At 43.2% G+C, this 72,089-nt stretch overlaps 1 protein-coding gene across 1 annotated transcript; it reads right to left on the bottom strand.

Moving 5' to 3' along the window:
• Positions 1-35,725: 35,725 nt before the first annotated feature.
• Positions 35,726-50,857, bottom strand: Il20ra (interleukin 20 receptor subunit alpha). The gene is made up of 6 exons (XM_038340742.1): positions 50,730-50,857; positions 44,438-44,616; positions 42,991-43,163; positions 42,258-42,402; positions 39,066-39,205; positions 35,726-36,490 (listed from the first exon to the last, which is right to left on the bottom strand). The coding sequence occupies exons 1-6, from the start codon at positions 50,804-50,806 to the stop codon at positions 35,726-35,728; spliced, it is 1,479 nt and encodes a 492-aa protein (XP_038196670.1). The 5' UTR covers positions 50,807-50,857.
• Between the last annotated feature and the right edge of the window lie 21,232 nt (positions 50,858-72,089).

Raw genomic sequence — 72,089 nt, 5'->3', positions numbered from 1 at the left:
TAGAGGACAAGGGACGATGTTTTTAAGGATCTATGAATGAACCGGAGGGACAGCCCTCAGTCTGTGTGTGACAAGTTCTCATGTGCTCTGGAGTGGTGTCCCCGCTAGCTTTTCTTACCACTCACCCCCCTCCCGGAGTACCTGCCCAAAGAGGAGACCATTAGAGAAAGCTGGTGCCCACATTTGGGGGAGCAAAGAGTGAATGTGATGGGATGTGGGGCGTGGGAGAAGATCAGAGAGACGTTAGTTCTGAAGCTGTTATTTTAGTTCAAAGTTCTTAGCACATCGATGTGTCCAACTTTGAAGTGTTGGTTCCTGACCCGCAATGTTACCTGTCTTTCACATTGTTTAAGTAAGGGCCCAGAACATACATGTGTGTATGACATGGCAAGACCCAGCACGGTTAATGTGTCTAAATTAAAGGCTAGCAAAAAATAAAAGTGATTAAAAACAATAAATTTAAAAGCTGTGTGCTTTATCAAGCTGCAGTAAAACATGATAGTGCCACGGAGAAGCTGCTGCTCCTAACACAACGGTTCTCTGAACTGGTAATTAAATAGCCTGTATGGTATGGCTGGCCTGACCTCTGCCCATCAGGCCCTCTTCCCCACCCTGGGAAGTGTCTGGGCATCAGGGCACACCCTACTTTCTTGCCTCTGATCCAGTTGAACACACAGGAGTCAGACATATTTACCCTTTGGAAAAGGTGTGTGCTCAGGCCATGCACAAGAGTGAAGAGGAGCCTGTGGCAGTCTAGGGGAGCTCCAACAAGGTGCCTGCTATCTTGGGGTGACTTTCTGGAGGAGATCAGGTCAGAACTTTGTTATCTGAGGCACCCCCAACTAAGCAGGCCATTGCTGTTCATTGTTTAAGCATATTCCGTGTCTGCCCTTATTTGTAGCTCTACACGCACGCATGGATTCAAATATTCCTTTCCCTCCCTTCTTCTGTCCCTCCAGGATATTGTTGTCAATCCCCACTACACAGAGCCTCTCTGCTTTGGCATGCAGGGTAGTGAGTGAGCGTGTTCAGGGTCCCTGACTCCAAGGGTCCCTGCTTGTTATTATGGTAGGGCCTCTCAAGCTTGGTGGTCCGCCCCACCCCATTATCATGCTCCTAAAGAACATATTTGGATTTTCTTTTGATGCCCTCTCTGAAAAGGTAATGGCATAGATACACTGTACACACACACACACACACACACACACACACACACACACACACACAGTAGATCCATGCCTCACGCATTAGAAGAGTAAGATATTCTTGAAGAATGTCTTAAAGGGAGAGAGAGAAGCAGGCTATCATACTGAGGTACACTATTTTAAGGATGGGGTCCTTAGAGAAAGTAGGAGCATTACAGTTAGCTTTACGTAACACTCCTGTGCGTGTGCATCTTTAAAAAATATCACTGTAGACTATTCTGCCTCTAGGCCATTCTGTTCCGTTCTTTCTCCACTTCACGTTACATGTGCAGCAACAACATTCTGGAGGCTTAGAGATGAAAAGAAGCAGGAAGGGCAGGATGAGGATTGTGGGGGGCGGGCTGCGGTGTGTGTGTGTGTGTGTCACAAGCTCCGGTTCCACGTGCAGTCCCTTATTTTTGTATCTCGGCCCTGAAATACCTTTCCAATATTTCTCCTCTTTTTCATTTTTGCTGCCATCTCCGTAAAGTTGTTTTCTCTCCAGTCTGGGTAATGATCACTCTTAAATATTGGGTTTGTCTTTCAGGTAGGGAGGAAAAGGAATGAGGAAGTTTTACATTTGATCTCTCCCAGTGACACACTCAGACTGGCTGAAGGTAGGAGTTGGGGGGGGTGGCGATTTAGAGGGGTAGGGAGAGAGAGAGAGAGAGAGAGAGAGAGAGAGAGAGAGACAGAGACAGAGACAGAGACAGAGACAGACAGAGAGAGACACAGAGAGCGCATTGTGGTTCTTAAACTGTCCAGCACTCACTCTGGTATGACTGAGCACTGGTTTGTCCTTGCTCCCATGTGGCTGGATGTCATTTGTCAGGGGCTTCTCTAAAGAATCTGTCCTTCTGATATTATAGAGGCTCGAAGCAGAGGAGTCATGTGAGCACTGGACTCCTAAATGAAAATCTTATTCTCAGGTATTAGATGGCAGCCTTTCTATCCATACATAGACAGAATATAGTAACTGCCACACGGTGGCAGCAACATCGCTGGCTGTTTAGCCTGGTGGGTGACGGCTCTTCCTTCTCCTTTTTGCCCTCCATCCCTTCAGAAGGAGTCTTTCTTTGGGAACTGAGGGGGGGGGGAGTGGAGTATGTATTTCAATGAATTTTTTTTATTGTTTCTCTTCACCTAAGCTAAAACGTCTTGGAAATATCAGCAGGTATATCTCAATAGCTCGTATTTTAAATCTAGCTCATTAGCTCTGTGAAGCTGGTGGTTGTGCCACGGGGTTGTGGGGACAAGGGAGGTGACCAGATGTTCTAATTGAGTCTGCCAGTCTTGGTTCTGGCAGTGGTCAGGTGCCCTGGAAAAAGTCCCAGGCAGGCTCCGCTGTGCCCCTTATCTGAACCGAGCTTATGAGCTGGCCTACTTCCAGAGGAGAATGGTCAGAGAAGAGAGGGATCTGGAAACCAGAAGTTACAGGGACACTGGGAAGGGAGGGGAACATTTGCAGAGGAGAGATGATGTGACAGCTTCATTTAAATATTGAAAAGACTGTCACTGAGACAGTTTAGAATCTGTTTGCTTGAATATTGGCTTTGGAAGGGACCTTAGAAATCCTACAAAACACTCTTCATTTTATATAAAAAGGAAGAAAAAAATGCCAAGAAGATGGAACTTGCTCATGGTCACAGGAATTGCTGGTAACGGATAGGGCTGAGTCCACAGCACAGGCCCTTGGCTAATTCCCAGATATGGTCACCATTCATGTTGTGGGCTGTAAGGATGGGTTAGATGATTCATGAGGGCAGCAGCCTTTGATGAGGGTTGAAGCAGCAACTACGTGTACAGAGAATTTCTGAATTGCTCCAAGAGCTAGCCACAGCCCAACCACTGGAAAACCTGTTCTCCACAGATTCCATATACATCTGTGTGATTGGCATTTGATTCTGAATGGTAGGCAGCAACCACAGTGGGAAAAAAAATATGTGTGTGCACTCATGGATAGAAGAGTGATTGGGAAATCCTGCTTTTATTCAAGTTCACCAAGTGGGGCCGGGGAATCTCTGTCCCAGGATCTGCAGTATGTAAGAGTTCATAGGCTGTGTCTTGGGAGTGTGAACGTAGAGCTTCCATGGGCAGCTCCACTGGGATTTGCTCTTGTCTTCAGTGTGCAAAGTCCTTAAACAACACAGATAGAGCATCCCAGATTTGAAATGTTTTCTACTCCCACATGACGTCACAAGTGGAAAATTCCACACATGATCTTACAGGATTGGTTACAGTCAAAACGCAAGTGCACTGAAACCATAATAGTTTATGGCCTTCAGGCTATGTGTACAATGTGCACATGAAGCGTGAACAAATTCATGTCTTGACTTGGATACTATCCCCAAGATTTTTCATCTTGCATATGCAAATATCCCGCCTCCGCCCCAATCTAACAGCTGAAACCCTCTCAAATGTTCTGGGTAGGGGATATCCAACTTTCATGTGATTAACCGTGCTGTCACCTTCCTAACCACTGATTTATTTCTCTATTGATGTCCCAGATGGGCTGACTGTGGTCTGATGAGTCTTGTGTAGCTTTGACCTGGGTAGTAAGAAAAGGGTACAGGCTGTTTCCTAGGTACAAAACGCTGCAGCAATCAAGCATTTAATGGCTGTTATTGTAAGATAGGTAGGAGAGATACCATACAAGGGCAATGTATGCTATCATGAAGCCTGGCACTCTATTCTACAGGAGCACAGACTGTTAGCACTTACAAGGAAGTGTGGTGATTTTGCTTCTCAAATGTATCACGTGCATCGTAGATGCCAAAATGACTTTAGACAGACCATTTCCAAGTGAAATTACTGTGCATGTATTCCCAAAGTGTACTAGAAACATTGCAACTAGCATATTCTTCTTGGCTGAGAATGAGCTAAAGAAATTACTTTATTAAAAAAGTAGATTGGGGATAACAGCTATTACTTAATGCTTTGGATGCAGTTCCTCATTTAATATTTAATACATTGAACTCTATTTTTAAGAAAACCTGAGTTGAAATAAAGGAAAGTTGAATATTTCGTCCAAATTCTTGTCTATAGAGAAGGCAAATCTGCTTAAATCCAGACAGATTCAGAAGAACTGAAATTGAGTAGCCAGTCTTGGAACCATCAGAGAACATGCCTCTCTAGGTTCTGATCAGATCTCGAACAAGAGCTTTGTGTCTCTGGGTCCCAGAACACAGCAAGTCTTCCTTAAGTCTTTTGTCGAATGGATGAATGAATAAAAAGTGCATGGTAGATCCTGATTCTGGCAGAAGGTATGTGATTGTGTGATGCTTGGGTAACCCTGACCTAGGTCACTGGCCCTGAGAGTGTTCTCAGGCACTAACGTGGTCCTCAACACTTGACAGACCATTCTGAGAGAGGACCCGCCAAGAGGCACATCTTCACCCCATTCCTCAGCTCCTACCAGATCAGCTTGCTCTTGGCTAGTCCCTCCTCTCCTACTTGGATTTTCTCACAGACTCTCCTGAAGCTGCTGCATATGAAGCAAAGCCAAAACGAAGCCCTGAAGCCCCGAAGCACCCGAAGTCTGGAACAACATCCTTAAATGGGTGAAGCAATAGGGGCCTACAGGATGCAGAGCAAAAAAAAAACAAAAAAAAAAAAACCTGGAATTTGTATGCATTCTTTCTGATTTTGGCACACTGGAGCACTTGGAAAAATGTGGAGGCATAGTTACAGAGACTAACATAGTGTCCTATGTAAGGACACATTTAAATGCTGGGTTCTTGTTTGTAAGAACACCAGTTTTCATCATTTATATTCCCCAAAATTGGTGATTTGGAAGGACAAATTTAGGAGGAACAAGTAGAATTAGCCAATCTAATTTTTTATTGGCTAATAGATGTTCAGGTATAAGGTTACAAAATAAAATGTTGGTCAAACTAATATAAGTTAATAAGCCATAGATAAGAGGTAGTTAATGTTGTTATCTAATACATAAATACAAGATTAATTATAGGCAGGAAGTGATAACTTTAGCAAGGAATATTTGCTAAAGAAATACTTCTAACATGGGTGGCTTGAAGCATGGTGCAAGCAGTTCCTGGGGGGCCTGGAAGAATTGAGCCAGGCGAGAATCCAGAGAAGGGAAAGATGTAGGCAGACAGGGTGGGGTTTGGGGTAAACATCCACGATTGGTGTTGGGTGTTGGCTGGGTGTGTGGGGAATGTGGAGACTTTCATCAAATGCATTCCTGCTTCGCTGTCTACTTGAGATAAGAGGTAGAAAGGAGTTTTTGAGAATTTTAAGTCATGAAGAAATTAAAGAGATATACATAATGATCAATAACAATTATTTAAAAAATTTTATTTAACTATAAATATACATTTTTGCTGTGTTTTATGATCTAGAAATGTCTTAAAAGCATATTGTGCCAAATATCTGGAAAAGATGTAAATTGTAAAACTGATTTTAAAAATGGCAAGGATAATTTTGGGAAGTGCAGATTTGTTGTTTAGTGTAGCCTTGTACCAAGGCTCTTTCTTCAGTGCTATGGATTGAGCCCTGGGCCTCATGCATTCTCCTCAAGTGCTCCCCCACTGGGCTTAATTGCCACTCTGTAATGTGATTTTTTAAAATTATTGTTAAGTTATCAAGCAATGTATATATGAAAATGATTGAATTTGTGTCAGGGGAATAAGGCTGGGCCTATCTATTGCAGCAACGGTGCTGGTGTAAAGATCAGCTTTGCGGTGGTCTAAATGAGAGTGGCCCCAATAGTCTCACATGGTCGGAGTGGCTGCTTCCCAGTTGGTGGATGGTTTAGGAAGGATTAGCAAGTGTGGCCTTGTAGGAACAAGTGAACAAGTGAGTAACTGGTGGTGGGCGCTGAGGTTTCCAAAGCTCATGCCAGGCCCAGTCTCCTCTCCCTCTCTCTCTCTCTCTCTCTCTCTCTCTCTCTCTCTCCCTCTCTCCTCCTCCTCCTCCTCCTCCTCCTCCTCCTCCTCCTCCTCCTCCTTCTCCTCCTCTCTCCCCCTCTCCTCTCATCTCCTCTCTGTCTGCAACTTGTGGATCAGATATGAGCTTTCAGCTACTGCTTTTAACGTTATACCTTTCTACCAACCTCCATGCTTCCCACCACACTGGCTGTGGACTAACCCTCTAAAACTGTACGCAAGTTCCCAGTTAAATTCTTTCTTTTATAAGCCGCTTTGGTCATGGTGTCTCTTCACAGCAATAGAACAATAACTGAGAGAAACTTCAAAGGTTACCTACAAAAATTCAGAAGACATAGTCAATGGAAAAATGCTATTAAAATAAACTGTAATACTCTTAGTGAAAGCATGGGTACCTTAAATTGTATAAATTACAGAAGTCACAAGGACAGATTGCAGTTAAAAGAAAATTCCCTGTATGGTGCAGATGAGGTATGAGTTTCCTATGGCTGCTGTAAGGAGACATCACAGCTCAGCTTCAAACAATGTAACGTATTCTTCTATTTTTCTAGAAGCTGAAAGTCTGAAATCAAGACGTTGGTAGAGAATGAACTTGGTGAAGGTCCTGGGGGGGGACCAATTTCTTTCAGCTTCTATGGCTTGTGGTCATTCAGTTTCTGCCTCTGTTTTCCTCTGGCTGGCTGTCTTTGTCCTGTGTCTCTGTGCTCATCTGCCTTTCTCCTCTCTGCATCTGTGTCTATAATAGCACACTAGTCATCTGGATTTAGGACACACCCTACTCTTATATGACCTCATCTTCAGCAATCACATCTGCAATGACCCTATTCCCAAATGAGGAAAATGGTAACATCTCTCTGGAGGACATATTTGAACCCACAATAGATAGTAACATAAAAATGGAAGGAAAGAAATGATTGCTCAATAAATGGAATATGGATTTTTTTAAAAAAATATTGGGAGCTAGATCCAGGACAGGCTCCAAAGCCGCAGAGAAACCCTGTCTCGAAAAACAAAAAAAAAAATATATATATATATATGTATATATATATATATATATATATATATATTGGAGTTAAGATACGAGAGTTAGATGGATTTCTTGGTATAAAATAGGTTTCAAGTGGGTAAAGTTAAATGTGAAATATGAAAAGGTAAAAAAGAAAATGAGGAGAATGCACATGCCTTATTTATTACTTCTTAGGAAGTCAATGACTCTAACTGCAAAAGCAATAGCGGATGTTTACAAACATCTAAATTAACAAAAGGTCTAGAAAAATCAAAACGAAAAAAAAGATAAAACCAGGGGAACCATATACAACTAATACAATGAACACACGCAGCTTTCCTTTGAACTCAATATGAGAAGGCCTAAAATACTAATGGAGAATTAAAGTGATAAAATTTACGACGAGCTAAAACGCTGATCGTATGCTAGTACACATCACTAATCTCGCTCTGTACGGACACGGCTCTTAACAAGGCCATCAGTGATCTTCCTAAATCAATTTTCCACGTTCACATCGCTTTTCCTGTTAATAATTATTGTTGGTCCCATGTTCCGTTAAAAATCTTCTATGTCACGTTGACACCTCTGGGTCTGTGTTCAGCTCGCCTGCCATCCTCCTTTGGCTGATCCTATCCCTGTTAACTGGCTCCGTCTTCCATATCATCAGCCATTGCTCAAGCATCTAGAGGTCACTGCCGATAGCTCTTCATCTTCAAGGCTGCACTCAGTCCAGCGGCGCTTCTTCATCGTCCAACTGTGCCCGTCTGACCACTTACGGATCTGCAGCCCCACCTCCCTGAGCTCAAGCTCCACCGCCTCTCACAGGCTGCAACATCCTTCCAGTCTTGTTTCCTGCACTGAAACCGTCACACCAGCCCCGGAAATTGATCTCTCCATAACATAGCCCTCCCTTCCTCATGCCCCAGATCACCCAATTCTTTTCCCAGAAGCAATGGAGTTTCTCATATCTCCTTCTAGACTTACTCTATGAATTCGCCAGCAAGCTTACTTCTATCCAGTGCCTACTTGTGTTAGAATGATTGATCTTCCAAAAGTCTATCACATATTACCATTATTCACAGAATATCATCCAAATGAATGACAAGTCTGTCTGTCACCTAGAATGATCCACCCCCCTCCCCAAAAGACTACTTAAAACCAGTGCCTTCTTGCAGTTCCTGGGCACAACAAGTTCATTCTTTTCTCTGCATATTTGCACACAAATATTATTTTCTTATTCTATTTTTTGTTTCTTTGAGAATTCTTATCAGCTATGCCCTCAGCAGAGAGGTTTTCCCTGTCTCCCATCTAAAATACTACTTTATGTCTAATGACACCGGTATCTCTCTGTACCTCATAGGTCATCTGCCTTGAAATTGCATTATTACTTATCTGCCTCCTGCAGTACCTACAGTCTATATAGGAAATATTTTAATCACTACTGTATGTACAGGACCTACAACAATGCATGGCATATGATGGCATCCAGTAAATATTAGCTGAAGAAAAAATATGTGCAAAAATGTAAAAAAAATTCGTTGCTCATCTCATGTGAAATTGGCAAACTTCAAGGTTTATAAATATTGATAATCAAACTAATAGGAGCTACTATTAGAATTTATAAACTGCTACCATTTTACCCATTGGCTAACAATGACAAAATGTGCATCAAAAAAGTTTATATAGCCAGGCATGGGAGTTTCTATCTGTCATCTCAGCACTCAAGAGTCTATGGCATGAGGATCCCTGGGGGTTTGAAGCTATCGGGGCTCCATTGTGAGATACTGTCTCTAAGAAACAAAACCAAACAAAAAAGTTCTTAATACATATGTCCTTTCCTTGTGTGTTCAGGAATCTGTCCTAGGGAAAAATTTCAAGTAGCTCAGACACCAAAGTTATACTTTAAAACCACCATTGCCTGCATGGGCAGTTAAATAAATTAATACAGATGAATAAAGATATTATAAGGTGTAAAAGGAGACTACACCTTGGTTTTCTGGCCATCCAGACCCAAATAACTATACAAACACTGTATTAATTACAACACTGTTTGGCCAATGGCTCAGGTATATCCCTAGCTAGTTCTTAAATCTAAATTAACCCATTTCTATTAATCTGTGTATCGTCATCACAAAGCTATGACTTAGTTCTGGCATCCTTCTCCTTTGGCAGCTACATGGTGTTTGCCTGACTCTGCCTTCTTTCTCCCAGGATTCAGCTAAGTTTCCAGACTAGCTCTATTCTGCCCTGCCATAGGCCAAAGTAGTTTCTTTATTAACCAATGGTAATAAAACATATTCACAGCATACAGAGGGGAATCCCACATCAATAAGGCTATTAAATAATATATAGTTACACAGGAAAATGGAATGCCATGGCAGACAAAAGGGAAATATAAATCAGAAACACTGAAATATAAGTTAGGCACATTTTTTTTTTCCAGCTGGGTCTGCTGACAAGAGCAACGATATTGCCAGAAAAAGCCTTTGCTGAAATCAAGCGAGTATTCTGGGGATGAGAAGCTGACACTCTAGAATTTTAATTTAATGAGTAGACAAAAATGCATCAGATTTCCTGAAGTGATAGGTCTGGGAGATTGTAAACAGACCAAAACAAAGGGAAATGTTGATTTCAAATGTGGAAGCAGTATTTCAAACCCAAACTTACCCATTCCCACACCGCCACAGCTCCCGGTGCTTTATCTGCATTCTAGGGATGAAATTTTGCTGCCTGGCCAGGGTCTAGTCTAGTGGAAACTGATTGTCCAGCCCAGCCGTTTGTTTCCCTGGAGAAGCAGAGAACTGTACAGCAATGTAGACGAGGTCCTTCTAAACTCCCACGAGGGGATGGTTTTTCCTAGGCAAGATGTCCACATCTAAGAGCCTGTGCCTGGCTGATTAGGGAACCTGGCATGAAACATGAAATCACCACCCCTTCACCTCTGCCTCTGCCTCTCCTTTTCTCCCTCCATCCTACTTTCTTCTCATTCTCTCTTCTCCCCATGGTGTATACAAAAATATCTGTGCAGTGTATGCACACGAGTATGCAAATGTGTGGGTATATGGAGGCCAGAGCAGAATTCTGGTTGTCTTCCTGCATCACTTTCAGTCTCTCTCTCTCTCTCTCTCTCTCTCTCTCTCTCTCTCTCTCTCTCTCTCTCTCTCTCTCTCTCTCTCTCTCTCTCTCTCTCTCTCGATAGGGTCTCTCACAGAACTGGAAGCTTGCCATTTTGGCTAGGTTGGCTGGCTAGCAAGTTCTAGAAATCTTCCTGTTTCCAACCCTCAATACTGGGGTTACAGGCACATGCAGTACTACTTATCTTTTTATGCAGGCATTGAGGGTACATGTTCATGTCCTCATGATGCATGGCACGTGCTCTTATCCACGGAGGCATCACTGTAGCCCCAGACACACCTTTATAATTAGCTACTCTAATTTCTTCTTAAACTCTCTTCCTTCTCTCTATTATTTCTTCTAGCCCTAATCCTCATGATTTCTAGGGAAATTTCTCTTTTGTCTTAGCTTCTTTTTCTTGTTGCTGTGATAAAATATCCTGGCAGAAGCACCTTCCATGAGACAGGGTTTATTTGGTTCACAATTTCAGGTTACAGTCCATTGCTCTAGGAGGAGCCAAGGCAGCAAAGATTTGAAATCGGATATTAACAATGAATGTATCATCATGGAAAAAATGTGGGTTTTGCTTTCTGTGGACTGGCTAGAGAGTCAGTCCAACAAATCTGCTAGCCCCAGGTTCACAGGGATAGCCTGTCTCAAAAAAATAAGGCGAAGAAGAGAAAGACAGAGGAAGACAGTCAGTATTGATGCCTGGTCACCGCACATGCACACGAGTGCACACCTACATGCACAGGAGTGCACACCCACACGTGCAGGAGTGCATGCCTGCATGCACAGGGACACCTGCATACATGTAACTACTCATTCACCTGTCCATATACATAGTACAGACAGACATACACATACATATACATACAGGCACACGGACACAGACATAAACACAAGATGAATAAAAATATCATTACTCACAGAAGACATGACCATGTGTGTTAGGATCCCAAAATATGGATGCACAAACTATTAGAATGCTTAAAGTTATTTGGCTAGTTTGCTGGATACATATATTTGTATAATTTCTTAGTATTCTGCCATTAAGCTGTATCCCCAACTATCTCTTAACTTTTTAAGATAGTGTCTCACTAAGTTCAGGTTGGCCTTGAAATTACTGTGTAGCTGAGGATGAGCTTGAACTTACAGTCCTGCCACAGCCTCCCTAGTAATTTTGTGATTCAGCAACAATGAATTGCAAATGAAACCAAAAGTTCTTCCTGTGTGATTTGTAGAGAAGGAGCTCAACCATGAAAACATGGCAGTGGTGCTCAGCAACATCTGAGAGAGAGAGAGAGAGAGGGAGAAAGAGAGAGAGAGAGAGAGAGAGAGAGAGAGAGAGAGAGAGAGAGAGAGAGAGAGAGAGAGAGAGAGAGAGAGAGAAAAGAGACAGAGACAGAGACAGAGAGGACTCTAGAGATTCCAGTCTTGTTAAAAAAACTGACCCCTTCTTTTACCCAGAAATCATGCTCATACCACTAAAAGTGTTGGTTGAGTTCAGGGACAGTCCTTGCTGGGAAACAAGAGCTTCATGCCATCAGAGGACAGAGGCGAGCCAGGTCTTATCTGCTAAACCGCCCACAATGAGCTAGAGATGGATTTAGCTGACCCCCCCCCCCTTTATCCGATGGAGGGTTTGATGTCCAGCTCTAGGGGCTAGCTTCGAGCAGTAAGACTGGCACTCAACAGTGGTGCCTGCAGCTATAATTGTACCCTGAAGACTCTATATGGCAGAATCCCCTTTCCTGAGCAGATAAAGGACTCAGGTTGTCAGCAAAACTCCTTCAGCTCCTTTCTTATTGTATGCACCTTGAAAGGGGAGAGTTTGTAGCCCCAGTTCTTGCCTACCTTTTTCCTTGTCTCTTCTACCTCACATGGCTCAGAAAGCAGAAATAAAGAGTATGTTTTGTTTGTCAATAAAACAAAACAAAACAAGGTTTCTGACAAGAGAGAATATTGCTTGCAAAGGATTATACAATTTTATAACTTCTAAAATTGTAAACAACACACCCATCTAATCACTACCATGTCACCACTTTTGAAAATATGGAAGAGCTTTCTAGTTTATTATTTTCTCTAATCTCTAGCTTTAAAATAGTCAGTTACACATGATCACCACTTGAGAAGCATGCGTTTGTGTGTTTCTCTTATTGCCAGTTTGCTTTCCTGGCCTGTGATCGCTATCTTACTGCATGCAGCTGACTAGTTTTCTAAACCGTTTTCTATGAATTAACTTCTGTCCTGTTACGTTTGATTCCTTGGGTTGGCAAAATATGAAATGTTTGAATGCTTGTATTATTTACTTTTCTTTGCTACTGATATCCAGGAGAAATGAATGTGATGTCGTGACAATTTTCCTCTTCTGTAATTTGAAATTATTTTCATATTTTTATAAATATTTTCCCCCTCCATGAGTAATTCCTGTATATTATGAAATTTTATTTCGGGGTAGGGAAAACATAAAGAAATAAAATAAAAGCCATAGATAACATACAAATATTCTACCTGAAAATAAGACTGTGAACTATTTTGTGTGAATTCCTTCTTAGCTTTTGATGTTACCTCTATTTTATAATAAACATTGTAAATTATTATAATTCATTTTTGCTATACAGTATCATTGTTTATAGTTTACTGCATTGTAAGGGATGTTCGGTAATAATCTACTTACACAAATATTGGAACATGTCTGATAAATTTCCAGTAACAGTACAAAACACATTTGTGGTAGTTTGAATAAAAATGTCCACACAGACTCATATATTTAAATACTGGGTCCCCAGCTGCTGAAGCTGTCTTGTGAGACTCAGAAGTCTGGCTTTGTTAGACCAAGTATGTCACTGGAGATGGGCTTTGGGAGTGTAAATGCCCAAGTCATTTCCAGTATGACTCTCTCCGCTTCATGCTTGCAGTTCAAGATGTGAGCTCTGGGCTTGTGGTTCCAGCTGCCATGCCTGCCTCCATGCCCACCAATTTCCTTGCCTTGATGGAATCTTACCCTTCTAGAGCCATAAGTCCCAATAATCTTTGTCTTCTACAAATTTCCTTCATCATGGTGTTTTACCACAGCATTAGAAAAGCAACTGATAAGACATTTTAAAGCCTTGGGTAAATCATATATATATATATATATATATATATATATATATATATGGTACCTGTAAGTTTCACCAAGGTGTGTTCCTAAAATCATGGCAGGGTGTGTGGTCAGACCATCTCAAGCAGCTCTGATCTCATCTAACATCACTACAAGAGACTGTGTATATGATCTAGCTAGACACCTTGGGAGTTCATATACTTCAATCTTCACTTACTTGCATATTAATCTCTCCCGAGACTCTTTTTGTATGTACGTATTATGTTTTAACATTCTCCATCTTTTTCTTTTCCACTGTGAGCTAATAAAAGGAACTCACTATCTTATAAGAATTCTTCCTATTTTAAAGCTTCTAACTTCTTGTCTGTCACAGATTTTAATAGGTTTGCAATTTGCCTTCCTAATGGCATTTTTAGATAACCATGAATAGTTATTGAATTTTGTCAAATGCTCCACTGGTACCTATTGATAATCTTTCCTGCTTTTAAATTCATAGATGCATTATACTGCTGCAACAAAGATAAATGATATGTTAGACTACTCTTATATTACATAAACTCTAATATACACCACATGCTATAATTTTGCTTGTCAGTATTTTCCAGAAAACAAACCCTGTAAAGCTGCTAAGTTGCTCATTGCTTTCTGTCACAAAGATCCTTTTTGATATAAAGTGGCCCAGCTCTTTCCAGCAGCAGGCATCAGGTGGCTGCTAGGACTGAGCACCTGACCTGAGGGTAGGGAGCCAGTGGCTATGCTGGCACAACAGTGAGTGAGACCAATTAAGTTTCTCTCTTGAGGGTTTAGCTTATTCAGTCAGTGCATGATGAGGTCTGGAGCCGAGAGCTCCTGCCAGAAGGACCAGGTGGCAAGCGTGTTGGGCCATGTGCAAGATGAACGTGCAGATATGCAGCAAGCCCCAAGGTTTCTGAGTGGAACAGGGTGCTCTTGACTTCCTGTGGGCTTTTAAGTTTCTCACGTTTCCAGTGGGTTCACACGTGCACAGATGCTGTGAGAAACTGCAGGGTCGCTTCGTTTGCACACTTTCCCTCTTCTTTATCTAGGGGACTTGGGGTAGGTCTCTGATTATGCAATAGAAAAACCTTCCCTGGGTACACTGCCACCTTCTTGTCCTCCATAGATCAGGGCAAAGTATGTGGCTCTGTGGTCTCAGAATGGCAGAGGACCACTTGCCTCTTTTTAAAGTCAAAAGCATTGAGCTCAACATTAAATGAACCCAAAGTGGAAATTTCCTCCCAGCCCTGGATTTCGGTGAATCTTTAAAATTAATGAATCTTTATATTGGGGGGGGGGGCATTTTCTAAACCCAGCTTAGTAGCACGCTAAATTAACACAAGATTCAATAAAAAGTAGGAGCCACAGGGCAATGTATTATTGACAAAAATACCTTAAGGCGGGGAGAACTTTTCAATTTTAAGAAATTGATTTCTTCTTCATACCAGAAGGAGTATTTTGCCTTCCCAACATTGATTCAGAGGGTCCCTTTGCTTCCTAAGAGATGTAGCTACAGCTGTTGTGTATCTCCTCACTAACCCAACAGACCCCAAGCAGTGAAAAGTAATCCAATCACCTCAAGGGAGGATGAGCCATTAATTTCCATCTCGGGCTTCAGTTGGATACTGATGGACAGGGCCTCAGTGGCTCAGTTCAGTTTGTTCTGAGTTTCCCTGGCCGAACTGGGCAGTCTTCTCAGTGAAGGTATTGATTTAGGTCTTTAGAGGCAGTTACCAGTTTTATTAGCATCGAGATCAAGATAAGAAAAATCTGCTCTGTGAATAAAACAGTTTTTTTTAATATGCAAAACAGAACTCTGAAATGGATTTCTTATCACCAACAGAAGGTTTGCTGGAACTCTAAGAATAAGTGATCATAGCTTGGTGGTGGTGGCACATACCTTCAATCTCAGCACTCAGGAGGCAGAGACGGTCAGGGAAATCTCTGAGTTCAAGGTCAATCTGTCAAGGTCACAGAGTGAGTTCCAGGACAGCCAGGGTGACACAGAGAACCCCTGTTTTGAACCCCAAAAAGAATAGAGAACCACATTGTTTTTGAAGTGTCAGAAGGCTGAGGGCATCAAGCTAAACTCTTACAGGAGCTAGCGCCATGCTGGAAAGTGTCTCCACTAACGCCCCTCTCAGGTGTGAGAAAGACCCATTTAACACCGTAACAACTATATGTTTTCAAATTCTCTGTGTTTCTTTCTTCTTGTTGGTATCAAGCTGGGGCAGTCTTAGCTGATAGCAATATCAGCTACAGTATATTTAAACCAATGAAATGTATGTATAACTATTACATTTGAACTTTCTAGAAGTTCCTGGAATGGTCTCTGCTGGGATATGTGACGAGCGATGAGGGTTTCTCCAGACATGGGACAGTCATTTAAACTAATTGGCTTGCCATCTGGGCACCCATATCCCATAATCCCATCACTTGGAAGGTAGAGACAGGAAGATCATGATTGTGAGGCTAGCCTGAGCTAGACAGAAAGATCTCATCTCAAAAACAAAATAGGAAAGCAAGGAAACACAAAGCTGATTCTTTTATAAATTACTTTTGATCAATCCCTGGTAACACCTGTTCTGCACAGCTGTCTCTGAATGCATCTTAGGTTGGGTTTTCAAGAAGTGGTCCAGAAAATGAGGACTCCTTTGAGAATGATCTATAGGAAATATGCCCATGAAGAGCTGGTAGGAGCCAGGAAATAGGAAGTCTAAGAAGTGTGCAAAGTAGTACAAAATATGATATTCCAAGTAGTACACAATGTAATCCTTCTGATAGTACACAATGTATCACTTCAGTGTAATACTCCTGGTATTACACAATATAACATTCCTAGTAGTACACAATGCAATATTTCTGGTAGCACACAATGTAACACTCCTGATAGCACACAATATAATACTCCTGGTAGTACACAATGCAACCCTCCATGGCAGTACACAATGCAACACTCCACAGCAGTATACAATACATTAGTATTCAGGCATCTATACTGGCCTGCCCTTGGGGGCCTGACAGGATACATCCTCAGCTGCAGCCAGGAAGAGGACCTGCTGTGCACGTTCACTAAGTTCCCTTTGAAAAGGTGGGCCTTGTCCACCTCCTGTCTCTTTCCCTCCTCTCTGCTTCTCTGCCTGTCTCTCTTGCTCTCTCTTGCTCACTCTGTCTCTCTGCTGCTCTCTTCTCTTTTGCTGTTCCTGTCCTTAGGTCAGTCTTCCCCTCCCCTTCCCTCTTTTTTTTCTGTTACCTTTTCTCTAATAAAAAAAAACCCTCCCTGTGAGCTGTCTGTCTCATGGAGTCCTTCTCGCCTGTGTAACGTTTTTAAACTGCAACCCCTGGCAGTATACAATGTAACACTTTGGTATTACACATTGTAACACTGACAGTAGTACACAATGTAACGCTCCTGCTGATACAGACCCAACACTCCCGGTAGTACAGAATGGAACAGTCTTGGTAGATACACAATGTAGTACAGAATGGAACTTTCTAATGGAAGAAAAGAGTAAGACTAGAAGCCAGAAGATGGGGATTCCAGTGGCTCATAGTCTGAGGCCAGTCCTGGACTAGAGAGGGGTGGGTACTGCTGGGCAGGAGTGGAAGCCCAATGAAGGAAGGCACTGACAGCAGAAGAGATATCAGAGACTGTGGATGGAGACAAGAAGCAAGCTGTAAGTGGGATCTGAATTAACCCTGCCTTTATGTGCAGGGGATAGAAACCTGACTTAGTGAGTGACCCAGAGTATGTCTCCACTGCAACCCCATGTGTAGAGATTGATCAGTGGCATAGGCTTTGTGTAGCAGCTTCATGACGATATCTGTGAACAGTATTCCAGCTCTGTCCTCTCAGGGTGGCAAGGTGACCCTTCAACCTTCAGCCTGCTGTCTTCATTCCTCCTCAGAAAGGGAAGGGGAACAGGAAGAAGGCAAACATTTTCCAGAAACCTCTAGCAGACTTCTGTTTTAACTTGCCATAACTGACAACCATATACTGTTGAGGTCAGTTATTCTAGGAAGGTGGCACACGGCTCCCTTCAGAAGAATCACATTTTTTTTTTAAAAAGCAAAATTAATGGGGATATAGTAGTAGCTACCCAATAGGGGATCTCTGTTTCTCTTTCTTTCTGTGTTTCTCCTTCCTTTTCTTTCTTCTTTTTAAAAAGTCAGAAGGTCATCTTACGAGTTTCCACAGAGAAGACAGAAATAGAGTTCGGGAAGATGGGAAAGCTAGCCAATAAGAAGTTGAGCAAGGGCAGTTGTAAGAACTCTGAAGGAACCTCATGTCTTGGTGAATATCTGCCCTTCCCTTCTTAAAATAAAGAATATCTTCACCTTTGAGCTTCGGCTTTGTAAGTGAATCTGATGGATGATTGTGCTGTGTGAAGCAGAGCACAGTCCATGACTTAGGCCTATGGCACCATATGGGAAAAGAGAACTTATTTTATGTTTTGTTTGAGACAGGGTTTCATGCAGCTGGGGCTGGGCTCACTGTGCTTAGAAAGGACAAGATAACCTTGAATTCCTGATCTTCTGCCTCTATCTTTCAAATGCTGGGACTTCAAGAGTGTAACACCAAATTTATTGGTGCAGTATGTTGACACTGATTTGTACACTTCTAGGTTTAATCAGTCTCTTTCTAGAACTGTCTCTCCCCAGTAGTGGAATCCACGGCTTCATGGAGGAGACAAGGACCCTAGCATTGAACTTCTGTATCTCCAGAACTCTCTCTCTCTCTCTGAATATTTTGAGACAGAGTCTCACTAAATTACTTTAGGTTGGTCTCAAATTTACTCTGTATCTCAGTAAGTCTTGAACCTTTAATCTCCTGCCTCCACCCTTCTACATTGCTGAGATTATAAGCTTGTACAACCAGATTGAGCTCCAAAATTTATTTTCAAGAAACATAGATTTGTTTTTCATTTTATAAGGAAGTTGCCCATACAATTGCATGTCTTTCAAAGTATCTCGTTGATCATTTTCAGAGTGCAGAGAATAGGAAGAAAAAGGTTTAAAAAGAAGAAGAGAAAATAAGATCTAATGGAAAGATGAGTAATTCATCTGTGGAAACTAAGTAACATCATGCTTAAGATTGAGTTGGGAATGTACCAGAAATACTCTCTAATAAAATCAAAGAAAGTGTGAATCAAACGGTAAGTAATCATTGTGGTGGCTAACTTTAATTCTCAGTGTGAGAAACTCTAGAGTCATCTGGGATGACAGCTTGGGTGAAGGATGGCCTTTATTATGTTAATTGATGTGGCAAACCTCAGCCATCTGTGGGCGACTCCATTCCCTAGGCAGGATATGGTTACTATTTAAGTGTAGAGACAAACTGAGCACGAGTGCATGCATTCTCTCTGATCTCTTGACTGTAGATGTGACTAGCTACTTTAAGTTCTTGGCGTGACTTCCCCACAGTTATGGGCTTAACCTGGATTGTGAGCCAAATAAACACTTTCTCCCTTAAAGTTGATTCAGTCAGTGTATTTCAGACAGCAACAGAAATAAAACTAAACTTTTCATCTCCTCAAATCTTTGGATTTCTTCCTTTTTTTGTATTTTGATATCAACTCTGTTAAGCTTAATATGTCCTCATTTTTCAATAACTGATATATGAATGTATTTTCTTTAGATTCAAACAAAAGGTAAAAGAAGTCTGCAATGCATCTGGCTACATAGCCAGGACTTTTGCTCGGGCCCAGGTTGGTAGTTATGGTAGTGTCCATCATCATCATCATCACCATCATCATCATCATCATCACCACCACCACCACCACCACCACCATCATCATCACCATCAGCAGCAGCAGCAGCAGCAGCAGCAGCAGCAGCAGCAGCAGCAGCAGTAGTGAGAAGCTTTCTATGTCAGCTTCACCAAGACTCTGCCCAGGGACAAGTTTACCAGTCTGTCCCCGAAACACATACACACATCTTTAGTCAATAATTGGTCCTTCTTGGCAAGTAAAAGTTTACTAGTAAATTATTATAAAATAAAATGTACACAATTGATATTGTGATAAAGTCTTTTAGGGAGTTATGAGATCATTTTTTGAGTTTGAACTTCTGGTTTTGAAAACTATCACAACATTTTGAAAGACAAATATTCACAAACTGGGAAACAGAGATCAATTTTAAAGTTGGGTTCTACTGGTAAAACCAGGCTTTTTACATGTGAAGACTCAGATGGCTCAGGCATTAACGAAGCAGGCAGGTCTAAATTCAATTTTCTTTTGCAGTTAATGACTTAGTGGTAGCAGATAGACAGGAGTTGGAGTTATGTACAAACTGTGGGGTCACTTTGTTTGTCCCCCCCCACAATCTCCACAAAGCAGAGAAAATGTAAAAGGAAATAATAAAATACCATTGAACAAATTTGCATTTAAAATCAAATTTAGGCTGACATGAAGCTGCTTTGTACCAGAAATCAAATCTTTGCAGAATATTTTTCTGTAATAATTATCAGCCCTGGATTTACCAATGTTCATATTTCAAAGTAATTTATCAGAAATTTGCTCAGTATTATCACAGCTTATAAAATACTCTTAATGGTTGCATCAACAGAAACACTTTCCTCAAAGTTAAAATTATGAAAAAAATGCTTGCAATCTTTATTTTCCAAGAGAAACTTGTATTAATTTTAATTATATTGATTTAAAATGAAGCTGCCAAAAAATAAATTTTGATGATCCAGTATATAGCTATGCAGAAATGACAGAAAAATGTAATGATTGGCCAAGATATCAAATGAAGTACTATTTAGTATTCAAGATTATGACACCACATGTTTTCTTTAGATGATAAGTATGGTGGTTTGAATAGAAATGGCCCATAGGCTCATGTGTTTGAAAGCTTGGCCCTTAAGGAGTGGCACTACTAGGAGGTGTGGTCTTGTTGGAGTAGGTGTGACCATGTAGGCAGAAGTGTGTCACTGTGGGGGTGGGCTTTGAGGTCTCATATGCTCAAGCTATGCCCAGTGTGTGGCACACAGTCTCCTTCTGTTACCTGGGGATCAAGATGTAGAACTCTCAGCTCCTCCAGAGACATGACTGCCTGCACAACCCTGTGTCCTGCACACCCCTGTGTCCTGCACACCCCTGTGTCCTGCACACCACTATGTCCTGCACACCCCTGTGTCCTGTCTTGGATAGCTATTTATTGAAAAATAAAATAAAGCACTAACTATAGGATTTTTTTTGGAGATTTTTAACAGAATAATGTAAATATTTGCTTATTTTTAGTTAAGGGTATCTAAATTCATGTGTGTGTGTGTGTGTGTGTGTGTGTGTGTGTATTACTGGAGATTGAATCCAGAGCTAGACACATGCTTGTCATAAAAATATAGTGATACTATATTTAAAAAGTGCTACTAATGGTTGGTGTGATGTGAAACTATAGATAAAGTGTCACACATGCCCGACAACCTAAGTTTGAGCCCTGCAACCCGCATAAAGGTGGCAGGTGAGAATTGACCCCACAAAGTTGCTCTCCGACTTCCTCATGCTTACCATGGCATGCACACAGCAATAATAACAAATAATAAAAAGACTCTCGTCATATGTTTTCACTGGCCAACTTGGAAGATTTCCGTCAAAACGAGAGTAAAAGTTAGGATCACGGATCACTGAAAACTTAGCACTGCAGTACTTTAATGAGCCAGAAGTAAGAGACGGCTGCAGCCTGGACCAAAGCCAAAGAAGAACAAAGCCCTCTGCGCCACTGAGACAGCCACAAAATCAGTGTCGTGAGACTCCTCTGCTTTGTTGTGGAAGAGGGGCTCACAGAGTCACACTCTTGGTTTAAATGTTGTCCGGATAAGTGTGCTGAAGTGGTTTGCTAGCCCCCAGCAGACGAAAACAACAATTTCTTGAGTAAAACATTGGGAGCGGCTTCTAAAAGGCTGAGAGTGATTGCTGATATCTTTCAAGGAAAAAAAAAATCCACAGTCATTTGGAGACAGCTATGCCGTGTGTTTCACTACTCTTGAATACTTGTAATAAGCTTGAGTTAAGGGACCGTCCCTAGCCAATCACAATGCGCACTCCCAGGATACAGCAGTCAAAAGCTTGGTGCCCACTTCAGAGAGTTATAGCACAGCAGAAAACACCACTATAATAATGTAAATGGAGACTGACTGGGCTTAGGCCAGAGCAATAAGCTAAAATGCCGTTAAGTGCTCCCAATGAGATTAAAAACCTGAATTAAGACTGGCTATAAAGTAGGAGAACCCATCTGTAAGTTTGGTTTTCTGCTTTGGTGATTAAACACTGTGACTCAGGCAACTTAGGGAGGAAACAGCTTCTTTGGGCTTAAGAGGATTAGAATACTTAGTGGTGGCAACACCATGGCGGCAAGTAAGGCAGCAAGAACAACAAGGAGCTCACACCTTGAACCAAACACAAAGCAATGACAGCGGAGTCTTTAAACTGTCAAAGCCTGCTTTGGGTGACATACTTCCTCCAGCAGAGCCGCTTCCTCTAAACCTCCTCCCATAGTACCACCAACTGAGGACCAAGTGTTCAACTACAGAGGCCTATGGGGGACACTCTTACTAAGTTACGGCAGTAGTAAGACTCGAAAGATCAAAGAAGGGAACAGAATTAGTGGTGAGGTTGTGAGACTAGGTGCAAGGGAGGAGAAAGGGCGGAACTCAAGAGTCTGGCTGCTGTGAAAATGTTTGGGTCACCTAACTCTCTTGAGATCAACTTCATCTAGCTGACATTTGAAATGAAGACTTGGAAATCATATATATATCATATATATGTATATGTATATATATGTGTATATATATGGTCAGAGGAGCACAAAATCCACTTAGCAGTGACTTTCCCTGCCAGGGGAAGAAACATCTCATTTTAAATGGCTGGTGCACAGAGAGCTTTGTAAGTTCCTTGAGAGCAGAGCACACATTGTTTACCCTACATCCCCAGTGCCAGAGGCAAGTAAAATAAGACAAACAAACATGTAGATGTCTTTTGTCTCTTAACTAATGGTGGTGCCCTCCTACTGAGGAGGACCTCATGAGCTCAGACTGGCTTCTAACTTGCTCTGTAGCTAAGGCTGGTCTTGAATTCTTCATCTTTTTCCCACATCCCGAGTCAAGCCATATATCACCACACCTGGCTGTTTGGATTGGAAGCTTCACTCCAGCCCCTGGACTCCATCTTTGGAGCACCAATGGAGCAGGAATGGAGCAGGAAGCTCCATTTCAAGGCCCCTCCCCTTTGAGTTGCCTTGGTCTGGACTCCTCTGGGAAAACCCAAAGCGTTGACCACTTCCCGGGGAGGATCAGGGCCACTCCCACAGGCTATTTAGGCTGTAGCCCAGAAAGGAACATGTGGTCTCCTGGTTTTACGTGGTCTCTCCGCTCTCTTCCCCTTGCCATGCTTTCCTGGTGCCACCCGGGAGCGCTGCATTAATTAAACATGGGCATCTTTTATTTGGTCTAATTGGAATTATTTGCATTGGCAGAGAGGCTTGTCTTGAGAAATATACTTAATATATCTTTCAACTTGTTTCTCAGCGAGGTATTGAAAGGCCCTAATCGTCTGATGAGTCAAGAGCTTGTGGTATCACCCTATCCATCTCTTCAGGCTCTAGCTGATTGTGTGTTTTTCTTTTCTTTTCTTTTCTTTTCTTTTCTTTTCTTTTCTTTTCTTTTCTCTTCTCTTCTCTTCTCTTCTCTTCTCTTCTCTTCCTTTCTTTCCTTTCCTTTTCTTTCTTTCTTTCTTTCTTTCTTTCTTTCTTTCTTTTCTTTCTATCTTTTTAGCTGCTGATGCTGATCATCTGCCTGGCTCAGCAGGAGCAGGGAGCAGAGGGAGCTCTTCCAAGCTGGGAGTTCATGTGCCACTGGCACGCTGTATGCTTACATATCCAGGCAAGGGTTGCCACTCCCTCAGCAAAGGAAGCTTCCCTTTTCCAAATTTGTGGAGCAAATTATTCCCTGAAACATTCCCTCTCCCTATTATGTTCCTGGGGGTGGGGGTGGGGAGTGGGGAGTGGGGAGCTCGTCTTTACCTGCAAACAAATCAAGATGTACTCAAAGGAAAAGACAGGAATTAAGTCAGGTCTAGACACAGTTTAGACTCGATGCATATGGAGCTTCTTGAAAAAGAATGCTTTTATGATTTTAGTTACTGACATCTACTGTGGAATTACTTTACCCCCGCCCCCCCATTTGGATGTTTAATTTTCAAGTCTGAGAAATGGAAGTATTTTATCCTTTATTAAATAATTCTGAATCATGGTTGATCTCTCTGGGGGAAAAAGCCATTTGAAATCTCAGTTGACTGGGAAGCAGGAGCCTAAACAAAACAAAAATCTCACAAGGAAACAAGATCCACCCCCTCCCCCAATCACATTCACTCTTGCATGAGAAATATACTCTATTATATCAGAATCAGCTCAAATCGGTGAGGCTGATGGCAGATTTTGCACTCCCAGATCTCTGCTTGGCACCATCCTGTGTAAACCATTAAACTACAATGGAAACACAGCCGTGGGCTTATTATGTCTCTTGGACAGAGGGACCATTCTTGCTTCATCTGCTTTCCTTTCAGTCTTTCTGTAGCGATTTTCTATAAACCCGAGGTGGGCTGTTTTTCCATTAGCCACATCTTGCAGGGAATTTATTCTGAAAACAATTTAGCAGGAGAAAGGGAGGCCACTAAGGTTGCCTGGAGCAGAGAGAGGGTGAAGCAGGAGCCAGACCAGGATACTTGGGCAGCTCTGGCTCTTATCACCCTACTGTCCCCAGTGAGGGGCCATGGTGAGGAGAGAAGGATTTGGTGAAGACCAAAATCGACACAGTATCCAGAAGATAAATAGAAAACAAAGCAGGAGGGTGGGCAGCGCTTAGGTGGGTGGGCCAGCTAATAGATTCTATTCCATTTCGGAACTGGGGAGGAGCGCGGGGCGGGGGGGTGGTCACAGACATTATCATTTCCCTATTAGGAAAGGTTCCAGGGTGATCAGGACACGACAGAGTTTTCCAAGAAGACTGTGAGATCAGATCGAGTCATTTTTGGATGCAAACGCCTGTGGCTCTCCTGCGCAGTTCAAGGAAGACTTAATTGCTGTGTGCTGCCTCCCTGCACTCCTCTCCCGCACTCCACCGCCCACCATCCTGGAGCACATCTGCAGGCTCGGCAGAGACATGGCAGGCAGCCACGATTCTGTCCCACACTCAGCACCATCTCATATGCCAGACTTGCTGGGATTCTGCACGGGAGAGAAGAGGGTACCCAAGCAGTCGGAGGAAAGCGCCTTTGACTAGTGCCACAGCTTCCCAGGAACAAAGCGAACCTCGGAACCTTCAAACATTAAGGGCTTTTGGTGCTGGAGACTGATCTTTGCCTCTCCGTGGGGTTGCAAGGAACACCCTTCCACCCCTGTTTCCAAATTTTAATTCCAAACTCCATCTTCTGTACTCAAGCTGGGAAAGCAAATCAAAACGGGAAATGGTCATATTTACTCACTCACTAACTAAAATCCTTGCAAACTTTGAATCCTTAGCAATTTTGCTTTCTATCATATACAATGTGTGACATCGGAGGCTATCCAATGGATTAAGACATTTGCTTATACAGTTACACACTGGTGTACCAGGCTCTAGCCAAACCCAGCACATTTTACCTGAAACAGAAGGAAGTTCACCCTACCGCACAGTTCACTCGGGTTCATGGACTCATTTATTTGCAATGATGGAGACCCAGTCCATGGCGGAGTATGCTAGGCGAGCTCTGTCCCTGAAGTGCATCCCTGACCTTCCAGGTCTTCCAGTGGCACTCAACCTTCCTAGCGCTGTGTCCTTTTAATACAGTTCCGCATGCTGTGCTGATCCCCAGCCATAGGATTATTTCGTTCCTACTTTATAATGTAATTCTGTACTGTAACGAATTGTAATATAAATATCTGATACGCAGGGTATCTGATCTGTGACCCCTGCGGGGCTCTCGACCACAGATTGAGAGCTGTTACAGACAGTTACAGCTGAAGTGTCCCTGGATTGGCAGCACGCTTTCTGTGGCAGACCTGAACGACTACCTTGTTCTTAGTGACAGCTGAAGGCTGCTGTTTATTTCAGGGTGGCTCCTGTCTGGTGTCGTCATCCCGGATCGTTTCCTCATTTCTAATGCATTTTGAATGTTCCTATCTGAGCTTCTATGCCTATTTAACACGGCAAGAAGGATGCTGCTCATTTAATTCCCACTCTTCCATCTTCATAACTTCTGCAAGAGCCCTTAGTCCTTAAAGATGCACTAGCCCCAAGGCTTCTCTGTTCCCGAGGGTGGTACCCATCCCAGAATAAATGTGTTTGTAATAGAATTTCCACTGTTTCCCTTTCAAATAATTTTAGGGGTGGGGAGGTGGCTCAGTGGGTGTCTTAGGTTATTGTTGCTGTGAAGAGACACCATGACCATAGTAACTCTTATGAATAAAATATTCAATTGCGGTGGCTCGTTTACAGTTTCAGAGGTACAGTCCCTTACCATCAGGATGGGGGAGTGTCATGCAGGCAGATGTGGTGCTGGAGCTGAGAGTCCTACATCTGGACTCAGAAGAAACAGCAAGTCCACTGTCACACTGAGGGAAGCTTGAGAAAAAGACCTCAAAGCTTACCCCACAGTGACACACTTTCTCCAGCAAGGCCACACCTTCTAACAATGCCACTCCCATTTTCTTTCAAACCACCCCAGTGCATAAGAATGCTTGATGTATGAAGACTTGATTTCAAAATCTCTAGTATCCATGTGAAGATCTAGGTGTGATCTTGTGTGTCTGTAACATTGCCACTATGGGAAGGAGGGCAGAGATAAGGCGACCATTGGGCTTGTTGGTTGCCAGCTCCAAGTCGAAGTGAGAGCCTCTATCTCAAGAGAATAAGGTGGGGAGTGGTAGAACTGGGCACCAGCATCCTCCTCTGACCTCCATGATTATGCCTACAGGGGCACATAAACACACACACACACACACATACACACACACACACGGAATGTTCAAATGTCACAAGTGATGGGTACCCATGGCTAAAAATAAAAACAGGAAACTGAAAAGAAAAATCATGCACTTTCATGTTTATTTTTAGAAATAAGTATTTTTAAAAATGCATATATACTTATGAAATATTATATGCCCCATTGCTTTGAAACATTTTCTTATTTAACATATTGTGATTATTTTCCTTAATTCAAATTCTAGGCTAATTTTGCTTTGTAGAGGTGAATGGAATTGATTCACCTTATTTAATTGATCTTTTTATTGGAGATGCTAAACATTGCTAAACATTGCATGCACTTCCAGTGTACCTGCTTGTCCATCACAGACTTGGGCTGGCTGTTGTGCACTGTGTAAGGTATAGGTGATCTGGACATACCCTCCTCCCCTCCCAATGCCATTCACTCAGATTTCATGTTTTTTTTAACCTGTTGAGAAAGCCCAGTAGTATGATTATCAGACTTGAGACACAGAGTACAGTAGGAAATGGAGCTAAGAGTCAAGCTATATTTAACAATGCAGCCACACTCCAGCAAAGAAACCTTCATTCTAGTTTCGTACAAGGTCCCTGTGACAAGCGCTTGAGAGAAAGACTCTAAAGAAGGAATGATTTCTGTTTAGCTTGTGCTTTCAGAGGTGTTCATTTGTGATTGGCTGGCTACATTGCTGGGGTCTGACAAGAGGCAGAAACATTGTGAGGAAAATCAGCTCGCCTCATGCCAAGTGGAAAGCAGGGACAGAGAGACAAGCGGTCAGGACCAGATAAGCTCTTGAAAGGCATGCTTCCAATGACCTACGCCTTCCACCCGGGCTCCTCTTCCTCCTCCTCAGTAGCTCATTTGGTGTGAACTCAGTGTATTAACTCATTGATGAAGCTAGTACCCGCATGATCCAATTGCCTTCCAGTATTGTCACTATCTGGAGACCAATCTTTCAACACATAAACAATTTTGGGAAACATTTCATATCCAAACCATAATAGCTGGCTTTGGGGTATTCTGAACAATGAGCCAAGAATAGAGAGTGTTATTCAAGTGAAGGGGGAACACAGGCAGTCCCTGGCAGCTCTAAGTCTATGACTTATCCGTACCCTTGAATTGTGACATTGTCCCTGTAATGTCTAGACTCTGTATAGAGTTTGGAGATGGGCCCATGATGACTTCTTTGCCTATTTACATAGTTTTTCCTTTTTTTAGTAACTTGAAATGTTCTTGTAAGAGAGGAAAAAACGGAACATAGATAAGCATGAGAAACGATGGAAAAGGAGGAAAAGATGAGGATAAAGAGTCAAAGTAAGTTCTTGGAAGACTGAGCTCAGGGCTGCCGGTCCAGTTCTGACGCCTGAGCAGAAACTTCTGAACTGTCATGAGTCACATGCAAGGAGAGGCACTACTCGCTCTTTGTAGGCTGTGGCCAAGGACAAGTTCCTGGTAGTTTGTGGGCAACACACTTTCAAGCTACTGAATTGCTTGGAAGAAAAAGAAGGAAAAAAGGAGATCATTTTAATCATTCCAGGAATTTTATTTTTATATTTTATATTAGATATTTAGAGGTGGGAGACATTTTGGAGATCACCTATTTTTACCCTTTACCTTATGGGGGAGGGGGGATTCTGTCTTCAAAAGCTTCAGGATAAACGAGTCTATGCTTCATCCAGCGATGGAAAACTCAGTCTCGTGTGGTCAAGAATCAAGAATTTCCATTTAATTAATGAAAGTGCCTCCTGACTTGAGATGAATTCTGTTTTCTAGCAACTCCTAGCTATGTGTCCTGATTCCATTCTGTGACACACTACATTGTCTAAAGTCCCCTTCACCGGAGAGTCTTTGCCTGTGGCCCCTTCAGAACATCACTAAATCCTGGATTCCATTCCTCCTCTGCACATCGGAGACTCCAGATCCCTTTAAATAGCTTTCTCGTTGATTAGCAATCTCGCCAAGGTGTAAGGCTCAGAAGGAACGCAGTATTACTGGTTTTCTTAGGCTAGGATGTGGTTGAATGTCAATAAAAGCCTCACTTATTTAATTGTACTTCTGATTAAACAAATGCCTTAAGTAAACTCTGTTTTTGTTTTCATTCTCTCTTTTTCTTTCTGCAAAGGTAAAATTTTTTTTTTTTTTTTTTTTTTTTTTTTTGGTTTTTCGAGACAGGGTTTCTCTGCAGCTTTTTTAGAGCCTGTCCTGGAACTAGCTCTTGTAGACCAGGCTGGCCTCGAACTCACAGAGATCCGCCTGCCTCTGCCTCCCGAGTGCTGGGATTAAAGGCGTGCGCCACCACCGCCCGGCTAAAGGTAAAATTTTTAAATTTCTTTATTATATGTGGATCAAAGATGTGCCTGCTTGACAGTGTTGTTTGGATCTGCAATTATGCAGTCTCTCATTTTGGAAGTCAGTGACAATAAGCTACCAGGAAATGTGAAACACAGAAAAAAGCAAAGTCATTCTATTTAAAAATGATCGCTAAGCATTTGTAACCAAGGCCAGCACAGCACAGGAAAGGACAGTGCCCTGAAGTGTGAAGGCCAAACATTTTGACATCTTTCTTCTCCACACACTAAAATCTGTTAACAGACACCAAGGTTAGACCCTTCAATACCTGTGAGCATTGAAGAGTGGCCTGAATTTCACGTTTGTGTGAATCATAGTCTGCTTCATTTCCTGCAGGGTTCAGCTGTTCCTTTCAGTTTTCTAGGAGAGCCTAGATGCTCAGCTCGAGTTCTTCAGAGCAGAAACGCTACTAACCAAAGCATCCACAACCCTTTCTTGTGTAGAACTTTAGACTTAGTCAAAGACTTGGTAAATACGGCATGATCATAAACATACTCGTTTCTGGTCCACACGTGAAAATAATGGCCTTGTCATTCCAAATGCCTTGACCAACATTATGAAGGCAGTAACTAGCAATGGAGCCTCTCAGCACACCATTAAAGTATATCAGAGACTTTGGGGTTCTATTTTTGCTAAACTAAATATACATATAAGGGCTTATATAGCATACTAAATTTGAAGAAAAAAATAATAAAAGGAACATTCTGTGCATAGGAGACTCTTACAAATCTAATTAACCAACCCCTGTCCCTACTCTGTCCTTTGATTCCAAAGGGGGAAACTGTGACTATGTACAGTGCAGTACTCATTGGTCCACCTTTCTTTATAGTTTTGCCACTATATTCTTTTAAAAGCAAAACAGCAGATTTTGTTCTCACACGTTCTTTTTGTGGGTTTGGGATTGAGATGAACTTCATGTTTCCCCTCTCACATCAAATATCCTGAAATGTCTACATATTAAGTCAGCATAAGTAGATTTAAATACATCCATCAATCCCCATCCAAAGACTGGGTAATATATGAGAAGGCATAATTTGTAATCTGTCACAATTACATAAGGCCCTTCAGAGTTGAGTCTAGTTCTTATTTCCCATGGAAACCAGTTGCAGAGACGCAAATGGCTGGTCATACATCTCCCCATCAGGGTTCATCTGTCGTGGTCTGTGCATGGATACATGACCATGGGCCAGATGGCTACCCCTGATGAGGGAAATCTGTGGGAACCGCCTTCCCCAGGATGGCAGATCCAGAAACAAAAAGCCATCTATTGAGCAGAATAAACAGAACACGACTCCTATGTTTCTTTAGACAGCAAAAGGCAGATGTATCTCTTGCTGGAAGGAGCCTCACCCCAGCAACCCAAATATTAACCTGAAGCTGTCATGTGGCACGACAATGAAGCTATTAGGTGGGAAATCATTCGGGAAGAAGCTTCAGCTGGACTTTCCTCGAATTAAAATCAGAATGGAAAACAATGAGCAAGTTTGCTAAATATTAAAATGAGAAAATTAGTGCCAGGATCCTGTAGCTGCCCAGGTACGGAGGCAATGGTATAGCTGTTCAGACCCGTGATGAGGGTCGGCAGTCCTCAAGAAGAGTGGTAGAGGACCAAAGTCAGTACCCATAGGTGAAGATGTATCTGATGGTCATCAGGTCACATGACACACCATCAAGAAAACAATGCTTTTTAGAGACTCAGTCATATTGAAAGCACACACACTATATATTTTAGAACAGCCAGGTCTCAGTGTATAAGAAAGGATCTGAGGTCTTGAAAGCATGGGGAATGAAGCAGGCAGAACAGGGTAGATGTTGTAAGCCACTAGGGACTTACTGACAGAAACAGGTAGAACAGGGTAGACGTTGTAAGCCACTAGGGACTTACTGACAGAAACGTGGTCATAGTTAGCAGCAAGAACAATGGATCCTGGTGTTTGGATGAGAAGTAACGGGCTTATCAAGTGGTGGTGACAAAGGTGACGTCACCCAGTCTGGGATGTACCTGGTTTAGCTTAAGCTAGTATCAAGAACATGAGGTATATGAGGTGTAGGTTGCACCAGGGTCTAATGACTAAATTGCACATACGACTTGTTCTGATTTGAATGTGAAATGACCCCAGAAGGCTCATGCGTGTTCCTGCATGCTGTGAAACTTTTGAACAGGAGCCCTGGTAGGCAGACATGGGGTTGTAGGAGTGGGCTAAAGGACTATCTGCTTGGCTTCCTGATCAGTGGGGCCATAACAGACCACACCCACAGTCCTTATCGCTGTGGTTAGGGCCCCAGTGCCTTGTCTCCTCTGCCAAGAAACATTCTTCTTGGGTTAAGTTGCTTCCTGTCAGATGTTGTTGTCCCAGTGAAAAGCAAAGCATCAAATACATCATTGCTTTACTTCTTTGTAGTGTAGTAACCATGGGTACTCCAGGGAGTTGTGAACAGTCATAGCTCAGAATTTCTGCAGCCAGGTCAAATTGAGTTCTTACAGAATCTATAAAGGAACCTCCCTCAATCTTTTTGAGAGAAGGCTGGCTTCAAATTTCCTTAGCTAAGGTTATCCCTGAACTCCCAATTCTCCCATCTCCATCTCCCAAGTGCTGGAATTACAGGCACAGCCACCATGTGTGGCTTATGAAGGACTCAATATCTCCAAGTTTTGGTCACTATTTTGCTGTTAAAAAACTAAGTATTATGCTTAGAAAAATAATTCCCATTCTGTTGTTGGTTCTGCCATAAATAAGAATGATACATCAAAGTGTAGTCATTAGCTAAAATAAAATAATTCTTTAGACTTTTTTTGAGGGGGTGAAAGAACCAAGTTAACAGAATGATTCAACATGATCTCCATTTGGGAGTGTATGCATGCAAGATTCTGGTAAGGTCTTCAGAAGGACTAATTTGGGCTGGGTCATTCTTTGTTCTAGGGGCTTTGTTGTACAGAATAGGACATTTATAATATCCCCTGCTTCTATCTCCATTAGGAGAGATGCCTCCCTCTCCAGGCCAGGTTTGTGCATGTCTCTAGAGCCATGCACCATGTCAGGGAGCGTGTGGTAGGAGAACCACTTGAGCCCACACGTCCAAGAGCATCTTAGGTTCTAAACCTGGTCCCAGGTAAACTTGGGCTGCATCGTGAGACTCAAAAATCAAAACAAAATCAAAGTCTCCAGACATTGCCAATGGTCCCCAACTGAGAATAGTTTCTCTGCCCTAATTGCCCTAATACAATTAAATTTGTGCGAGATTTAATTACAAGTAACTAAAACTATTTCCATTTCTAGTTGGTCTATTATCTATCTATCTATCTATCTATCTATCTATCTATCTATCTATCTATCTATCTGCATGTATCTTAATGAATTTTCTACAATAAAAAGAAAAACTATTAAAATACCCACAGCCATACTATTATTATAAATTACAGGCACTTTAAAAAGAAAAGCTTTGAAAAACAACTGTAGATTGTGGTGGTTGTAATGTGAGGAACCAAAGAGGGAAAAAGAGAAGAACAATCCCTAGATAATTTAGCTTGGATTCATCTGGAAGATGCGGGGGTTGTAATGTGTGGGCCAGAGAGAACATGATTTATGACCCAATGCCCCCAGCCAAGTTGATCAACTCTCTGTTTAATGCCCTCGTTATGTTTGTCACAGTGGGTAGCCTTGCCCTCTGGGCTGTACAAAGAGCTTTGCCTTGCTATACTGATTTCTTGAGGTAAGTACAGCCCAGAGCATCAGCTCTTCCTCCTGTTCCCGGGAGACAAGTTACCTTTACACACTCTCATCCCGTGGACAAGAGAGCACATTTGGTGTCTCTTGCTTCCCAGGGGTGAGACTGCCTTTCTTTTGTTAATAATATTTATTTTATTTCTTATGTGTCTGGGTGATTTGCCTGCCTGTATGCTGTATACCACATGCATGCCCGGTGCTTGTGGACTGAAGAGGGTGTCTGACACCCTGAAACTGGAGCTACAGATGGTTGTGAGCAGCCATGGGGGTGCTGGGAATTGAACGAGGGCCCCCCGGGAAGAACATACAGTACTCTAACCATTGAGCAATCTCGCCAGCTCCAGTGGTGGCATTTTGATGTATTAGTCGTTTAAGGAATTATGGGCTATGGGTACGGATTCAGTGACAAATGTCTTCATGAGTAAGAGAAATCTAATGTGGAAGCCGTATGTAAACCCCTGGACTGAGTGATCATCGGTGGTAAGCTGAATGGCATTGGTCAAGAACCCTGCCTCTTCAGAGCCATATTTCCTCCACAGGGATAGACTCACACGAAGAAGCAGAGGAGGTGTTGGAGCCTGACCATACAAGAAAGGATACATGACAGCTTCTTCCCACATTTGAGACATAGTGATCCTCTCCCAACAAGAAATACGCCAGGGTCTTGTTTGAATGTATTGATATGATTTAACTAAATAATACATCATAGGCTGAAAATACAACTTGAAAAATGAATTTAATATGCTGTATTAGTTTTACGTAGTCACAATAATAGACCCAGCGCAGGCTACTCATAAAGTAAAGAAATGCTGATCTTTGGCTCACAGTTCCGGTGGTTTGAGCTAACAAACGGACAGCCTCTTGGATGTGGCCTCGTTGAGGGTGGTATACTAGGTCAAGCGTGCTCAAGGAAACCAGTGTTCGCAGGACAAACCAGGAAGCAAAGACTGGGAGATCTAGGTCTCACAATTCCCTTCAAGGGTATATCCCCAGTGTCTTAAATCCCTATACTAAACCCCACCTACTTGAGGCCCATAGTTTTTAATAGCACAGCCTTGGGGACCAACCTTTCAACATATGGACCTGAAGAGATACTCAAATTTTAGCATTGCTAATCCAACTACCACCGCAACTCAGTCTACCACAGAGCTATTTCCCCTTTGTGACCACAGGGCTGACTGGGAGCTGTGACTCCCCAGCATAAACAGAAACAATGGCATATCACTAGGTAAGAGAGCAACCAAATGTCGGAATCGAAGGTGTGCATTTCCTATAGAACACGTATACTTTGATCCAACGAGCAAGTTGAAAAATCTAAGTCGAATCCTAAGCCAGGGATTCTTCCTATCTCTGTCTTCCCCTGTGTGTATGTTCACATGTTTCAAGATACTGAAACACTGAACACTTTTGATATGCTTAGAATGGCAAGAGACAGAAAGACAACCCAGAACTAGATTCCTCTTTTAAAGGCAGAAAATGTGGTTCAACACGGGACGATTTCAGTGGCGGTGCAGAGAAGGAAGCAAATTACTACTGTGCTTTCAGGTGAGAAAAACCAAGGTAGGCAAGGCAGACATTTGCATCATTCTCGAGTCAAGATGGCTGCTGGCTCTGATGCTGAGCACACGACTCGGCAGAGAATAGAGACGATGAAATGGTTGCCTCTGCACTCGCTGCCCTGCTCTACGTGCCCCCCGCAGCCTAGCCCTTTCCCCTCAAAACAATGATAAGGAAGTTTTTCTTTGTACTTCACAGATGAGGACATTGAAGGATGTAGTGGGCACTTCATAAACAAATAAATATGTCGTGGATGAAATTAATAAGCCAAACTATCATCAATTATTTTCCTTTTTGCTCTTTAAAGCAACCTAGTCTTTTCTATTCCTGAACTTCCTTTCCAGTTTGCAGCATAAATCTGTTCTTCCGAGCCACCAGAATCATTTCTACAAAGACCGAGAAGAACAGAACACTCTGATTAATATGATTATGCTCTAAATTAAACCATTAAATCAGAAACTGTTTGGATTTGTGGATAATTGCAAAAGACCATGACCCCAGAATCCATCTCTCCTACCAGAGCTGTCTGCTTCTGCCAAACATATGACTAAGGAAATAGGATGATATCTGTCTTCCTGAAAGACGCTCAGTGGGCTGAGTTCATAATTAAACAAAAACATAAAACGTTGATATTCCTGTAGGTCTAAAACATGGAAACATCAATCGTTTTACGTGGTTCAGCTTTATAGATTCTGTCGTGTTTAATGTAGTGTGATGTAGAATTTAATTAAATGGGGAAGACGATGGGAGTAGTTACTGGCATTACCAGGAAGGTGTTTTATGATGTACTTCAGCTCCCAGAGTGAACCATGTCAAACTTTAATAAACCATTCCTCACATAGTCATTTAACTTGCTTTCCTATGCCCGTGTTTACTTACTACGAATTTTACTATTATGTGGCGAGGTAATATTCATTCATACATCTCCCTAAGAGACTTGGCAGTATTGACTGTCCCTGTAGAATGGTTAGTGATTCAGCATTTCAGCTGTGGGACATTCCCTAGTGTGGGACATTTTACAGTTACTTAAATGTATTATCTCTCTCAAACAAGTGTGGCATTCTATTAAAAACTGTGGCAGATCTTTTAGACAACATGGGGCCCCACTAAATTACTGAGAGGGTGTCATCCTGACTATGAAAGAACAACCATTTAGCTCACACTCCAAAACTGCTCAAAAAATGGATAAACACTGCCTCTTACGGAAGAGAGAAGCAGGAAGGCTGGCCTGATTGACTCGTTCTGAGCGTGGGTTATCACGACTGCACAGTGAGTTATGCCCTTTATATGTTATCCACTCTCCATCCACTTCGTGGCATGGGGTGTCCTAACATTCATACAATCAACAGATTATAGAAAAGGGGTGTTTATAAAATACGTGACTTTTATGAAACATTTGGATAGTGTTACATAACATACGGTAAAAATCCAGAAAGTAACTGCACAGGCATACTTGTTAGAAAATAGGAAACCTTGACCATGGTACACACTCCCCATCCAACCTGGAAATGCTTACTCTGTCTACAACAAAGCCCAGGGCTCTGTATTCCAGGAAGTTCCTGTCCTCCAGGATTTGCTGTGGATTGGCAAGATGGTCCCGTAGAAGTCAACCATCTGGAGGTGGCAGGGCTGACCAAGTGCGTGAACAGAAACAAGGCAGTCATGTCTAATGCTGGGGAATCTGAACCTACTCATTTCCATGGTTCACCTACCAGAATGGTTCATTCATTTGCTGACAGGCACATGCCCCGTCACTAAAGCAGTCAGCCCACAGAAAGTCTGGGGTTAGCTTTCCATTCGAACACTCAACCCCCATTCCTCCATAAACTGCATGAAATAGTTCTCGTGTTTGTCCTCTGGCTCGTCAGGTGCCTGGCTCTCATAGAGTCTAGACAAAAGGCCACCCTCTGCGAGCCGGTCTCTATCATAACGTCGGTATTCCGCAGGCTCCTGGCCAAAGCTAGGTAAAGAAGGGATGCACAGCCTGCCAGTGTGAGGGTCCCAATCCACCAGTGTTGTAGATGACTCTTCCTCTGGCCCCTCTCCTGAGCCAGGATGCTCCTGTCCCCGGTGACGTAGGTCTTCAAAAGGCGGGCCTAAGTTGGCTAAAGCTGCCTGTGACTCGGATAATTTCCTTGTGCTGGATGCCTCTTCCTGCCCTCCGAACTGGTGGTCTTCGGCCTCCCTGTAGAAATCAGTTGGGACACTGTACTCGGGCTCCGTGTCTGCCTCCGGTGTGGGCATGGTGCCGCTAAGCCATTCACGCTGGCTTAGGCAAGCATTTCTGTCGCTTCGCTCAGCACCACAGACACTGTCCATCAAATGCGAAGAGTATCCTAAGAGTTGTCTCTCCACCTCCTCCAGATGGGGTTCTCGGCTCCCACGGAGCTCGGGGTCATTCAGGCTGGAACTATCACTGCTTTTTCCCAGTAAGCTCATATCCTTTTGAGAACGTTTAGAATCATCCAACATATTGAGGGTGATAAAATTGAGCGTAATTGTTTCAGTAGGTTCAAAGAAAATTTCAATTTCATTTCCGTAAATCAAATCCTGCGGAGAGAAGAGAAGGAACTTCACCTCTTCGCTTGGGAGAGAGATTACAATCAGCTGCCAGCTAGAACTTCCGGTGTTGCCGGATAGCGTGAGACCCTCTCTGACCAACTCAGCAGAGAGAATTAGGCTCGGCCTACAGAGAAAACTTCACTCCACCCACAAAACGCAGCCAGAAGTGAAGTGCCTCACTGGTGAGCATCCCGGTGTGAGGTTTGGGGTGGGGGCGGTGTGTGTGACTGAAAAGGGGGCTGCTGGTGAGCCAATCAAGTTCTAGAATCTTCTCGATTCTTTAAGATTGGAAACTCTGCTAGAAGATTGTTGATGAGTAAGGCTGTTGAAGGCGTGCTCTGTTTGTCGTTAGTAAGCTGGGGCTGCCCAGACCACTAGCCCTTTCCTGGAGAGACCGTGGGTATGAAATGTACACAGGCATAAACGTAGGGTTCGGAAAGGGAGTATGACGTTTCTATTGTTGCCTCGACAGTACAGAATCACCCCGGGGAGAAACTCAATGAGGAACTTTCTATGTTTGGATTAGGTTGGTCGGTGGGCAAGCCTGTGAGAGATTTCCTTAATTAAGCTGAGGTGGGGGGACCTGAACATGGTCTGCATCTTTTCCCTAGTCTGGGCTTTGGAGGCATTAAACCACTGTTCTCTGTGATATTCTGCTTCAAGCTCCCACCACCTTCCCCCTACTCCCCATGATGGGCTATAATGATGTGGGATTTCCAATTGTATGCTTTAAATATGTTTTATTGCCAGTGGTTTATAAAGAATCTGCTTTGGGCCTATGACAGCGCAGAATAGGGTAAGGTGGGAATTCCAAGCGGAGATAGGTGAGAAAGAAGGCAGAATCAGAGAGACGCCATGTAGCTGCAGAAGGGGACAGATGCTGGAGAACCTTACCAGTGAACCACGAGCCTCATGGTGATACATAAATTAATAGAAATGGGTTAATTCAAGATGTAAGAGTTGGCTAGTAAGAAGGCTGAGCTAATAGGCTAAACAGTGTTGCAATTAGTTTTGTGTGATGACTTTGGGTCTGGGTGGTTGGGAACAAAGAAGCAGCCTTGGTCTACACTGTAATTTGGAACTATGGGCTGAAACAAACTCCTTTTCTCAGAAATTTATTTAGTCAAAACACTCTATTACAACACCAGAAAGGAGTGGACACAGGAATATAATGTTCAAATTGTGCTAGAAAAAGAAAAGAAAAAGCAATTCGTCTGCTAATTTATGGGAGATTTTAAAAAAAATTCTAAATCATTTCAAGAATATACAAGGATAAAGAAAATCAAAAAGGCCCCAATAACCCCAGATACTCTGGAGGCTAAGAGAAGAAAGGCCATGTGAAGTGATTTAGTCAGACCTTGTATCAAAAAAAAAAAGATAATTGTTTGAATTGTTTGGAGATGTAGCTAAAAGGAGGAACACTGTCTGCATGTGCAAGGCCCTAGCTCCATCCTGAGCAACACAGACATAATTTTTATTCTTCTTTGGGGTACATGGAAGGTGCCTGTTATTGAGGGAGGCATCAGTGACAAGGTACAATCTTCCTGTCACTCCGTGACATGCTTTCATTTAACTGCTGAGCCCATGGGGTCCTTTTCACCAGATGGTCCCATAACATCTCATTTCTTTCTTCCTCTTGCGTCCTCTTGCAGTGTATGCTCAAGTCCTGGCCATGCGACTCCTAAGTGTGTTTAGATTCCACACTCCAAATCCCTATGCCTATGTCCCATTCTCCTCTTTGGGACTGTCATGGCTTCTCCCCTAGATAGCGTCTTAGCTGCATTTGCTTTACTAGGACAAGTTGCTTTTATTTTCTAGAAGAAGATCTAAAACAAAATGGTGGTCATAGCATTGCAGCTCAGAACCTCACTGAAAATTCTCTGAAGACTTAAACAAAGCTCAGCACTGAGAACAGCACCAAATACTCCCTCGACACAGCCTGGTGTGGGCTCTCCAGTGTAGCTGCTCACGGAGGACATGATAGGCTGGTCATATGACAAGCTTTCCCAGCATGCTATCTGCCTTCTCTTGCTCTGCTAATTTCTCTGCCTGTAGTAAGTGTCCCAGCTCTTACTTTCCTGCCCTTGAACATGAGAATGGATCCCCCCATACTAAAGACTTCAGGTCTTCCTTCTACCCCATGAGTCGTCTAAAGCTTGTTTTCTTTTGTTTAACCTTCACACATTGTCTCTAAGAAACTTGAACCTGGACAATGATAGAGAGATCATGACTTAAATGATCTGTTTATTCCACGACCTTATCTCAAGCACTTGTTAATTATAAAAGTGTTTCAAACCCGAGGAGGGTTTGGTGTTGGTATATCTGTGAGTGAACTCTGTACAAAAGCTGCCTTTTGTTGGGTTTTGGGGTGCAGGGTTATCACCCAAGATGGCATACATGCTATGGAAGGACTTTCCTACTCAGCTAATCTCAGCTCAGAATGAGTTTTAGAATTCACCACCAGCTTAAGCCACTCGGCTCGGATGTGAAACCGTATCTGTTCTGACCCTCCTCTCCCCTCTTTCTGTTGTCAGAACAGTCTTGCACCATGCCAAGCACTCACCAAATTCGATGGGTGCTTTTCTTTGCCAACGTGGATGTAACGGTAAACTGAGTAGCCAATCACAGAAAGAAGAAAGACGATGACAGACGTGGGCAAAACATACCAGAAGATGACTTTAAACTTCAATGCTGACATTCGATCTGTTAAAGAAAAATCACGGATTAGGACTGAACAGTTGTGTGTCTCATCTAGATGCCTAGAAGCTTCAGCTAACATAAGGGGTCTCAGAATTTACCATCTCTCTGACCATGAAGTTCTCAAGGAACCGTCAAAACTCACCCATGTATTTATAGTAAGTCTACATTACTAATATAAGTCATTGGGCATTCCAAAATCTTTTCTATGCTCTGACATTGATCCTGGCTCATGTATGTGAAAACCCATGGGTCTGTCAGCCTAGGAATTCACAGCTCTTCAAACCAAGCAGCAATACTCTCTTTAATGAAATCGCTAGTGCCAAGCTTGGGAAACCTCTCTTTGAGTTAGTCAGGCACCTTTTTTAAAGCTCATGGGGACTGCTTGGAAGCTGTGCTGGTTAACTATATGTCAACATGTGTAGGCATGGATACTTGCTAAACACCATTCCAGATGATTCTTTAGTTGTTTGTAGATGAGATTTAACATTTTAATGAGTAGATTTAGAGCAAAGAAAATTGTTCTCTATAATGTAGAAAAGTCTCATCTACCCAAATAGATGCTCTTAAGAAAAAGAGACCAATGAGCCCGAAGAGGAGGGAATTCTACTCCCATGTGGCATTTGGGAATGAACTACAATGCCAGTTGTCCCTAGGGTCCCCAGATTGATGCCTGCTCTAAAGATTTTGTACTTTCCAGTTTACACAACGACGAGAGCTGACTCCTTAATATCTCTCTTGTGTCTATATATCCTGTTGGTTCTGTTTCTCTGGAGAATTCTAAAGTGCTGCAGAAATACACACTGAGCACATCCGCACGCACGCGCACACAGACACACACAGATCATGCAAACTTAGCACAAACCACAAAACCCTTCACATCCTTTATACACTAATAAGACCAGCCAGCGTGTCACAGGAGCGTTTCCATCCATGTGGATGTTGGATGCTGTCTGATGGAAAGAAAACAGTGTAGCGTCTATCTCACTAACTGCCATTTACGGATGTAAGTGGGAAACGGATGTGTGTGTGATGGTAGTAATGGGGAGTGAGCGACCGCACCAGTGGGAAAATCCATTATGGGCATCCCTTGAAGCCTCGTTTACTGACTCCACGGTCCGCAGAGAGTGTGCTCATTGGCTTACACAGAAATGTGCCAAGGCTGTGGTGCAAACTCTGAAGTTGTTGGATACTTGTCCTACTTCAGCTGGGACCTGTTCTGCTTAGATGGCAGCTCAGCCCTCAGCACAGCCCCTGATCTCACCGTGAGACCAGGCTGATCCTGCCTAAGAAGATCACGACAATTTCTGGCATTTTAGTGTGACATAACAGATTTGCTATAATAAACCTGATACATTTTGTTTTCACTTGGGGGGTTTAGTTGAGAAACTTCTGGAGCAGAGATATTTTTCAAGGCATAGTTCCTAAAGAGATAAAATTGATTTTTTTTTTAAATAAAGAAAGCAGTGTCTTGGAAGGTATGCTCAGTCATTGACTGGGTGGGGTATTATGGGAAACTTCAGTACTAGATATGGTGTGCCTGTATCTGTTCCTTTTACTGCACTGGCGAGGAAATGGGTTCCATGTTCTTACGGAGAAGATGTTGGGTGAGCTGTATTTAGTTGTCTTAGCTCTGCCCATTGAGTAAGCGAGCTCCATTGGATGGTAGGTAAATGACCTATTATTATTGGCACTGGCCAAACTGTTAGGAAACACAGCACTTATTCCAGACACAAAACTGATACCTCCAGCCTGCTTTGTGTCCCTTTCCTGCTTGCTTGGCATTTGTGTTCTATTTGTATATTCGGGTAGAGCATCCTTTCTTGCCAAAGAGATGACATGGTGAAGTGAGACTTCCAGGTACAATAGAAAGGGAACAGGAGAACAACAGGGGCGGAGGTGGAGCATGGCAGTACTGGGCCTGGGTCAGTACTTTCTCTCTATTCTTCAAGACAGGGTTTCTCTGTGTAGCCCTGGCTGTCCCGGAACTTGATCTATAGACCAGGCTTGACCTCAAATTTAGAGTTTTACTTTCCTTGCCGCCTCAATGCTGGGATTAAAAGTATGTGTAGCCATTGACTGGCTAAGGGATGTGGGCTCTCAGGCAGGGATGGGGAAAGAAGCAGAACCTGCAAGAGGTTGTGAGCATTTGTTAGAGAGGAGGTCAGAATGATAACGGATGAGCACCACCTGATGATGCAGAGCAACTTGAGGGTCTATGCTTTCTTCATTTTCAGGGTTTGAGTTGAAGTTCTCTCTGTAGGGCAGGGTTATTAAACAAACACAAGGCTCATAACTCCAGGTCTTTTAAAAGAAGCACCAAAGATGACAGTTCCTTGTGAGCCTTGCTCGGAAAACCAAAGAAGGAGGCAGAGAGAAACAACCATAGGAGACTGATTCTGATGATTCCACGTCCGCCTGTGCTTGAAAGTGATGTCCAAGGGGGGGATCAAAGCAGTGGTGTCTGGAAGTGTTCACAGGATAGCGCTTTGCTTCCTACCGTATAGTTTTTGGGCATTCTCAAAGCCTTGGTTAAAGGGACTATGTCTGGATAGAAGAAAAAAAAATCACATATATAAAAGTTCTTTTTTTGGAGGGGTGTGGAATTTCGAGACAGAGTTTCTTTGGGTAACAGTCCTAGCTGTCCTGGAACTAGCTCTTTTAGACCAGGCTGGCCTTGAACTCACAGAGATCCTCCTGCCTCTGCCTCCCGAGTGCTGGGATTAAAGGTGTGCGCCACCACCGCCCGGTCCATGTGAAAATTCTTAATTCTGTTTCTCAAGGTAGGAAGCTATGCTAATTGGGGAGGATGGTTGCCAGTGGACTCTTGGGCCTTGCTGACAGGTTTCAGATGTTGTGACAACCCTCCTTAATAGTGACCAAGCTCAATGGCAGAGCCCCAGGCAGTTCAATGCATTTAGAGAAGTAGACATTTTACCACTGTTTCAAACCTGATGGTCATAGACATAGATTTGTTAAGACTTTATCTAAATTGTTACTTTTTTTGTTTTATCAGCTTTTCTTTCCCTGAAGCTAGCTAAAATCTCTCACAGCTTACCTTTCAAAGTACTGAAGCATCGTTTCTGAGAAGGTAGAGGGAGGCGAGGGGGCCCTGGGACAAAAGACTCCACCTGGACGCAGTACCGAGTGCTTGGCTCCAGCCAGCTGAACTCCAGTGTGCTGTTGGTGATGTACTGGGACCACTGGGCAGGGAAGTGCAAACCGAGATTAGAGCCAAAGACCCAGGACCTCCCCAGGAAAGCTCGAGGAAGAAGGGAAAGGCCAAGATGCCACCGGATCCTTCCTGTCATTATAAACTTTTACTTTTCTCGTTGTAGTTTCAAAAATATATTTTCATTTAGCTGAGCAGAACATCATTAGAAGTGGACCCATTCTTAAGGTAAAGTTCTTGCTTAACTTTGTCCTGCCTTCTTGCTCGTGTATATATATATATATATATATATATGTATGTGTGTATACATTATATAGCATATTATATTTTCATATATCTATAATCCCTGGAAAGTGACTGAGAGATGATGTGTCGGTAAAGAAGCTTCCCCAGGTGAAATGCCCAAGTGCCCTACACTCCAATTGTGACGTCACGCACTGTTAGCAGTGGAAAAGCCAGAAGTCTCCTCGGCTCTCATTTGATCTCGTACAATATCTCTTCTGAATAGTACCAGCTACCACCTTCTCGAAAGAGAACTGAAGCACCAGAATTGCCCGTGCTTGTGGCAGCACAGAAAGGGAAGCCCAGAGGACAGACCCCCAACCCCGGCAGGGCTCACCATTCTGGATTTAGTGTTATACACAGACACGTTGTAGTTCAGTGTGGAGTATATCTGTTGCATAGAGACAGGGTCATCTTTGGGATTTATTTTCCACTTCTCCGGTGCTGTCAGGACAATAGAGACGGACTTCTCGCCCGTTTTCAGGACAACCTCTGGCGGGCCAACTTGTGCTTAGAGGAGAAGAGGGTATTAGCATCTCCAGGCGTGAAACGACCCTGAGATAAAGCTACAGAACAGCACTTCTTGGATCAAAGTCCTAAAACCACCCTCTTATGGGAGGCCCTTTCACCATAAAAGCCCAGAAGCTCTCTGCAGGCCCAGGATCTCTGCTGCAAGGACTCCACTCCTTTTTGTGGCTCAAAAGCAGTCATTGGCCTCAGTGTAAATAAGTGAACAGGGTTGGAGTTCTGGAAAACTTTATATACAGACACTGATGTCTGCAAAAATCTTTTCTAGATGATTTTTAAAATTTATTTTTATGTGTATGGGTGTTTTGCCTGCATACCACAGTGCATGCATTGCCAGTGGAGGCCGAAGAGGGTGTCGGATCCTGTGGAACTGGAGTTAGATGTGGTTGCGAGCCATGTGGGTGCTGGCAACTAAACCCGAGTCCTCTGCAAAGAGCAACATGTGAAACATTTTTTCCAGCCCCTGACATTGAAATTCAAACTTCATGTCATTTTCGCGTGTCAAAATATTGTTTTTAAAAAACTATTTTAAAAATATAAATAGCATTTTTTTTTGCTTATGTCCTGTTGAAAAACAGAGGAGCTGGATCTGACCTGAGTGCGTGGGACACCGACCTCTGACAGACCTGACACACCCCTAGAAAAGGGACAGCCTCCTGGGGCCTCTACAGCCCTTGGATGTTTCATTACGATGGCCCCTGCCCGCATCCCTCATGGTTGGGTCAGTCACGTATAAGGGGAAGGAAAAAGAATGGCAAAAAAAAAAGAAAAAAGAAAGGGAAAATAAATAAAAAAGAAAAAAATAGCAAAAAAATAAAAGCAAATAGCAGGAATATTCTTGCCTTAATTCTGAGTTACACCTAGAAAAAAACAGCACAATACCAACTTTAATAAAAGTGAGATTTTGCTGTGCGATCAGAGCACATAAACATGACTGACTCACCCACAATATATTTTTGAATGCATAGCCTCTTCTATGATAAAAAAATGATAAGACAAAATCGAAGTTTGGTATTGTAGGCAGTTGTCTTTAACTCTGAATCTGAGAGAGACCTTAACGATACCTTGGTCAAAACTATCAACCTACAGGTTCGACTCTGGGGTTAACCCACATGAAATGCAGGGCTGGTTCTCAACCTGCTCCACAGACCAGAGTCAAGCAGACCCTTTTCTCTGGGCAAAGTTGCCCATGAGGCCAGAGTACCACGCTAGGAATCCAGATTAGAACATGCTCAGTGGACAACGGTGTTACTCACTTTCTAAGAAAGGATAGAACCGTCCCGTTTCAGCCCATTCCGAACACCGGGTTTCCTGAATGGCCTGCACCTTGGCATAGTACTGGTGGTCGTAGTCTGAGGTCTCAGCAGAAAGATCGCAGTAGGTCCTGCTGATGCTTCTGCATTCAGACACACTCAGCCATTTCTTCTGCCCGTATCTGCCAAGAAAGAAACTATGAATTAGTAATGAGGCCCCTTGCAGGTTTTACAATTTAAAAACATCATTATAGAAAAGTGGATGGGGAACCTTCCCTTCAGCAAAACACAGATGCCTGTCTTTCTGATCGATTGGAATCCCCTTTGGCTGTTGTCGATATTTTTATTAGCTGTCAGGAGCGTGAGACAGAGTTCTTATAAACATTTTGCTCTTCTGTGAATTATAATGTGGCTAGTGCAATCTGAAAGCATGTTATAGTCTCATACTTCAGCGACAGTAACATTTTTAAATACTGTGTGGTCAGTGTCTAGTAATTAAGTTTTTAGTCTACTATATACTTACATATATGAGGTTAGTTTGATGGATGCATTAAGGAAAGTTAGTCTTTTTTATTGGAAGAGGTATTACTTTGACATTCTCATAAAATTTAAACTTTACTAAGTATTAAGAGCCTGGGGAAAATTTTACTAGGATGCAGCGTGTGAGAGTGCACCATCACCATATTGCTATTGAATTGAGTAGGTTGTTTATAATTTCTTGTGGTTGTTGCTGTTAAAATACAACATCCAAAGAAAATGGGGAGGGGAGATATTTTCAGCATTTCTCAGGTCAGAGAGACCGTGGCATAAAATGTTCAGTCGAGTGATATGTCAGTCGGGAGAGATAGGGTCCTACTGGAGGCTACTGAAGGGATTAAAGCAGAGTTTTGGGGAACATGAGGAAAGGCATGAATTAGAAGGCCGACCAGTCATCTCCAGAGAATGTAGTGTGTGGTGGTAGCCTCTAGAGGGCAGTCTGGAGGACACCGCTGTGGTCCAGGGAGTGGGAAGTGGTATGGACAAGAACTCGTAGGACCAGGGGACTGAGTGCATGCAACAGATCACACACTAAAGATGATGAAATACCTCTTCCCGGTTAGGGCAAGAGCAGAGAATATGAGTTATCTGATAAAGATCACCAAAGAAGAGTGAGTTTGGGAAACTGGGGAGGGGAAGGATAGGAGGAGGAAAATCTAATAAATTCATCAGTGCCAGGCTGAGTTTGAGGTATGTTAAGAGTTCTCCAAGTGCAGGTGCTCAGGGTTCAAGAGACAGGTATGAGTGGGAGGTAGTGCTTTTGGAGTTAATGCTGAAATTGCTCGTGGATGGCTTAGGCAGGAATACCCAGAGCAAAGTCTGAATTCAAACTTCAGGAGCATGATTGAGCATCCTTTGGATATACACATTTACACAATGGAGTACTATACAGCAGAAAAAATAATGACATCTTGAAATTTGCAGGCAAATGGATAGAGCTAGAAAACATCATTTTGAGTGAGGTAACCCAGACCCAGAAAGACAATTATCACATGTACTCATTCCTAAGTGGTTTTTAAACATAAAGCAAAGAAAACCAGCCTACAAATCACAATCCCAGAGAACCTAGACAACAATGAGGACCCTAAGAGAGACATATATGGATCTAACGTACATGAGAAGTAGAAAAAGACAAGATCTCCCGAGTAAATTGGGAGCATGGGGATCATGGGAGAGGGTTGAAGGGGAGGGGAGAGACAGGGAGGGGAGCAGAGAAAAATGTAGAGCTCAATAAAATTGATAAAAAAGATTAAGGAAATAAAGTCTCATAAAGTAAAAACAATGTTTTATAGCATTGTTGCTTTTGTGATTACTTTATGGGCAAAAGTAGAGAAGTTTAAGAAGGACAAAAGTAATTAAAGATGTACAAAAAAAGGTTCAGGAGCATTAAAGGGGCCACAAAACAAACTTGAGAAAAGGGGCGAGTGGAGAAGCATTCATAACAAAAGTCTTGGGAAGAGTTTGTCTTGATAAGGAGGGTTTGGCAACCTTACTGAGTAAATACCACATCTGCAGAAAGATGCTAGAAGTGCAGTCAGATCTTAATCTTCTTCTTGCAGGTTATCAACAGTGCCTGGGGACTTTCTGACTAATGATAAATGGAAAATAGATCTGTATTTACATAGATAGTTCCATTTGGATTCATTTCACAGAGCCTACTAAGACACAGAAACAGGTTTTACCAGATTATCCCCAAACTTCCTTGCTGGCTGTGCATTTGGTTGTCTACCACTCCATACCATTCCAATTCTTTCCATAAAAGATGCCATTTGTGTTACTCAAAACTGATCTACTCTTCAATTTCATTTTATTGTTTTGTTTTTGATCTTTTGAGATGGGAGGCTCTCATGTGGTCCAGGCTAGTCTTGAACTCACAGTGAGGCTGACAATGACCTTGAACTCCTGATTCTCCTGCTTCGACCTTCCAGATGTTAGGATTAGGAATATGGGTTCATGTTGCCTTCTTAACCTGTCAACAGGTCTTGACTTGAAGTCGGGGAAATGCTGTCCTTACTTCCTCTGTGTTCCCTTTTGTAAATTGCCTCACTCTGCCAAAGGCAGAGCACCTTCTTACCATGTAGATGCTGACCGAGAAGAAAATGCCTGTCACTGATGTCTGCTTGGGAGACCTGACAAATAGTTCAGTAACAATAATCTCCCACGGACAAATCTTGTGGGGGCCTTGCTGGTCTCCATCTATTTCTAGTAAGCGCCAACGTCTATGAATGCCTGTGATGAGCTGAGGCTGGTACTCCAGACTTACACATTTCACCCCACTGTAGCATGCTCACGCAGGAAGTGGGCTTCCTTGTTCTTGTCCCATTATTACAGAGCAGGAAATTGAAACTCAGCACAATGAAGGGATCCAGTCAAGTTCGCAGAAGCAGCAAAAGGTTTATCTGGAATTGGGATCACTTTCCCCAGTGCCAACGCTGGTGTTTTGGGTGCTCTGCTGTTTTCTACACTAAATTATTTTGTGAGTAAAACTGAAACTTTAAACATTTTTGCTCTGGAAGCAAACCTCACTAAACACTATAAAAGTGTGTACCACGCCCAAGGTTGCTCGGGCAGGCTCACAGCCTGGCCACAAACCCAGGACTGTCTTGACTCCAGCACTACACCCATGTTCCTGTCCACTGGTACATACCCAAGTGTATCCGAACACCCATGGGGGCAAGTGTCTTTTTAAATGCTCCTTTTAAAAAGTTGCATAATTTAACCTATTTGTTCTCATACGGCAATGATTACTATTTAAAGTTCTTTCTGAAGCACTGGGAAGTCTACAGGACAGAGCAAGCTCTTCGCCCCACCCAATGGAAGATAGAATGAGGACAAACTGGTGAGCTATTGCTTTCTGCAAAGCTGAGGTCTTCCTTTAAACACCAGCTCCTGAAAGCATCCTTGGAAGTGCGAATGGGGTCCAAGACAACGGCCAAGGAGTATTCCCTGAAGTTTCCGTGGTCAGAACTCATTTTCCAAGGACAAAAATGGTCATCGTCACTTGCAAATGTGGCGCATGCATGTGTTTTAAAGGTCAAACCATCATACAATTCAGGAAGTATAACCAAGGAAGAAGCAAATCAGTCTAACGCATTAACCAGAAACATTTGGTGTAAGTGATGCTGGGTGTTTTATCCTACTTATAGAAGGAAGGATGATTAGACAGCGACATGGACAGAAATCAGGTCATGCCTGAGGCGCGTTTCTAATAAAGCAACGACTTTTACTTGATTTGAATCTTAATCAAAAGAAATGAGGTAAAATGAAAAGAATCGCAGAAGTTCAAGTGTTCTGTCACTGGGAGAAATATTAGTTCCTCATGACCTTCGAAGTAAAGAAAGTGGTTTTGAAAACCACTGAAAAGTTAGCTAATGAAACGATGATGTGCTGTCAATCTTTGGTACCCATGGGTACCAACTCTGTAGGTTAAACCAACCATGGGTTAAAAGCATTGGAGAAAGGATTGCATCTTTAATGAACATTTGCCGTATGGATAGCATTTACACTGGTAGCCTGTATTATAACAACCCTGGGTGGTATAAAGACTATGGGAAGGTATGTGTAAATTATAGGCATAGGCAGATGCCATGTCGTCTTCTAGAAAGATCTGGTACAACTGTGGAGGGTCCAGAACCAATTTCTCATGGATGCCAAGAAAAGATGAAGTTCTACAGTTATGCTTCCTGTCACAAATCAGTCTAGAAAAATTCTATAAACAGCCCTATTTCCCATACATGTCTGTAATCCTGGGTTTTGAGAACTAGATAGAAGAATTGGGGGGAGGCATCTCAAAAACAAGGACGAGCAAACAGAAAAGTTTGTGCTGTTCATGTACTTTAATAAAACAGCACAGACCATTACTCTGAATGCTTCACTTACTCCCATGGGAATGGTCTTGGAGGAATTTTTTATTCAAACTCACTTTCCCCTTCATGCTCAAATTAGGTGTTATCCTAATTTCTCACTAGTGCTTTGAATGTGGCTGGCTACCTGTTGGCTAATCAGGCAAGCCTCATCTGTCATAGACAGAAAGCTGTATAAAAGATCCCAAACGAAACCAACAAAAGAACCAACCCTCCCAGCCCACGAGACCCTGAGAACTGTGGAAATTCTAAAATAGGATTTAAAAGTCTGAGGTGTAGGCGTGGGAATCAGATAATGAGCTTTTTCAGTGCAGAATTTTAAACTTTTACTTCTGTCAAATACCTTTTTATCAAATCTATTATTCCCTCTGCAGGAGTCCCTGCCTGCCTTCAGCTCCGGACCTCCTGGGGGCTGGTGTAGCTCATGGCACTCCGGTCATGGTCAGCGTGGGCTGCCAATCGTCCTCTGCACCTCCTTTCTTCCTGCCTCTCTTTACTCTGGGGTTGTCGCTGCACTGTGACTGCGGCCCCATGATGAGTGGGTCACTTCAGCCCCCCTTCCTATGAGAGTCTGCGGCACCAAACTGTGGTTCCTTAGGGCTGTCTCACCGCTTTCTAGCTGTAAAGACACTAACGTACCCCTTCTCGGAGTGCTGGGCCAGCCTTTTGAGCACTTTAGCACTTATTATTGAGGAATTAGTTTTACTCATAGAGCTCGAGTGATAGCGGTGTGGGGCTGGAGAGACTGCGCAGTGGTCAAGAGCTTTACAGCACCCACACCAAGGGCTGGAAACTCAAGTTCCAAGAGGTCTGGACCCTCTTCTGGTCTTCACGAGCACCCCATACATGTTTGACATACACTCACACAGACACATACACATGCAAAAGCACATACACATCAAGAAAAACAAATCTTAAAATAAATTAAAAGCAGTTCTTAAAAAAAGAAGTGCCAGCCAGACGGTGGTGGCGCACGCCTTTAATCCCAGCAGTCGGGAGGCAGAGGCAAGCGGATCTCTGTGAGTCTGAGGCCAGCCTGGTCTACAAGAGCTAGTTCCAGGACAGGCTCCAAAGCTACAGAGAAACCCTGTCTCAAAAAAAAAGGTGCTGTTTGCTGTTTTGCTTTTGGCGTCTGTCGTTGTTTCGCTCTGGGTTCTATGGTATTTGGCTTGCTCGCTTCACGGTTGGGGGTCTGGGGTGTGTCCATTTCCTTTAGTCCCTGGATATGGACACCGTGTTGAGTATTTTGGCTTCTTCCGTGCCTGGTAAAGGGTCCTGGAGAGCAAGTGAAGTGTCCATTTGCTGCTACAGTTTAGTAGGATTCACATAGAATTCTGCTTTGTTTGAGCTAAGAACCATAATTCCCATAATCTTAGAGGTCTCGGAGTTGTTGACCTGCTACATTTGCATACACGGAGACTACCTCTCTAACCGACTTCCTTTCTCCACTCATTTGAAAATCCATTGTTACCTCGTCTGTGTGTATATGCACATGCACCAGTGTGTGCACACATGCGCATGCACGTACTACAGTGCGCGTGTGGGTGGAAGAGGACACCTGGCTGGAGGCAGTTCTCTCCTTCCAAAATGTGGATCCCAAGAATGGAATTCAGGTCCTGAGGCTTGGTGGTAAGTATGCTAACCTGCCAAACCATCTTTCTGGTCTCGTTTCTCAATTTTTGTAAGGTATATCCTAATGCTCTGGCCTGAATATTAGGTGCTTCTGGCTCCGTAAAATAACTGTTTTATAATTTATTATAACATCAAAGAAATAGGAAATGTCCAAACTTTTCTTTCTCAAAGAACTTAATGCCATGGAAAGCTTACCTTTGCACGATTAACAGGGTCTGAATCTCATGTTTATAAATTACACGTAAGGAGAAGAAGCAACTTACATGAAATACTGCACAGTGTATGTGACTTCAGCTCCGTGTTGACCCTCGGGCGGATTCCAATGCAGGACATTCTTCATGTTGATAGACAAGAAGGTGATATTTGTAGGTTTAGGCAAACCGCCAGAGACACAAGGAACTACAAAAGGAGTAGAGCGGAAGTGCATTTTAATGGAAGGAAGAAAAACTTAATCCTTATAGTAAGTGGCTGACCTTTGAAGATGGCCCCAATGTCTCAGACTCCACTTTTCTCTTCAGACTCAACCTGAGGGGATGCTGTGATTCGGTTCATCCAAGAGCAAGTAGCAAATGTGACTCAGGAATTAAAAGGCTTAAGGTCATCTTGAAGTTTCTGCTTTTTGTGCTTTTAACCTCCTGAGTGGCATGCAAAACGACAGCCGGAGTGATGGAGAGACCATGCCCAGAGGTCATTTGAAGGAGAGGGTTGGCTGTCCCAGTGTCTCAGGGTCCCAGCTGAGCTCAGGCTTCCGCATGAAGTAGTTGTGCCCACTCCAGCTCCCCCTGCCATAGACTGAAGTTCCATGAAAGACCTCAAATAAAACCAGCCAAACCATGCAGCTGAGCCCCAGGAGACCCTGAGAACCCAGAGCAGTATCACCACACAGACCGTGAGCAGTTGGTTTGAGGGCAGTTTGTTATGCACCAGCAGGAAAAAGAACAGGCCAGCTTTTAGAGTTAGATAGAAAACCCCACGAGTCTGCACAGAGGCCATGCTCACTAGACAGCCAGCCACTCCCCATTTCCCACCATGACTCAGCATGAGCTCGGCTAAAGCCCTGTGCATATTAAAGCACAGAGTCTGTTCCTTCCCTGCTAACCTGCTACCTTCTCTTCTCTACAGTGGGGTGACAACTGCCAACTAACTGTGCAGATTGCAGACCTGTGTTAAAGATTTATACAGAAACTGGCCTTAAAATTTTGGGAGTATCATGCTGGTATTATTCAGATCTGAAAGTTAATTGAGAAGCCTGGAAAAATGTCCTTTATGGCTATACACCCAAAGTTTTATTTAAGCATGGATCATTTTAAAATTCACTACTATGGTATTAAAGATGAGAAATAAAATTTCTGATGGATATTATTAAAAGATTGGCATTATTGGAGGTTGGAGTTTTGATTGGATTCACCAGAGTATATAATAAGGCAACAAACAGAAAAACAGTCAGTACAAGGTTAAGTTACTCACTTAGTATGTGTGTGTATGTGTGTACATGTGAGTGTGTGTGTACATGTGAGTTAGTGTATGTGTGTGCATATGAGTGCGTATGCGTGTGTATGCATGCATGTGTGTATATATGAATGTGTGTGCATGCATGCATGTGTGCATGTGCGTATATATGAATGCGTGTGCATGCATGCATGTACATGTGAGTGTGTATGCATGCATGTATGCATGTGTGCGCGCGTGTGTGTGCATATATGAGTGCGTGCATGTGCGTGTGTATATACATGTGTGCAGGAGCATACATGTGTGCAGGAGCTCAGAGCCAAGGAGAGCAGAGAAGGCACTGGATCCTCTGGAATTTTAGTTATAGACAAATGTGAGCCACACCATTGGGTTCTGGGAACTAAACTCTGGTTCTCTCCGAGAGCAGTAGGTACCCTTAGCCACCAGCCATCTCGCCAGCCCCCAGTTTTTATTTTGAAACACTGGAAAGCTCACATAATTGTTCTGTAAGCCAAACTCTGTCTTAGAGGATATGTTTATAGAAATCCTCTGAAAGACATAATGAAGGATTGAGAAGCTACCACAAGCAATAGGAAGAATACATTTTTCTGAAATAGGATCCCTGCTGTGAGATGACTCACTGAGTAAATGCTCTTACAGCCAAGCCTGAGGACCTGGGTTCAGTTCCTGGGACCCACAGAGTGGAGGGAGAGAACCAACTCCTAAACGTTGTCCCCTGGACTTGTGGGCCCTGGCAGGTCCCCTGAAATAAATAAAACGTAATAAAAAATGAAATAGACTGATTCTTTTATTGAGTGTGTGGCAGGATGGGATGGGATCCTGGGCTTTGAATACGCTAAGCATGTCCTGCATCCCTGAGCGATCTCCAAGACCTGTGATGATCCATGAATGAAAATAAATGAAAAATCTAGTGTTAGCATGTAGGAATCAAAGCATTAACACCGGAGAGATCACAACATACCATGTAATAAACAGTCCTCCAGATTTGGTGAGAAACTTATCCTTTTGTAAATATACATATTCTAGTCTAGGAACTTGGAAAACATAAGATTCGATATTTGCAAATGAAGCTTAGGAAATCAAATTTAGCTCAGTCACTGACATGGGGTCCCTTGATACTTGCGTGAATTAGCTGGAACTAATGTCAAGGAAAGGAATTAGCTTAATGCTTTGGGCAATCCTTGGCTCCGATTACCTCTATATGATAAATTATAATACCACAAGGCAAAAAAGAGAAAGCAAAAAATTATTTGTTCTAGAATTAAACTTTGCAATATTATCCTGATTCTAAGCAAGATAAGCTTCTTAACATCTGGGGGACTGAAGGCGCGTAGCCATGTGCGCATGCGCAGTGTTTGTCCTACCTCCCACTTTGTACCTTGATCACTTTTTAAAATAAAAAAATAAGAAAGTTAAACACTAAAAAAGAAGCGCCGTCAGCTTAGCCAATCTCCGCACACAGGGCTAGTGAGGTGATGCGAGCGGTGGGAACGTCTCTGAAGGGACAGCTTGACCTCGCACCTTAGCTTTTCACACTTCCCCTTGGGAACACTTTTTAAAACTGATGCTGGCAGGTTCTGTAGAATAATAGATAATGTACAGTGTGCAGTTAGCAGTGATTTAATTTTGTGCCATGGATTAGGAGGCCCGTGGATTAATCAGATTTTTGAACAGGGAACAAGGAATGTAGACAGGCAGTATCTCTGACCGAAAATAAGTCCCAGTCGTTCAGGACAGAGGAACCGCTTTAACAAAAAGGAGCCTCTAAGATCCTTGTAGGTCTAATTTCCCGTGCTGCCACAGTTTTACATGACATTGGCACGTGTGGAGTGGGAGGTATCCCAGGAGAAATGAAACCGAAATAAAACCACATTCTGATGTCACTGATGAAAGAAATTGCCAAAGCAAGGCTTTAGAGATGTAATCGAAAAGGCGTGGGATATTCTGATGTGTAACAACATGACCTGGAGATACAGATCTTAAGTAGTTTTAGATCTTACAGCCCAGGCACATTGCCTCAAAGTTTATATGCATAAGCGTCATCTTCGGTAACAACTAGTCTCTATTTGACTTTAAAATAAGTAAACAACCCACAAACTAAAGATGCCTAAAACGTGCCCCCAAAAAGATTTAAGAAACATTTTGGATTAAAAAGAATGGATTGTTCATTTAAATTAAATTTGGTGGTTGTTACAAGGCAATAAAGCAGTTTTATTCTTCTGAAATGGATTACACTCTGGAATACACTGTCAATCATTATGTTCACTGATCAATAAACATCTCTCTCTTCCTTGTGCATGTGGTATTTTCATATGTGTGTCCGTGGGTGTAGGTACTCCTGAATGAGCTGACATATATGGGCGCTCTCTCTCTGTCTCTGTCTCTCTCTGTCTCTCTTTCTGTCTCTGTCTCTCTCTGTGTCTCTCTTTCTGTCTCTGTCTCTCTCTCTGTATCTCTCTCTGTCTCTCTCTCTGGGTCTCTCTGTCTCTCTGTGGGTCTCTCTGTCTCTCGGTCTCTGTCTCTGTCTCTGTCTCTCTCTCTCTCTGGTCCTACTCTAACTTGGAACTCATTGTCTAGACTGGCTGTCCAGTGAGTCCCTGGGACCCCCCGTCTCTGCTCATCCCTTCTTCATGTTGCAATTACTGATGTGTGCTGCCCTGCTTGGATTTCTGCATATATATATATATATATATATATATATATATATATATATATACATGCTGGGGATCTGAACTCAGGTACTCACGTCTTGCGGCAAACACTTTTTATTTACTGAGCCATATCCCCAGCCTCTCAACAGAGATCTTGATTTATATTTTGTCATTGTCCAAATGGGCTTTCACAAACGCTGGGCTAGTTATGAAGAGGTCATCAAACTCTGGTGATGGTACGTTTCAGAGTGTACACAGCTTTTGTAGAAACGCATTTAAAGTAGATGTTTCTGTCGTACTTACCATTTCTCTAGCCCCGCAGATTCACCACTGGGGCAAATGTTATTTGTTTTATGGCTTAGGCAGAAAGTATAGCAGTTTTGAATCATCTCCTTGTCAACGAATTCAAGTATTATCATAATGGTGGCCCCATTATGAGCAAAGTAGGTCACACCTTATCTCGCCATCTCTCCAGGATGCAGAAAACATTCTTTGGTGTGGCAAGGCTTGCTGTTTTCCAAACTGTTCTTATCAGAGCTCATTAAGCCATGCTAATCCTCTTCACTCAAGCATAGTACATTTTGTTTCTCTGCTCACAGACTGCTTCTTTCCAGAAATGGGTGCTGAGCAGTGGCTGTGGGGTAGTGGTTACTTTGTCTATGTGTACCTGCGATACCTTTGGCTAACTATGGAATTTTAATGATTTGTCTTTGGCCAGTGACGACAAAGGACTCTGACTACAAGGAATTTAAGGGTTATGAGTATTCTCCCAGATGCTCGCCCTCTTGGTCCAGGTCTCATTTCAGTAGATGAGGGGTCTTCAGGGACAACTGAAGATGGTAAGCTAAGGGACTGTTTTGAGAATGAATATAGTGCGCACAGAAACCTCAACTTGCACGAGACTGCACAAAACATACAAGTTGGAAAAAAATCTTCATATCTTGATGACAGGCAAGTGTGTAATAGAAATAGTTGCTAAGGTTTAGAATCATTATTGTGATAGTGTAATGTGTTTCGCACAACCAACTCAGCCAGTCTCCACAGAAGTCCTGTGGTAGGCACTGCTGTCATCCTAGCTATACAGATAAAACTATATATTTCTGAACATTTCACCTTAACCTTGAATGTTAGCTTAGTGCCTTTCACACTGAACACTAAAGTCAGTTCCACCTGTGTGAATATGCAATGCCGGTTCATCATTTTAGTTATTCACTTAATTTAACCCTTTTTGTACCACAGGTTGAATTGTGTCCTCCCCCTTCTCTCTAGATACGCTGAAGTCCTAATTCTCAATAGCTCTGGATGTGAGCTCATTTGGAAACAGGCTTGGGGCAGAAACTCCATTGAGCTGGGGCCACACTGGAGCGGCATTGGCTCTTCACGCAGCATGACTGGTGTCTTTGCGAAAATACAGCCATGTGAAAAGACACGGGGAGAGAGGGAATCACGCAGCAATGTCGACCGAGGCTTGGATAATGCATCGGCATGCATGGCCAACACTCCTTGGGATTTCCAGGAGTTAGGGGAAGGATAGACATAACTTATTCTGAAGGCTTCCAGCAGGAGCTCAAGCTGGCCAGCACCTTGATTTTAACTCATAGCTTCCAAACCATGAAGGAATAAATTCTGTCTGTTCAAGCCAGCCATATTGAGGAGCTAAAGCCTGGGACTACACTGAGTGTATCTAATGGTGACTAAGAGATGAGTTTCTGTCCTTATAGAGCCTCTGGCCACGGAAAAGAAGGAAAGCACTAAAAAACTAATCATTGAATGAAGCAGAGAGATTCTTACACAGTGACGGTCAGACTCGCAAAGGGTGTCTGTCACCCCTGTGAGTCACAGAGCATAGCTGGACAGGGATTTAGGAGAAACCTAGGCTTGGGAGAGCAGCATTCCCAACAGAGACTCTGGCATGGGAAAAGTCATCTGAGAAGACAGGGCTCTTGCAACTGTCTTCACATTTGAAGCACAATGAGAAAGTGGTCCAGCCTCATCAAGCAGGAGATAGCATAAGCCTATTTATATCCCAGTGGAGGTCTCACTCTGGAGGGTGTTGGATATGAGTTGAAGGGGATGGACAGAAGGAAGTGGAAACTGGTGAGACTATCCCAGCATCATCCCAGGGAATAGACGGGGCTTGCACCAGGATGCACGCTTGGGGTTGGCAATGGACCAATACCTCAAGCAAAGTTGGGCCAGTTTTCCAGGAAAAGCCCTGAGGAATCAGGTGAGGACCTAAAAAAATATGAACTCTTATCCCTTTGCTGTTTCAATAATACAAAGAAAGAATTAAAAAATGGGAATAATACTTTAAAAAAGACAATAAAACATAATTTAAAAAGGAAAAGCATGCACTAGGGAGATAGCTCGCTCAGTAAAGTGCTTGCCATGCAAGCATGGGGATCAGAGTTCGATCCCCAGCAGCTGTGTGAGAGCCAAGTGTGAAGTTCTTTATGTCTGGGCTTGCTAGCCAGCCAGCCTGACTCAACCGGTGTGTCCAGCTCCCGGTGAGAGATTCCTGTCTCCATAAACAAGATGGACAGGTCCGGTTGCACAACACGTGGCCTCCATGTGTACACACACGCATGTGTACACACAACCTTCCAACGAGAACATGCACACCCATGCACTCACCTACTCCTACCTGCACCCCAAAGAATGAAAAGCAATTTGATAATTAACAATTCTGTAGTGGTTAAAGGAACTACAAAATCTTAGGCAAAAATTTCAAGTGCGAAAGCTAGAAAGATCTCCCTGCACACACAGTCTTGTTGGAATGAGTTATTTCTCTAACCAACTACTGCTATCTAATTAATAGTAAAGTAAAAAAAAAAATAAGCCACACCCACATTGTTTATAGGAGCCACTTGCCAGTTTAAGGGTAAGAAAACAAGCACCATTTCCATAGATTATGGCCTGAAAGCCTAACTGATTTTCTAATAAACAGTCACTACTGAAGTCGGTACTTAGATTCTTCGTGACCAGTCCTGGTCTCTCTCTTTGCTGCTTTCCCAACACACCAAGTTCACCAGCCATTTCTAATCCCCACCCACACCACAGCTCAGTCTGCTCTCTCAGGTCCTTAGATAATAGTGTTCTATGCCTGCCGAGTCTTTCAGAACTAAAGCACTCTCAATACTCTATCTGGGCCTCATTTGCTGAGTGTCATCTTGTGCTGTTTTTGGCAATATTATTATGTCAGGATGACATATATCATCAGTGTGGTCTCCACGACACTGGACATCCATGACTATAGACAGCTGGGTGGAATGTGTTGGACTCGTGACTCTCTTCTGATTTTCTTGACTCCTGTGGAGACTACATCCTTTGGAGTGTTAGAAATTGAAAGGACCTCCACCTCAACAAAGCTGTAAGGGATTGGCAGGGAAGTTTCTGTCAACTGAATGAACTATAAAGTAAAAACAGGTTGTCTATACTTGTGAACTAACTCTTATACTTTGGTGCCAAATGTGGCCCCATTCATATGCTAAACCCGAGGGCTCAATGTTATATTTGAAAATGGGGCTTTGGGGAAGTGGTTAGATTATACAAGCCAAGTCGCATGGATGCTTTTGATGTCCCTGCCGCCCTTTTAAAGATCCCAAAGAGATCCATTTTGCCCTTTACCCAAGGAAGATGCTAAGCTGGCAGACTGTGCATTAGTGAGTGAGCTGTCACCTGTCACCAGAGCTACTAGTGTCTTGATCTTGGACTTTCTCACCCCAGTCTCAAGAGCTGTGAGAAATTAATTTCTGTTGTTTAGAAGCCCCCCACCCCCAATTTGTAGTGTGTTCTAGCAGTCTGGACTGATGAGAACACTTGTCCTTTAAAAAAGACACTAAGCTCTACTTCATTTGAGAAACACCTCTGCAATAAGGAGACCTGTGTCTGCAGTTGGGTCCTTCCAAAAAGAGAATGGGAAACAGATTTATAACCCATGAATCTAAGACAATTTCATTAATGGAAGTTGATTGACTGAATGATATTATAGTAAGGGGGTGTTGAGCTCAGGTTTTACAGTTAGGCAAGTGTCCTACCACTGACTGAGATACAATTTCAACCCTTTTAAAGATTTTTTAAAATTTTGAAACAGTCTTGCTAAACTGTCTGAGCTGATCTCAAACTTGCAGTTTTGCTGCTTCTGCCTTCAGAGTAGGTGGGGCTACAGACATTCACAACTGTGCCTGGTTTTGTTAGGTGCATCTTATAAAATATGACTGCTACATTGTTTCTAAGAGACATCTGGGATGCAGTAATCTAGGTAAAGTAGCATGGTATGTCATATTTTCCTAATCGCCTCAAAGCTAATAATACCAAAATGATATTTAATAATGTTGCAGTTTAGGGCCTGGAAAGATGGCTCAGCAGGTAAGATCATTTGGGGGTCTTGCAGAGGATCTATGTTCAGTTCCTACCACCTACATGGGGACAGCTCAGAACTACCTATAATTGCATCTCTAGGGCATCTGATGTTCTCATCTGGGTTCTGGGGCACCTGCACCCTATGCATGTGTGTGTGTGTGTGTGTGTGTGTGTGTTAAATACATAATGAAGTAAATATTCTTAAATGTTGTGGTTTTAATTTTATACTTGTAGATGACAGGAATTTTATGTTGCTATGCTGCAGAAAGTGAGAAGACGTTGATAGTGCCACTGAGCACTCACAAAAAGTGCCTTTCTCCAGGAGAACGCATGAAGAGCCGGGCGAAGCAGCCTCTGGGATTCCACCCAGTTCCCTCTTTTGAAGTTGAGGCATTCTGACTTCCCCAGCAAGGATTTTATGTTCAATAAGCCATATGAAACAAATGAAGACTATGAGGGGCCGAAAGCAGCCACTTCTGGGGACTTATGGGAAACTAAGTTGCTCAGGTCTGTGACTAACTAGAAACATCTTGACACTGAGGACATCCTGTCCCTCCTTGACCCCCCCCCCCACCCCCCAAAAAAATTTCCCAGATGCCCAAGCCCACTCTATTCTTCTAAACTGAAGCAGTCAAGAATCACAGGGCTCTTTTAATTGACAGAAGGAGACACCGTATCTTAAGGACTTTGAATATGTCATATGACAAATGCAAGCCTTGTTGGGAACCAAACTGAGCAGGAACCTGCCAGGCTGAAAGAATCATGGCAAGGGGCAGACCCCAGACTCACTTGGGCATCTCAGTTGTGGTAAAACAGCTTGAGCCATCAAACCATTATAGTTTGATTTATAGCTTGAAATCACCTGGGTGCGCTTACAGGGCACACAGGAGCAGCGTGACTTACAGACACTCAGCAGCTGTTTTCATATATATTTAATGAAGGAAGAAGAGCCTATGATAAGTGGCAGGTCCATGTTGTAAACTCATTACCCAATGGAGAAATACCTTAATAGGGAAGACACAACACGACACAAAACACACCCCTCGGCCCTGAGTGAGTTTGCTTCTGCAGAAAACAAGGTTAAAAGGAGCTCGAGGAGAACAAGCACAAGAGGAAGATTGACCCGTTTCAGGAAGCAAAAGTCCTAATGACTGCATCCTGATGGCCAAAGAACAGAACAGGCGCAACCTCTTTCCACTGGGTTATCTGAAACACTGGCCTGACTTCAGCATGACGGAAACAAAGGCGCTTTCTGCCTCAAACTGTAAACCATTTACCTTGAACTATATTAGCTGCTTTCTCTTCCTTTCCCACCTCATTGCATACGAAGTACCTTGAAAGGTAAGTCCTCCAAACAGCACTTTATGACTCAGTACTTACCTGGGAAGAAGGACATACACTTCCTAGTTGCCTAGCTGCACGCTTTGGTGCTAACATCCATTCCTCTGAACTTGATTTTCTTCTAGCCACCATCCCTGCTGCTATTTCTCTGAGTACTCTCTGTCATACTCATGCGTGCCTCAGTTTCTCCGAACTGTCCACTCTATAGGACACTGCCACTTGCTATAGCTCATTGGTCTCTAATAATAGTTTCCATGAGCAGGTCAGAGAGGTTCTGGACACACACTGGTGCCTACGCCTAGATTACCACTGATTAGCCACACATCTAAGTGAGTTACCTAACTTCCTATCTCCATTCCTTCACTCACCACTGTGGAACAGTCAACCCACCTCATAGGCTTGTTCCGATGATGGCAAAGCATGGCACAAAGAGAGCTGGATAAAATAATTGTTAGCTTGGCGTCATGCTCCATAGTAACTATGCTCATTTAATAGAGGGTTGACGGAAGCCCAAGGAGGCTGGAGGAGTTGCTCAGAGTAATTCAGTTATTTGGCAGATGCACAAGCCCCAGTGTCCTTGGCAGGGCTCTCTTTGCTAGGACACTCACCTACTGCCTTCAGAAAATGCTCTGAAGAACAGCATTGTGGAAGCAAGGATTACATGACCGCTCTGTTTTGCATGTTGTGGACGGTAGCTGCTAAGGACAGCAGAAAGCCAGTGAGGAGTTTCTGGACTTTTGGTGGCTGTCGTTCAAGCTTTGCACATCTCTGCTTCCATGGGACCTTGCAGAGTTCTCTTGTCTTCCTGTAAGTGCACCAATCCAGACTAATTCCAAATTGGCTGGGTCACGAGATCTTCAAGTTGTATCCAGGAAGATACCATTTCCAAATGTCATATTGTGGGTTTGTCCATGACCTGAGTTTCACATATTTGTTGCACAAATAATAAAAACTCAGAGACAGATATCTGATCTTCAAGCTGAAGATCAGAACACAGAGCAGCGAACCACTCGAGAGAACGTCTATCTCTACCAAATCTTCAGACTGAATGGGTGAGATCCTGTCTCCACGAATCCTCAGACTCCATACTCCAGTGAGTTTCTGTCTCTTCCGTTTTATAGTCCTCCCCCAGCCCAGCTATATCACTCCTGTCTCTACCGCCCTAGTGCTGGGGATTAAAGGTGTGTGACTCCCAAACACTGGGATTAAAGGTGTGATCCACCACCACCTGGTTCTGTTTCTGGATTGATCTTGTGTAGCCCAGGGTAGCCTTGAACTCACAGAGATCCATCTGCCTCTGTCTCCAGAGTCTTGCGATTAAAGGTCTGGGCCACTCCCTGGCCACTCCCTGGCCTGTGTGGCTGACTAGGATGACTGCTTTGTCTTCTAATCTCCAGGAAAGCTTTATTTATTAAAACATAAATAATATACCACTATAGATATTAGTATCAGCCGATCCGCCGCTTCATCGACAGAGTTAGAACTTTTCCAGGAACAGGGTGGAAACTGGATCAATAAGCCACCCACTACACACATATTCATTAAAATTAGCACGGCCTTTCAGGAACTGTGTTGAAACAGGAAGTGGGAAACAGCACCTTTATTAAAAAACCGCATCTTAACACGTGCGCCTTCTCATAACTGTTTGTGGTTTGATTCAGTGCTGCAGAGGGCTGCAGACCACAGTGACTTGTGGAGTCTACCAATGACCTTGAGGTCAGTCTCTACCCACAGAGGTCCTCACTCCTACCCACTCCACAACCACCAGTTTCAGAAAGAGCATCCTTTCTACGACGTTGCCGTGTTTTGCTCAGATGTATTTTATAAGTAGGAAATGTATGGGAAAAGGAATATCAGTACCCGGTGATTTAGAGAAAGGATTCATTTAGTGTGGGACTTACCCCCGCCCCCTCCCTTTTGCTAATATTTAAATGAAAAAAGATTAGACGTATATTGAATTGTAAATATTGGATGCAATATATAGGAAACTGTTTTGGCTATTTGCTGAATTTTTATGCATTTTCCTAAAAGCATTTAATGGTTCTTTTTCTATTAAAATGCATTTGTCTTCTGTTGCATTTTTCCTACTCCTGCAGGAAAGTGATGGGGTGCATTCTCTCAGTTACATTTTCACTATGGCAATAGGAACTCCTGACAGAAGAGGTTAGGAGAGAAAGGCATTATTTAGATCAAGATCTCGGAGACTGTCCGATGAGAAACCTCTAATTCGGAAGGCTGGAGGGAGCTAGGGGCAGCTCTGCTGTGGAGGCAGAAACATGAGTCAACAGCTGCCCACCTGGCATGGACCCGGAAGTGGAAACTGCAGGCCAGAACCAGGGACAGTCATGAGGTCCACCTCTAGTCATCGACTTCTGCTAGCGGAGCCCGCATTGTAAAGGCTCTAAGACCCTTAGAGCAGGCCTGCAAGCTGGGAGGAACATTCCAGACATGAGTGAGACATTTCAGATTCAAATGGCCCCATCCCCACATTATATTAAGGCTTTTCCTACAGGGGGCCAATGCTGCCCTTGGACTAGACGAACTGTCTTGTTCTGCATGCCTAAGGAAACTCTTCCCTTCAGTTCTGGCATTGGCTCCCTAAGTTTTCTGTCTTTCTCTGGAGACTACATGAAGAAAGTGTCTTTTTCTTGTTCAATTAAGAGCCTGGAAGAATCCCTACGTATATAAATGATTGACACTAAATGAGAGAATGTGTGGGTAATGGAATTATTTAAGAATCACATTGAGTAAGGATATATTTAAACCTGGGGGAACTCAAAGTGGATACATAGGACATTGTACTGATATCATTTTGTGCAATCTGACCAACTCAAATTTCTCATTTTCTTGCACATGCAATTTTATTTTGCACTTAAAGTCTATGAACTATTTTTTTTTAAATAATACCATGTTTGGGAACACTTAAGAAGTAATTTAGCTGACACTTTGCAACACACACACACACACACACACACACACACATTAATATAAAATGGAGAAAGAGCTGGGTTGGAATAAAATGGGTTGTTTTGCCTCCCACATATTTGGAGCAGTTAACAGCATTGATGGGAGGCAGAGGCCTGAGGAGAGAGCGTCGCTGATGCAGGAGGTTACCAGTCTTTGTGGAGAGCCCGCGGCAGCTGTCCTTCATGTTGATGGTATGGAAAGCGTAAGAGAAAACCTTGTGTCTACCCTCAGCTCTCTCAGCGCAGCCTTCCAGGTCTGACACGTCCAGAAACTTCCTGTCAGTAGTGGACACAGACCACTAAAGCTGCTGAAGAGGACGGATTGCTGTGTGTGCAGCTGGAAGGCTTCTTTCTAAAACTTCACCCTGGAGAAGCCGCGCCAAGCCCGCACATCTTGTCATCTCTGAGTGTGCGGTAGAGTTGTGAGTTGGAGTGTATTGCCCAAGAGAAATAACTGGAATTCCAATGCCCTCTCCCTGCCGCTGACACCAGCACCTCACTATCTGCCCTCATTTGGAAACATGACCTTTACAGTCAACAGGCTGGGTTGAAATCCTTAAGAAAAAGGGAAAACTTGAACAAGGAGGTAGACACACATAGTTTCCAAGAAGGCCATGCGAAGGGCCAGAGAGAGGTGGCCTCTTGGAGACATCAGACAAGGCAGTAATGGGGCAGCATGCCTACAGGGGTAGGAATACCAGATACTGTTAGCAGCTGAAAGCAGAGGGCGAGCCACGCAACAGAGCCCACCCCCAGCCCCTGCTTAGGAAGGTGCCAGCCCCTAGCACCTGGCTTCCAGTCTCCATAACTGTGAGCAATAAAGTTATGCGATTTGAATCTGCCCAGCTTGTGGTACTTTGTTGTGACAGCCCTATAAACATTAATGCAGCTATCTTTGTCCTCAAAAGGAATACCCAGCTTATTTAAGAGAATTCTGCAAGAACTGCAGGGCCACCTGCAAGTAAGAAGGTGGAGCCTGACGTAGGAAGGATGATTGCATAGGGAAGGGGGAGCTTTAAGTGGTGGAAACTTGAACAAATGCCGAAAATCTCCATTTGTCAACAAAACATGTTTGCTCTTTAGCTGCGTGGAGGGAGACTCTGACTCCCATCTATGAGAAAGCTGGAATGTGCCCGTGAGGAAATGAAGCGTGTCTGGGACAAGTGTGGACAAGCTGGAGTGTTCATTTCCATCCTCTCTGCTTCAAGCAGACCGGGCATCAGAGTGGTGAAAGTCGCCACCTTGGTGAGTGTGGTCACTGCCCTCAAAGAGCAGGGAGAATGCTGTACAGATAGTGTTTAAAATCAATGAAAACTTCCTCTCCTGGAGAGCGCCTTGGTTGTACTAACTGCCCACCCTCATAGACATCGGTAATTCTAGAGAAGACATTAAACCATTTATTTCTCTATATCCCAAGAGGCAAGCAGGAAGCTGCCTCGGCCAGACAGGTGAAACTGTAATAATAAGAAATTCTGAATCTGGCCACAGTTTGTCTCACAGAAGATGAAAGAGATGAGAAGAAGGCCCTTGAAGGCCTTAGGAATGATGGCTAATGTAAGGGCAATCTATCTAACTTCCATGTTTAGTAAAGGAGCCAGTCCAAGAAGTCACCATTGTGCTGGAAGGCATCATGAAAATAACACAGAGAGGGGACAGGGCACAAATATTGTGTAAGAGGCTGTGAGCAGAGAACAAAGAAGAAGCTGACTCGCCGCAGCTGCATCCTGATCCGAACTTAATTCCCTTATCCTGTGGAACCTTTTCAGCTCAAAATAAATACACACAGTGGTTGAAAACAGCAAGAAGCAAGTGTGGTGTGGTTTACGAAAGGACCTTTTAGTAGCTGGTGGGGCATCCTGGGTGCAGGTAGCGAGTTTCCCATGGTGAGAGGTGCTCAAGTAGAAGACAGGTAAGCAATTACCCTGGACCCATGATGCAATGGATAATTCAAAGAAGTAGCAGTTGGGTAGGATGACCAGTAAGTCCTGTGGAGTCTGTCTGCCTGTAGGAGATCAAGGGATGACCTTTCCCTGTGAGAGCCACATTGAGGTGACAGGCAGACTGGGCAGGTTTAGCCAGCACGGATGGGGGAGGGGCATTCAAGTAGAGGGGCCTGCAAGTATGGATCCTGGACATTTGGCTTGCTCTGGGAACTGGGAAAAGACCGGGAGAGGCTGGAGAAAGAGGAGGGAGCAGGTCACACAGAACACTGTGCGATTTAGAAAATTCCCAAGGCACTGGAAGCCTTTGAGGAATTTTGAATAGAGACATGTCCTCAGAAATGATGGTTTTTCAGTATCTTATAGGCTTAAGGTATGTTTATATGATGTCGGCCATTATATACAAACTCTGTTTTATATCAAACATCGTCCTGGAACTCCTCATTCTCACTGAGATACAGAAATGGTACACAGCAATAAAGACACAGGATTATCTACAGGACCCAGTTTGATAGGCCATAGAGATAAACTGTCTGGTAAAACCTCTGTCCAGAGAGCCCAGAGAGTAAATAACTGGATTACACCAGCCTTGGGGAACAGCAGAACCACTCAGAACTCCTGTAATAGCTCACCTTAAACAAAACATCAAGATCTGTAGAAAATGTTGGCACTGCATGAGATGCTGTTCAGTTCTCTTGGGTGTTTTGGCATTATATACCCTTATCCTGTTGTGTAACTCTGAATTTTTGTGCAAAAGAAAAAAAAGTTCAAAAAAGTTAAAGTGTTATCTGCCCATGAGTGGCTTCTCATATAACTCTTGTAAGTCCACGTTCCTGTCGACCACCTAAGCAATTAGGTGTAGGAGTGGCATCTAGGCACTAATCCACCTCCTAACTGGCTTTCCTAGTCACCCTTAGAGTGTCTGTGAAGGACAGTCCCATGTTCAATGCCAAGAAAGTTTCTGGGTCTCATGGATCAAAATGCATGTTTCTTTGAGTGTGTGTTTGCTTGCAAATTTTGCTTTGAAGTTAGGAATATTACTGCTTTCTAATGTCCTTCTCTTTGTCCCACTGAGCAAATTTTATTTCTCTGTTTAAAAGCAAACAAATTCAGTAGGCTGGCTCTATTTCAGGAACTATATGTGGAGATTTTCTCTTCATCATTCACACACATATACATATATACATTCATATATATATACACAGAGATATACATATATACATTCATATATATACACAGAGATATACATATATACATTCATATATACACAGAGATATACATATGTACATTCATATGTATTTATATACACGCAGACACACACACACACACACACACACACACAGTCTCTCATTCCCCTTGATGCCTCTACTTAAATCTCTGCTAAAACCTTTTGTAATAAACTTCAACTGTGCTTTAAAAATCAAAAAGAAATTTTTATCAGCAATGTTGAGATAAGTCTGTTCACATTTGCCTATCTGGGATTATTAAAATACAATCATATATTTTCATATGTTTAGAAGTCAACAAAGAAACTTTTTGTCTAGACTAGACGGCCCAGCAGTCGCTCTGAGGCCAGTGTGCATGGTTCTAGCCCCTGAAAGCAACGCTGAGCTTCCGGTTTTCTCCCATTGCAGTCTCATGGACAAGCGTTTTCCCCACTTGCTGCTCAGTGCCAGGCTAAGTGGCACAGTTGCCTGAATCAATTTTATGTGAACTACAATCGATACTTTGGGAAGCCTTGTGGATGTTTCTTTAATTAAAAACTTAAGTGTGTGTGTGAGAGAGATTTCTTGCCTTTTTAAAAGTACATTTTTATATGGAAGAAATACAAAAGAAAAAGAAACTTTCTTTAGCGAATCATGCTATCGTCCTCAGTCACAGCGGTTACGGTTTAAACTTTTAAACAACAAAGAAAATCCCTCTGGTGCTTTATGTCATAGATCGGTTTTGCCACTTCTGAAAAATCAGAGAACATATCTGTACATGTCGCGATTGCGGAGGGAACAGTGTTCCCAGAAGAGCGGGATGTGGCTTTCCCTAAGCTCTGACCTGACCTTCCAGGGGCAGCTCGGTCTGGGAGTCTTGGACCTCGCACGGCGTTAGTACCAGCCGCCCCTCGACGTCATGGTCAAGGCTTCACGGACCCCTCAATAACTCTCTACCTGCAGCTCCAATCCAGCAAGTCAGAGCCCAGTCCTAGAGCAGGGGAGGCTGAGTTAATCTCCCGGAGAGGGTCCCTCCAGCTCCCGCCACGGGGCCTTTGTCCCCGCCCCGGCAGCACCACCGTCCTACCTGCCCGTCCTGAAGCGGCCAGCAGCAGCAGCAGCAGCAGCAGCAGCAGCTGGAGCAGCAGCCGCGGAAGTGCCGGGCGACCCGGTGCCGAGGTCCCGGGAGCGCGCATGGGCAATCAGATCGGGTCACATCTCCTCGGGGAACGCTGCGTGACCTCTCCAGGGCTCCTCTCTACATGCGGGACCAAGGGCGATGGAGCCCAGAATCCGGGCTTATATGCTGCTTTCCCCGCAGGGTGTCCCCGCGCTCGAGGATCTCTTTCTGGGTTTCAGTTGCGAGTCCACGGGCTTCAAGGACTGATAGAGATCGGTACAGGTAAAGGCTCACCCCGGTACAACATAGTCTTATCTCTTACTTGAAACGTCAGATTTCATCCCGGAAGAAGATGCTGGAAGAGTGGAATAGATATTTCTCAATGTACTGTTGGGCATGCCGCCTTCCCTTAACCTTGTTCGGGATTTCCTTCCACCCCCCCCCCCCCCCCCCCCCCCCGCCACCAGAAGTCAGGAGTCTTTGTATTTTACCGAGAGCAGAGATAACCTCACAAAATCCAACAACTGGCCTGAAGTCTCCCAAGCCTGTGAGAAGTGGTCCCCCAACTAAGAAAGAAAGGGCAAAGCATGTAAACGGTGAGAAAATTCTGCAAGCAAATCTCACCAGCGGTCCTTTCTAGGTAGTTTTAAATATTTAGCACGACATGAAAACCAACAAATTAACCCTGTGCTTCAGGCACGTTCTCTCTCTTCTCCTTAGTTCCCTGTTGCAAATTCACAAATAAAGAATCACTCTAAAATCGCATCACCTACCCTTAGGAAGAAAGGAGCCTCAACAATTGAAACAAACCAAACCAACCAAACAAACAACCCCCTTTTTGGTGGCAAAGGTAGATAGAAAAGCAACAATTTTCGGGGCGTCTTAAAGTCCTGCTTTCTTCAGTCTCAAAGAGACAGAGTCCCTGTTGGTTTGTCTCATTAGATGGTTTCTGAAGGTTAAAGTCGGTTCAGTGTGTCAGCTGTGCGTCTAGGTCCCACCGGTAGGGGGCACTAGAGGAGGACGAACGGAACTTGTATGCTGTTCATTTGTTGTTTTCTTAGTAATTCCCCTCCCCGTCTTTATCCTAGCAAAAGCAATTTAGTTTCAGCAGGCTTTGGTCCTAGTTCCCAACTTCTTTGTGTACTCAAAGAATCTGCCTCATTGTCCAGACCCAGTTCTCATAGGTCTGAATCTTCTTTTTGTGATGTCCCTTTACAGCATACAGAGTCCTTAGGTCCTCCCTTTGTTTCTATAGCCCTAACAGTGAAAGTTGCAATGCAATCAGTTGCTACTCACTTTCCCTCCTAGCGTTCCTTTCCAGCTTTTAGTTCTCTGACATCTGCCTGTTAAGATAACCATTGCGTTTCTCGCCCTTCCTCCAAAAACCGAGCACTTACTAATTCATATGCAATTTCTGAAAACTCTAAATACATGATTTTTATATCAGTGTTAGAACTTGTACGAATTTCTGTTTAAATATGACTCATCCATAGCCGAAAAGGGGCTATCTCAAGCGGACATATACCTGGTCCTTTCTTAACATGAACACTGTTGTTTCTTGGGTGATAGTCTGCACCCTTTCTTCTTAGGCTAGAGGCTGGGAGACAGCCAGATCCTGCCCTTTCTGGTAGTCCTCTCTAGAAGTTCTTGTGGGTGGCCAATGCAAGGGTCACTTGTAAGAAATGACCTTTCCGTAGCAAGGAATGACTCAGTGCATCCTCAGGAAGGCTGAGTAAGCCCTAGGAGTTACTACGTTCGGACTTGGTGATGTTTCCCTCACACTGAAGTAGAGTTTAATATCTTGTTTTTGCTTGTCGCCCATAACTCACCTTAGAACACTTCCTTGGCATCTCTATGTATTTTTGTGGTGCTGGACCTTATATTCTAACCTCCCACCATAGCTGTTAATTCCAGGTAGGGCAGTCCTTGTCCTTCCCAGGCTAAGTAAACTCCAGTGTATCCTCCAAAGGTCTGTGAAGTAATGTAATCACATAGGTATTATCCATTACTTATCTATATTACTGCACCATTGCCGCCATTAATCATGTTGAAATCTTAGCTTATGGAGCCTGTTGGACTAGAAGTTTTTGGATTTTCTACTTAAACAAATAAAAAATAAACCAGTATAGCACTTCACGACTCTCGCCTTTAAGCACTAACAACAACAACAACAACAACAACACACACACACACACACACACACACACACTCACACCAAATCACACATTTTCCTAGTCAACTTTAAGCCCTAAATATTTTCTAGGCATGATGCTTAGCTTTGTTGACTTGACACAAACTAGCATCACACAAACTGCGAAGAGAGTCCCGATTGGGAATTGTCTACATTTGGGTTGACTCGTGGGCGTATCTGTCTGGGATTACCTTATGTTAGTTGATGTGAATGACCGAAGCCATTATGGGCAACACTCTTTCCTAGGCAAGAGGTTCCGCCCTGGGTAGAGTGTAGAAGTTGAGCTGGTACAAGCAAGGGGACATCTCTTGGTTGTGGATGTGGTGTAACTAGCCAGTGGAAGTTTCCGCCTTGGCTTTCCCACAGTGATGAACCTTAGCCTTGAGTCATAAGCTGAAATAACGCCGCCCAGCTGCTTTTTGCCAGGGTACTTGGTCTCAGAAGCTGAAACGAAACTAGAGCAACGGCGTGATACATAGTATCGATTCTACGAAGTTAGTGGGTTCTTCACACAGACACTGGCGAGGCTACGCTAGGATTTTGACATGTGCTGCTTCCTTTAATGCCAACAAGCCTGTGAATTAATCATATTGCCCAAGTATCAAAGAAAGGAGACAGGCTTGGGCAGGTCGTTCTTTTAGCGTAACAGAAGCGGAACTGGAGTGCTGGTTGCTCTCACATGCCTTTAATATTTCCCTGGTCTGCCTCGTACTTTAAGAAAAAAAAGCAACTAACTTTGAGGTGTGAACTGTAGATTAACAAGACAATTAAAATGCATGCTTGTTAACTTTTGGTTTCTAGGTCATTAACTAGCTTGTGAATAGGAGAAAAGATGCTTGCTCCTGAAAATCAAGTAGAGTCAGAGGCAGGTCTGTACAAACACGACTGTTTGTAAAGCACACTTGAATTGGTGGCAGTTACAGGAGAGACTGGGTGAGATGTTCTTCGTAACAGGTTGAGAGTGGAAGGCACAAGCAGAAAAGAGAGTCCTGGGAAGGGGGTGCAGTGAACACCTGGGCCTTATGTGATTCCTAAGATGTTTCTAGTGATCCTGTCATCCTGTGTGGGTATCTAGAGTCCTGGCAGTTTTTTCCACATTACGCCATCAACTTAAATACTAATTTTATCTACTATCTAAAATCCTGTGCAACCCCATCCTACCAACTCTTCCACAAAACCATTTTATTTAATCATTTTTTTAAAAAGAAATAGATGATGCTTTAAAAAGAGTAATTCTTGGATATGCTTGGCAGCAGAGCTCTTGGTCAGCTTTTAAAAGGCCTTGGGTTCAACACCCAGCCCCGGAAACAGCTGTAACCTGGGGCATAGTATACAAAGGGGAAAATGAACAGAACAGATGCTGTAGCTCTCCGAATCATCAAAGTGAGTGTGCTGGCAAACATCACAGAAGCCTCGGGAGCAGAATGATGTCCCTGCACCAGATGCTCAGCTCACAGCTCTCAGTGTATCCTCTCACCTCTGGCTAGGGAGCAGAATGATGTTCCTGCGCCAGGTGCCCAGCTAGCCCCTTTCGGTGTATCCTCTCACCTCTGGCTCTTCACATAGCACTCCCCTTACAAGTGTTATCCATGCTGGAGTTGGAGAGATGGCTCATGGTTAAGAGCACTTACTGCTCTTTCAGAAGACCCACGTTTAGTTCCCAGCATGGCAGCTCACAGCTCGAAGGCATCTGGCACCTTCTTCTGGCCTCCATGGGCACCAGGCATGCGTGTGGTGCACACACATACAGGCAGGCAAACATTCACACGTGTAAAAAAAAGTAAATAAATCTTAAAATTTTGCTTATAGCTATATTGTTAATTTTATGACTTTCCATCAAGTTGCAAATTCATTAAGTTTTTTTTTTCTAGTTTGGGTCTTTTGGTCATTGTACTCTTTAGAGCATTCTTACAAATGCCAGTACATATGTGTGTGTGTGTGTGTGTGTGTGTGTTTGTGTGTGTGTGTGTGTGTATTTCTGTCATCTATATAGTTAGTAGGCTAGATGCATTTCTAACTTAAATGGTTTGTGCCAAACTAGGTTTCCAAAGAAATCGTACCAGTTTGCATTCTTACAGCTATGAGAGACAGTTTGTCCACATTTTTGCCAGAATATCCTGTCTCCCTCATAACTGTGGGTATTTTAGAAGGCGGGTAATGGTATCCACTGTGGATTCATTTGCACTTTTCTGATAATTAACATCACTGAGAATGTTTTAAAGTTTTTACTTTTGACAGTAGCATACCTGTATACAGTACAAATGTGTTTGGATTGTAATGGTGAATGCTGCTTGCTGTCTCAACCAAGTCCCCAGGACACTGACCTCTAAGGACATACCAGTGAGGGGATTTGCAGAGAGATTTAACTGGAGAAGGA

The sequence above is a fragment of the Arvicola amphibius genome, chromosome 8 (assembly GCF_903992535.2).
Source record: "Arvicola amphibius chromosome 8, mArvAmp1.2, whole genome shotgun sequence".
Taxonomy (NCBI): domain Eukaryota; kingdom Metazoa; phylum Chordata; class Mammalia; order Rodentia; family Cricetidae; genus Arvicola; species Arvicola amphibius.
Note: the sequence above shows the minus strand (reverse complement) of the source record. Positions and strands in the feature narration are given on the sequence as shown.

Bases quoted from the DNA above. Each gene is read 5' to 3' on its own strand.
- Il20ra (XM_038340742.1), bottom strand. From the start codon at position 50,806: ATGAAGAATGTCCTGCATTGGAATCCGCCCGAGGGTCAACACGGAGCT. The intron at 43,164-44,437 runs GTGAGTAACACC...TTCTCCTCTAAG, and splicing joins GTTCTATCCTTTCTTAGAAA to CACAAGTTGGCCCGCCAGAG. The intron at 39,206-42,257 runs GTAAGCTGTGAG...TTTCTTTAACAG, and splicing joins ATGCTTCAGTACTTTGAAAG to ATCGAATGTCAGCATTGAAG.